The 72,089-nt window shown below is 31.8% G+C and overlaps 3 protein-coding genes across 3 annotated transcripts; 1 reads left to right on the top strand and 2 right to left on the bottom strand.

Annotated features, from left to right (window-relative positions):
* Nucleotides 1-37,614: 37,614 nt before the first annotated feature.
* On the top strand, nucleotides 37,615-40,841 carry LOC139897099 (uncharacterized). Its single transcript, XM_071879752.1, has 5 exons — nucleotides 37,615-37,898; nucleotides 39,292-39,403; nucleotides 39,529-39,621; nucleotides 39,703-39,900; nucleotides 40,453-40,841. The coding sequence occupies exons 1-5, from the start codon at nucleotides 37,615-37,617 to the stop codon at nucleotides 40,660-40,662; spliced, it is 897 nt and encodes a 298-aa protein (XP_071735853.1). The 3' UTR covers nucleotides 40,663-40,841.
* An 866-nt stretch (nucleotides 40,842-41,707) lies between these two features.
* Nucleotides 41,708-44,628, bottom strand: LOC139897097 (vesicle-associated membrane protein 724-like). Its single transcript, XM_071879751.1, has 5 exons — nucleotides 44,380-44,628; nucleotides 43,236-43,377; nucleotides 43,032-43,152; nucleotides 42,114-42,176; nucleotides 41,708-42,038 (listed from the first exon to the last, which is right to left on the bottom strand). The coding sequence occupies exons 1-5, from the start codon at nucleotides 44,567-44,569 to the stop codon at nucleotides 41,889-41,891; spliced, it is 666 nt and encodes a 221-aa protein (XP_071735852.1). The 5' UTR covers nucleotides 44,570-44,628; the 3' UTR covers nucleotides 41,708-41,888.
* Nucleotides 44,629-54,692: 10,064 nt separating this feature from the next.
* LOC139900690 (uncharacterized) lies at nucleotides 54,693-55,991 on the bottom strand. Its single transcript, XM_071883450.1, has one exon. It carries the CDS (start codon nucleotides 55,989-55,991, stop codon nucleotides 54,693-54,695), a length of 1,299 nt encoding a protein of 432 aa, XP_071739551.1.
* Between the last annotated feature and the right edge of the window lie 16,098 nt (nucleotides 55,992-72,089).

Here is a 72,089-nt window from a genome sequence, read left to right as displayed (position 1 = left end):
AAAGGAAAGCGTTGAATAAGCAACTGTTAAGGCAATGTCCCCTGACATGCTTTTAATTATGGTCTATAACGTGTCGGACGCAATTCCTATCCTTGGTAGGAGCAATAGTAAAGCTCACCCTTATGATTTTTTGGTCTGGCACAAGGTCCTGTCTTTGACCATGCTATGCAACCACCGTTCTTACGGTTGACACCCGATTTGGTTCAGGTGACCTAATGAATTCTAGGTGAATTCCTAGGATTTTAGTTCAATGGTAATGAACGCATTGAAAATGGGTTTTCATAAAACAAATCGGTTTGTAATTTTGATCAAAATATTTTCTCGTTCAAGCTCGAGTTTAGATATCATTGAATTCCATGAGTTTGAATTCTCAATCTTTAAGGACAATCTCAAGGATTGAGTAATATCAGTCTTAAAAGCTGATTTTTAATCTTTAAGGAGATTATCCTTTCTAGGGATCTGATTCATTAGTCTTATCAAGCTAATTTGCACGGTGCCCCCCATTTTACAAGACAGATCCTCTCATGGTTAGGATAAGTCTGACCACTTGGCGACCCTGTTTTATGCTGAGGTCCGTGGATTTCCTGCTGATTTTAGTGATGACTTTTCTAGGTTTTTCGTCAACCTACAGCTGGTCTGGACGACAACTTCATGACCTAAATCAAGAAGCGCGTGTCTTTTTCGGAAGACTTTACTTCCTTTTAATGATGGAATTGATTCATCGTGTAGATCCATCTTTTCTTTTCTTTCAAAAGGTAAAACAGTTAATTATCGTCCAAAACAAAAGTATTTTCAATTATTTGTACAAAAATATGTGATATATATTTTGAATAACTCGGTAAAAATTTCCCACACTTGGCTTTTATTTTCCTTTTTGTTCTCCTCTATTCCATTCTTAAATGAATTCTAACATTTTGGTTTGTTTCTCAATTTATGTCCTTTCCGAGGTAACAATAATTTCGGTGTTAACACCTAGTTTTATCGTTCATAAATATGTATAAACATGATTTTGAGATCATTTAATTGAAAATTTTGAAAAATTTTACTAGAATTGGATAGTCAGTATATAAGACTAGGGCTGTTCTTTATTATCAGAGAGCACTAGATTCTAATACAACTACTACTTTACTAGTATTTCTAATGGTAACCAAGTGTTTTAAGTTAAAAATTTTAAAAATTCGAAAGAATTTAACCCCTTTCCCACACTTAAGATCTTGCAATGCCCTCATTTGCAAGAAATCAGTAACAATTTAAATTATTGAGGGTGATTAGCATAAAAATGATTAAATTTTACCAAAGTTTCTAAACATATTGGCGTTTGTTTGCTGAATGATAAATGGTGCACATCATTTGTTCATTCCGTCTCGTTGTTATTTCACATATATTTTTCATCTTGTTGTCAAAATTAGTTGCTTTTGCTGAACTTAATGCCAGTCTTTGAAAATGCGCTGTTTTACCCTGTTTTGTACAATTTACAATATACATACATACAAATATAAACATGCATGGCAATTTGAAATGGGACTTAATATCCCACTTTCAAATCCTAAATGTGAAATATTAGTACACAGTAATAATAAAAATGATAAAGATTACATAAGTATATTCAATTACATAAGTTTAAACATGAATAAGTAAAAAAGATAAAAACATAAAAATCATATAAATAACCAAATGGAACTAAATCAGTCTGGATATGGGTTCCAGTTCATCTCGTCAGGTGGGTTCCATTGTTGGTTATAGGTGTTCTGATAGGCTTGGTTATAGTCATACCGGTTAAAGGGTGGTCGATATCGGGGCTGTGTGGCGGAAAATGAGCAGGTCGAGTAGGTACATAGTTATTTGGTACCTGATATGATAGCTGGCTCATGATTTGGTGCTGATGAACTAACCAGCTATCGTGTTGGCATCGCCTATAATCCTCGTATACTCGCTCGGAGTTCCACTGCTCATACATACTATGTCTGGCCGCGTTCGTCATTGCTTCCTCATCTATACGAACGTGGACGTCAAGAATAGCATCTCGAAAGACATACCTAATGTCTTCCGCCTCCTCCATTTCCTCGTCTGAGCCTCTCTCTACCTGAGGATGAGATCCCTCATAGGGTACTGCCTGGTTACGTCTACTTTTCAATACCTTAGCACCCACATAAACTTTCAATCCTAAGGGCTCAACCTGTTCTCTACAAAGCTGTAATGGACCTCCTTGGTTCCTATTAACACCTAAATACTCTCCAATGAGAGTAACAAAAATACCTCCTCCTATTATACTCCCGTCCTGCATTCCCTCTACCATTTTAGATAAATAAAAAGCAACACAGTAAGGGATATTGACAAAGCTTCTAGGATCCCGAATACACTTTAGGTAGAATAAATTATGTAAGGTAATTTTTTCTTTATTATGACCTCTCTGTGTAATCGAGTTAGCCAAAAATCTATGAATAATACGAAGCTCGGCTCTGTCAATATGTGTATAGGAGTGTCCTCCTGCTTGTGTAAAAACATCAAAATGTGACATACGCCTCCAAATGGCGTCAGCGTCAAAGTTGCTATCTACCCTTTCACCATAATGAATCAAGTTTGTACAATCGGGTAGTAGCAACTCACCAGGAGTATATATGTGTAAAGCCCTGGCCATGTCCAGCATGGATATTCTGTACATCCTACCGCCAAGGATAAACCTAAGAAATCTTCTATCATCTATTCTAACTATATTTGTATCAAGTGATACAGTACTCATCAACTCAACACACCATCCCTTATATACAGGTCTACGAATGGTGAAAAGACGTTCCCAATCTGTAAAAGAAGAACTGTCATACCTTTGAACTAAAAGCTGTCTAACACGGTCAGCTAGATGGACCGTTTCCAAAGGGGCCCAATCGATTACCCTTGGCACCTCTACATTTTTTATTACCAATTTGCATTTGTTCCTTTGATATGTCTCGTAATCTCTCCATCTCCTATCAAATCTCAGATTAGGATGCAGAGTGTGCTCAGGAATCGTTGGGAATTCTACTGGCGGCCTCATTGGGAATACATTGAATTCATCAACAAACTGTACCGGATCATAATAAGGTATGTGCTGATCAGGCTGTTGTTGTGGTTCTTGTTGTGTTGCATTTCTGGTTCTGGTTCTGGTGCTGGTCGTCTAGATGATGATGCTCCCGAACCTCCCGTATCGGCTTTCTGCAAAACACATTAAACACAAAATTTGTGCATCCAAATATGCATTAGTGTTAGCAAAATAACAACTTAAAACAATCACTATAACATGTTAAATCAAAATTAAACTTATACACATTTTCACAATTTTTCACAATTCTACACTTTTCAAATAAGCACATATGAAAATGTATACAAAGTTCTTAAGCTTTTAAGTCAAATAACATGTCAAAATAGTCATTACTAATAATTAAACAAGTCTCAAATGGCAAATATATTAAATTAATCAATTTCATGAATTTTGGACTTAAAAAGTCCACTTTAATCTCCAAAAATCATGTTTAGGATCAATGTTTGGATCATTTAACTATCTAAACATGTTACACTACTCAATTTAGCAATAATTCATGACAAAAATCGGCCATAACCTGTTTATATCAAAAAGCCCCAAATTGCTCAAGAACACAAACCCTAGATTTCTAAAAATTTTGAAATTTTTGGTTTCAAATCATGTTAAATAGCATCAATCTAGGTTATACATGCATAAAATACTAACAATTTAACACTAATTACACTAGAAATTAACAAAATTGCATTAGGTAAAAAATTGGTAATTATCACAAAAACTAGGAATTTATAGAGTTTAGGGGTGTAATTTTTACCATTTTGCTGAAGAATGAGAATCTAGGCATGATTATAGCAAGAAAAATGACGAATTACGTTGGAAAATTGATGAAATTTGGTGAAGATTTGAGAGAGTTTCGTGTTTGTGTGTGTGTTGTGGTGAGGAAGACAGACTCGCTGTCTGTATGTATCAGGCCAGATTTTTGCCTCCATGCGATCTAAGGTGATTCCCATGCGATCGCATGGGTACCCGGCTACAGTGTTTTGACCTTTTTTTTTTATAAAACCTTATACTTTATAAAACTTATAATTAATTAAATTTTAAAAATTTGTTTTCCTTTAGGAGCGAGGGTGTTTCTGATCGATGTCCTAGTCCGTCCCTCGACAAAATTTTAAAATTTGTCAATTCAAAGTGCGGTTTTAAAAGTAAAGATTTTTGGGTTTTTTAAATATTTTTGGCATACTTTAATTCAATAAGATTAAAAATAATGATAATAAAAGTTCTCGTCCCTCCCTCGGGTAAAGCAATTTCGGTTCAATCACCTAGTCTTCAACTCACGACGAATTTTAAAAATCATATTTTTAACTTAGCGAAATAAAGTAAATTTTTGTTTTTAAATTCACACAACTTAAATTTAAAATGCATAAAATTCAAAATTAATATTAAAAATTCACACCAAACTTAAATTTAATTTTTTTGTTTTTATACATACAAACTTATATTAAAAATATTAATTTTTTCAAATATTTACAATTTTAAATATATTGATTTAAAAAGTTTACAATAATTTTTTTTAATACTAATTTTAAAAACAAAGTAAAAATAAAATTAAAAATCTTTTTGGCTTTTATCCCACTTTAATCAATTAAATATTATCAAAAATATGCGCCCCTCTTTTCGGTAAAGTAATTTTGGTTCCATGACCTAATTTAACTCATAACGAATTTTTGAAATATTTTGGGTTGATTGATTAAAGATATTTATACCTTAAGAATAAACGTTAAATTTCGCAGTGATGTAATAAATTTTGGAATGATATCAATAATTTCGGTCGCCAAACCTAATTTCATCGAATACCAATTTAATACTTTATAGCGAACAAATTAGCGTTTATTATCAAAAGGTTAAAAATGAAAATAAAAAATAAAAACTGTACAGACTTACCTGTGAGATAGTATTCTTAGTGATATGATCTATCCCATTTATAAGATAGTCGGTTTAATTGATTTTCCATGGCTACATAGGCGTAACCTCGAGCATTCAGTGTTTTTTCTTCTAAACATATGAACGGTCCGTCTCTGCATAAAGTAACAAATTCGGTGTTTGAATAGATTTGATTATTTGAACATTTACCTCCATGTGACCATTTTTCGCATTTGTGACATCTTTCTAGGTGTCGTGCTCTTCTTTTCGCTGCGGATTTTGATTTTCCTTTACCAAATTGTAACTTATTATCTTCGCATCTGGATTCTTTTCTTACTCCGTCCAATCTTTCTCTGATTACTGATACTATTTCACTCGGAAGTGTGTCATTATTACGTTTAGTGATCAAAGCGTGTAGCATTAGACCATGGTTTAGTTCACAGGCAGTCTTCATTTCGTAAAAACCTAAAAAAATAAAAATTCAGAATGGGGGGAGAAGACTAGTTCTTTAGGGTCTGCTAGGGAAAGACCATTCGAGTTCCATTTTCGAGAAATACACGAAAACAGACAATCTAACTCTAACAGAAATACATAATATCCTTTAAAGACTTGATTCTCCCCACACTTAGTTAGCTGTGGTATCGAAATTGTGATTAACTTCATTGTCAACTTCCATTGGACTATCTATGTAATGTTTAACTCTGTGACCATTAACTTTAAATTCAATCCCATTTGAATTTATTAATTCTATCGTTCCGTATGGGAAAACTCTGTTGACTATGAATGGTCCAGACCATCTTGATTTCAATTTTCCAGGAAATAGCTTGAATCGTGAATTGAAAAGAAGAACTCTGTCTCCTTCTTTAAATTCTTTTGAACTTTTGATTCTTTTATCATGCCATTTCTTAGTTCTTTCTTTATAGATTAACGAATTTTCGTATGCTTCATGTCTTAATTCTTCTAATTCATTTAGTTGACTTAACCGTAGACGTCCAGCTTCATGTAAATCAAGATTACATGTCTTCAAAGCCCAAAATGCTTTGTGTTCAATTTCTATTGGAAGATGACATGCTTTTCCATAAACGAGTCTAAAAGGTGTGGTTCCAATTGGAGTTTTGTAGGCTGTTCTAAAAGCCCAGAGTGCATCCTCCAACTTAATGGACCATTCTTTCGGATTTGATCCTACGGTTTTTTCTAGAATACGTTTTAAAGCTCGGTTGGTATTTTCAACTTGTCCACTTGTTTGTGGATGATATGCGGTGGAGATTTTATGAGTGACTCCATATCTTTTAAGAACTTTCTCAAGTTGATTATTACAAAAATGAGTTCCCCGATCACTTATTAAAGCTTTCGGTGTTCCAAACATTGCAAAAAGACGTTTTAAAAAATTGACTACAACTCGTGCATCGTTAGTTGGGAGAGCTTGTGCTTCCGCCCATTTAGATACATAATCAATGGCTACGAGAATATATAGATTATTATGAGATTTTGGAAATGGACCCATAAAGTCAATACCCCAAATGTCAAATACTTCACATACTTGAATGATATTTTGTGGCATTTCATCACGTTGACTTATTTTTCCGGCCCTTTGACAAGCATCACAGGATTTGCAAAGAAGGTGTGCGTCTTTGTAAATTGTAGGCCAATAGAATCCAGCATCATAAACTTTTCTTGCTGTTAGTTGAGGCCCATAATGCCCTCCTGTTGGTCCTGTGTGACAATGGTTTAAGATTTGATTGGCTTCATCTCCGAATACACATCGGCGTATTATTCCATCTAGACAACTTTTAAACAGATGTGGATCTTCCCAGAAATAGTGTTTTATATCACTGAAGAATTTCTTTTGTTTTTGATACGACAATCCTTTTTCCAGGAATCCACATACTAAGTAGTTTGCATAGTCTGCAAACCATGGTATTTCATTATAATCTATCTTCAATAGATATTCATCTGGAAAGTTGTCTTGTATGGCCGATTCATTTAGAATTTCTAATTCGGGATTTTCAAGACGAGAAAGATGATCAGCGACGAGATTTTCTGCTCCTCTTTTATCTCGGATTTCAATATCGAACTCTTGTAAGAGTAAGATCCAACGGATTAATCTTGGTTTGGCATCTTGTTTCGAAAATAGGTATCTAAGAGCATAATGGTCGGTATAGACCACTGTTTTTGCTAGAACGAGATATGAACGAAATTTGTCAAAAGCAAAGACAATTGCAAGGAGTTCTTTTTCAGTAGTTGTGTAATTCGTTTGTGCTCCTTGTAACGTCTTACTAGCATAATATATAGGTTGAAATCATTTTTCAATCCTTTGTCCTAAAACGGCTCCCATTGCAAAATCACTTGCATCGCACATAAGTTCAAACGGTAGATTCCAATTTGGTGTTATCATGATCGGCGCATTAGTAAGTTTCTCTTTAATAATATTAAAAGATTTGATGCATTCATCTGAAAAGATGAATGGAGCATCCTTTTCTAGAAGTTTATTCATAGGAGTGGCAATTTTAGAAAAATCTTTTATGAAACGTCGGTAAAAACCGGCATGCCCTAGAAAACTCCTAACTCCTCTAACATCGGTGGGATGTGGAAGTTTAGCAATTACATCTACTTTAGCTCTATCCACTTCAATTCCTTCTTTTGAAATTTTATGTCCAAGAACGATGCCTTCTTTAACCATGAAATGGCATTTTTCCCAATTAAGTACTAGATTTGATTGTTCACATCTAATAAGCATTCGTTCCAGATTAACTAGACATGATTCAAATGTATCATCGAAGACTGAAAAGTCATCCATGAAAACTTCCATGCATTCTTCTATCATGTCGTGAAAAATCGCCATCATGCACCTTTGAAAGGTTGCAGGGGCATTGCAAAGTCCAAATGGCATGCATTTGTAAGCAAAAGTACCATAAGGGCACGTGAACGTGGTTTTCTCTTGATCTTCGGGTGCTATTGGAATTTGAAAATATCCGGAAAATCCATCAAGAAAACAATAGTAACTGTTTCCGGCTAATCTTTCCAACATTTGATCAATAAAAGGTAAGGGAAAGTGATCTTTTCTGGTGGCGTCATTTAATTTTCTATAATCAATACACACACGCCATCCTGTTACAGTCCTAGTAGGAATAAGCTCATTTTTCTCATTTGTAATGACAGTCATGCCACCCTTCTTAGGTACGCATTGAACTGGGCTTACCCATGGACTATCAGAAATTGGATAAATTAAACCTGCATCTAGCAGTTTAATAATTTCCTTCTTAACAACATCTTGCATATTAGGATTTAGTCTTCGTTGGCGTTGCACATACGTTTTATGACCTTCTTCCATAAGGATTTTATGCGTGCAATACGAAGGACTTATTCCTTTTATATCATGAATCTTCCATGCAATGGCTGGTTTATGAGCTTTCAACATAGAAATGAGTTGTGATTTCTCAATTTCAGTAAGAGAAGACGATATTATTACAGATAATTCAGATTCACCATGTAAATAAGCATATTCCAAATGGTTTGGAAGTGGCTTTAACTCTAATGTCGGAGGTTCTTCTATCGATGATTTGTATCGATATCTGTCTTCTTCTTTTATCATTTGAATTTCTTCTGTTGTTGGTTCATATCCATTAGCTATTTGTGTAGCTAATATTTCAGCTTCATCAATTGGTTCAGTTCCTTCTCCTAAAGAACATTCTCCTGTTCCTTGTAATTCTGGAAATTCTTCTAATAATTCTGCATGTGAATCTATAGTTTGAATATAATAACATGTATCATCTACAGATTGCGGTTGTTGCATAGCTCTATCAACTGAAAAGGTAACACTCTCGTCCTCTATACTTAGGGTCAGTTTCTTACCAAACACGTCTATCATTGCTTTAGCCGTGTTTAAGAATGGTCTTCCTAATATGAGAGGAACTTGAGAATCTTCTTCCATGTCCAGAACAACAAAATCTACTGGAAATACTAAAGTACCAACTTTGACTAGCATGTTCTCCATTATCCCTCTAGGATATTTTATTGATCGATCGGCTAGTTGTATACTTATTCTTGTTGGTTTCAATTCTCCAAGGTCTAGTTTAGCGTATAGTGAATACGGCATTAAATTTATACTAGGACCTAAGTCTGCTAATGCTTCTATTGAACTAAGACTACCCAGAAAACATGGAATTGTGAAACTTCCTGGATCAGATAATTTTTTTGGTATCTTATTCAATAGCACTGCTGAACAATTAGCATTCATAGTAACAGCCGAGAGTTCTTCCATTTTCTTTCTATTCGTGATTAGATCTTTCAAGAATTTAGCATATCTAGGCATTCCTGAAATCACATCAATGAAAGGAAGATTTACATTTATCTGTTTAAACATATCCAAGAATTTAGATTGCTCGGCTTCAAGTTTTTCTTTTTTCATTTTACTCGGGTAAGGAAGTGGTGGTTGGTATGGTTTAACATAAGGTTTAGCCTTAACTGTGTTATCTTCATTAACCTTTTCAACTACCGGTTCTTTTTCCTTATCTTGTTCAGGTTATGGTTCTTGTGGAGTAGGAATAGCTTCATCAGAAGTTACAGGTATTTCAGGTGGTTTAAGTGTTGTACCACTTCTTGTGGTAATGGCTTTAGCTGTTTCATTCTGGGGGTTTGCATTTGTATCACTAGGTAAACTTCCCAGTTTTCTTTCACCTATTAACCTTGCTAGGTTACTTACTTCTTGTTCCAAGTTTTGAATAGAAGCTTGTTGATTTCTAAATGCTTGAGCATTTTGTTCATAAGTTTGTTTTTGAGATGTGAAAAACTGCGTTTGAGTTTCAACTAGCTTTGTCATCATATCTTCTAAATTCGGCTTTTTATCATCGGTTTGTGGTGGTTTGTTTTGAAAATTAGGTCTTTGCTGATTGTAAGTATTATTGGATACTTGTTGATTACTAGAACCTTGTTGGTTGTTGTATGGAATATTTCGGTTATAATTCTGATTTTGATTGTAAATCGGTCTTGGCCGTTGATAATTATTCTGATAATTATTTCCAGGCCTTTGGTTTATGTATGAAATATTCTCTCTTTGTTCCATTGTTAATTCAATACTGAGACAATCTTTTGTCAAATGTGGTCCTCCATACTGCTCACAACTAATTCGCATTGAGTGGATATCTTTAGTCATCTTTTCCATTCATCTCTCGACAGCATCTATCTTTGCGGAAATGGAATCTAAGTCATGGCTAGAATCGGCTCTAGCTGCTTTAGATGATCTAACGATATCTTTTTCTTGGTGCCACTCAGGTGAGTGGGAAGCAGTGTTATCAATAATTTTGTAAGCATCAGTTTCTGTTTTCTTCATAATAGAACCACCAGCTGCTATATCAATGTCTTTCCTTGTAGTGATGTCGCATCCTTGGTAGAATATTTGTACTATTTGACAGGTGTCTAAACCATGTTGCGGACATCCTCTTAATAATTTTCCAAATCTTGTCCACGCCTCATATAGAGTTTCATTCGGTTTTTGTGTGAACGTAACAATTTCTCCTTGAAGTCTTACGGCTTTAGATGCCGGAAAGAATTGTTTAAGAAATTTTTCAACTAAAACGTCCCATGTATCAATCGCCCCTTCAGGTAACGATTCCAACCAATCTTTGGCTTCTCCCTTTAAAATCCAGGGAAATAACATGAGATATATCTGTTCATCCTCAACTTCTCTTATTTTAAATAGTGTGCAGATCCTATTAAAGGTACGAAGATGTTCGTTTGGATCTTCCTTCGACGCACCACTAAATTGGCATTGATTAGTCACCATGTGTAGAATTTGTCCTTTGATTTCATAATCTGGCGCATTGGCCAGTGCGTTTAGCTCTCATTCGGTCTTCCATACTTAAAGGTTCCAGATTCTCCATAATTGAATTTGTTGAATCTGAATCACTAGAGGATTCTGATTTAATGGTTCGTTCCTCAACAATCTCTATTTGAATGATTGGTGGCTCCGGAGGAAAAATTAATGGTTCAGGATCTATGAATCGTCCCTGAATATTCTCCGGATTCTCAATTGTGAGGTCGGGTTCAAAAAATGGATTATCGGAAATTTGAATTGGAGTACTTGGTCGACTGGATGACGATTCTAAAGAAAAATCAACGGCGGTAATATTTGCTAAATGTCTTGATCTAGTTACAGGTGGTGAACGTACAAAAGGTGGTGAACGTCTTGCTCGGTGCATTCACTGAATATCCTATTAGTTTTTAAAAGGAAAGAAAAATTATATAAGTTATCCAATTAATAGACTTTTCTGATTTTGCCCACGTTTCGAATAGCCAAAAGATGCAGCAGAGGGGCAGGATTCGTTTGGTCTCAATATAATTGAGTACTGTTTGGCTCCAATAACCCGGTCCACATACAAATCCAACTATTACTACGAACCAGAAAATTTTGATGTCTATCAATTTAACCACTTAAAATAAATTTTCGTAATTTTAAGAAATTTAGATAAGAAGTAGAATAAAAATCTATGTCCTAAAACTAGAATGGCGAGAAATAAGAAAGAAAAAGAGCGCGTCGAGAAATAAGGAAGAAAAAGAAAAGAGTTAAAAAATAAAAGGCGTCGAAAAATAAGAAAGAAAAAGAGTGACTTATAAAACTTTAAAACACTCGACTAACCCAACCTTATTACTACCACTAACTTAAAATTATAATCGCAAATTGAGATTACTAATTGGAATGATAATTGATACATAGGTAAAAGGCGTCTAAAAATATTAAAGCTTACAAGTAAATCTATATCCCAAATGGAAATATCTTAAAAAGGTACTAAAACTTAAAAAGGCGTTTCAAATTCTAAAGCACTTTAATCTTAGTCTAAAGAAAAAGCACTTAAGGGATTTTACGGCAAAACCTAAAAATCTAAATAAAAATAACTATGGCAAAAACTATATTTTAAAACTAAAAATGAGGGAAAAATACAAAAATTACGCTAAAATGAATAAAAAGGAACAAATTATAAAAATATACTAAAAGTTGCAAAAATTACAATTTTTATAAAAATATTATTTTTATATTATTTATTTTATAAAACTATTAAGTTTATAAATTAATTAAACTAATTAAACTAAATAATACAAATAATAAAATAACTAAACTAAATAATATAATATATATAACCTAATTAGGGTTTTAAATTAATAATAATAAATAATACCCGTAATAAATGCTGAATTAGGGTTGCAGTTGGCGTGTCAGACGATCTCATGCGATCGCATGAGTTTATGCCTTCGGGCTCATGCGATCGCATGAGCCAGGATTTTGGGCCAGGTTACGGGCTGCTACAGTAGCAGACTCGAGTTTTAATATATTTTTTTTTCTGTTTTTGCTGTAAAATATATTTATAAAATATATTTATAAATTAAATAAAACTTATATTTTTACAAACTAAAAAATAGAAATAAAGAAACTTTATAAAACTTAAATATTTACCAAACTCTTAAAAATATTTATATTTTTGTTTTTCTTTTTATATTTTTGAATATTTAAAACGTATTTTTACAAAAACGTATTTTTTTTTTATAAAAGTAAACTAAAAAGAAAAATCTTTTTTTTATATATATATTAGCGTTGCGCTTCCGGCTTTTAAGCTAGATTGTCCCCGGCAGCGGCGCCAAAAATACTTGATGTTTTCGCTAGGCGTATATGAAATAGCTTATATTTTACTAGAAAATACTATTAAATATGATACAATTTTACACAAGATATTTATTTATTTATAGAATGGATATACTTAAACCTTGCTACAACACTTATAGGCAGTGTACCTAATCGTACAGTAGTGTAGTTTTTAGTAAGTCCGGTTCGTTCCACAGGGAAAATCTTTAAACAAAGCTTAACGCTATATTAGTTTAAATTTATAAAAATACAAATATATATATAAGTAATATTATTATTATAAAGGAGGGTTTTTACCGTCTAATGATCGATTTGTCGATTTTAAAACTTTAGTTGCAGTTAAAACAAAATGTAAAATATTAAATAAATAAAGGACTTAATTTAAAGCGTAAAGTAAATAACGATAATGAAATTGCGATAAATAAAAGTGCGATAAAATAAACTTGCGATAATTAAAAAGTACGATAATTAAAAGTGCAATTAAATACAATAACAATAAATAAAAGTGCGATAATTAGAAGTGCAATTAAATATAAAATAAAGGTAATTAAATATGAAATAAAAGAATTATGCTTTATTTAAACTTCCGTAATCATGATGTTTGACGTGTTGATTTTAGTTTTATGCCCATGGGTTAATTGTCCTTTGTCCTGGATTATTTAATATGTCCGTCTGGTTTTTGTCCATAACAGTCCATCAGTCATAAATATAAAGTGTGAGTGTCCTCGTCAAATTATCCTTATACCCGAAGTTAAATATTCCAACTAATTGGGGACTTAAACTATAACAAGATTTTAATACTTTGTTTAATAATTATACCAGGATGTCGACTGCGTGTAACCCAAGGTTTTAATACTTTGTTATCAATTATGCCAAGTGTCCTTGTACATAATTTCACCCCTGTTTTAATAATTCTAGTGGTTATTAATCCATTCCCGTGTCCGGTTAAATGAACGATTATTCGTACATATAAATACCCTGCCCATCGTATCCGATCGAGTGTATATGGTTATTTATAGGGACGTCCAATTGTAAATCTTTATATTAACATTAACAAATTATCATTTAGTTAAACAAATATAAAGCCCATTAATAGCCCATAGTCTAATTTCCACAAGTGTCGTTCTTTTGTCCAAACCCCAATTATGGTACAAAGCCCAATTACCCAATTTTAGTAATTAGCCCAACATCAAGATTACTTCGTTTTAAATAAGCATAATAGTAACTTAGCTACGAGACATTAAATTAAAAAGGTTGAACATAACTTACAATGATTAAAAATAGCGTAGCGTTACACTGACAGAATTTCGACTTACACCCTTACAACATTCGCTAACATACCCTTATTATTAGGATTTAAAATTAAAATTAAAATTAAAATTAAAATATAAATATAAATATTACGTATAGATATATTGAGAGATAGAAAAAGATGTGTTTTGTGTTACACCAAAGCTCGATTTTTATAGGCCTGTGATCTGAAAAAGATGCTCATGCGATCGCATGAGCTTTACCCTTCAAGGCCATGCGATCGTATAGCCAGCTGGGGAGAGCCAAATTTGGTTGTTTTCTTCTGCCGACGTTTATTTAAATATAATATAATATATATATTAATTTTAAGAATTAATTATATATTATATTATATTCATATGCATAGTTGACTTGTAATTTTTAGTCCGTTGCGTCGAGCGTTGAGAGTTGACTCTGGTCCCGGTTCCGGATTTTCGAACGTCCTTGCGAATAATTTAATATCTTGTACTTTGCGTTTTGAATCTTGTACTCTTGTAATTTTGAGACGTTTCTTATCAATAATTGGAACCTCATTGATTGTATTTTGTACTTTTGAGCTTTTTGGTCGTTTGCGTCTTCAATTCGTCGAATCTTCCTTTTGTCTTCACCTTTTATTATTTAAACGAATATCACTTGTAAATAGAACAATTGCAACTAAAAGCTTGTCTTTCTTGAGGGATAATGCTATGAAATATATGTTCGTTTTTAGCATTATCAACTAGCATGTTCTCCATTATCCCTCTAGGATATTTTACTGATCGATCGGCTAGTTGTATGCTTATTCGTGTTGGTTTCAATTCTCCAAGGTCTAGTTTAGCGTATAGTGAATACGGCATTAAATTTATACTAGCACCTAAGTCTGCCAATGCTTCTATTGAACTAAGACTTCCCAGAAAACATGGAATTGTGAAACTTCCTGGATCTGATAATTTTTCTGGTATCTTATTCAACAGCACTGCAGAACAATTAGCATTCATTGTAACAGCCGAGAGTTCTTCCATTTTATTTCTATTCGTGATTAAATCTTTCAAAAATTTAGCATATCTAGGCATTCCTGAAATCACATCAACGAAAGGAAGATTTACATTTATTTGTTTAAACATATCCAAGAATTTGGATTGCTCGGCTTCAAGTCTCTCTTTTCTCATTTTACTCAGGTAAGGAAGTGGTGGTCGGTATGGTTTAACATAAGGTTTATCCTTAACTGTGTTATCTTCATTAACCTTTTCAACTACCGGTTCTTTTTCCTTTTCTTGTTCAGATTGTGGTTCTTGTGGAGTAGGAATAGCTTCATCAGAAATTACAGGTATTTCAGGTGGTTTAAGTGTAATACCACTTCTTGTGGTAATGGCTTTAGCTGTTTCATTCCGGGGGTTAGCATTTGTATCACTAGGTAGACTTCCCAGTTTTCTTTCACCTATCAACCTTGCTAGGTTGCTCTCTTCTTGTTCCAAATTTTGAATAGAAGCTTGTTGATTTCTAAATGCTTGAGCATTTTGTTCATTGGTTTGTTTCTGAGATGTGAAAAACTGTGTTTGAGATTCAACTAGCTTCGACATCATATCTTCTAAATTTAGCTTTTTATCATCGGTTTGTGGTGGTTTATTTTGAAAATTAGGTCTTTGCTGATTGTAAGTATTATTGGATACTTGTTGATTGCTAGGACCTTATTGATTGTTGTATGTAACATTTCAATTATAATTCTGGTTTTGATTGTAGTTTGGTCTTGGCGGTTGATAATTATTCTGATAATTATTTCCAGGCCTTTGGTTTATGTATGAAACATTATCTCTTTGTTCCATTGTTAGTTCAATACTGAGACAATCTTTTGTCAAATGTGGTCCTCCACACTGCTCACAACTAATTCGTATTGAGTGAATATCTTTAGTCATCTTTTTCATTCGTCTCTCAACAGCATCTATCTTTGCAGAAATGGAATCTAAGTCATGGCTAGAATCAGCTCTAGCTACTTTAGATGATCTAACGATAACTTTTTCTTGGTGTCACTCATGTGAGTGGGGAGCAGTGTTATCAATAATTGTGTAAGCATCAGTTGCGGTTTTCTTCATAATGGAACCACCAGCTGTTATATCGATGTCTTTCCTTGTAGTGATGTCACATCCTTGGTAGAATATTTGTACTATTTAACAGGTGTCTAAACCATGTTGCGGACATCCTCTTAATAACTTTCCAAATCTTGTCCACGCCTCATATAGAGTTTCATTTGGCTTCTGTGTGAACGTAACAATTTCTCCTTGAAGTCTTACGGCTTTAGATGTCGGAAAGAATTGTTTAAGAAATTTTTCAACTAAAACGTCCCATGTATCAATCGCCCCTTCAGGTAACGATTCCAACCAATCTTTGGCTTCTCCCTTTAAAGTCCAGGGAAATAACATGAGATATATCTGTTCATCCTCCACTTCTCTTATTTTAAATAAAGTGCAGATCCTATTAAAGGTACGAAGATGTTCATTTGGATCTTCCTTCGGTGCACCACTAAATTGGCATTGATTAGTTACCATGTGTAGGATTTGTCCTTTGATTTCATAATCTGGCGCATTAATGTCAGGTTGAGTAATTGCGTGACCTTGGCCAGTGCGTTTAGCTCTCATTCGGTCTTCCATACTTAGAGGTTCCAGATTTTCCATGATTGAATTTGTTGAATCTGAATCACTAGAGGATTCTGATTTAATGGTTCGTTCCTCGACAATCTCCGTTTGAATGATTGGTGGTTCCGGAGGAAAAATTAATGGTTCAGGATCTCTGAATTGTCCCTGAATATTTTACGGATTCTCAATTGTGAGGTCGGGTTCAAAAAATGGATTATCGGAAATTTGAATTGGAGTACTTGGTCGACTGGATGACGATTCTAAAGAAAAATCAATGGCGACAATATTTGCTAGATGTCTTGATCGAGTTACAGGTGGTGAACGTACAAAAGGTGGTGAACGTTTTGCTCGGTGCATTCACTGAATATCCTATTAGTTATAAAAATAAGAAAAATTATATAAGTTATCAAATTAATAGACTTTTCTGATTTTGCCACGTTTCGAATAGCCAAAAGATGCAGCAGAGGGGCAGGATTCGTTTGGTCTCAATATAATTGAGTACTGTTTGGCTCCAATAACCATGTCCACGTACAAATCCAACTATTACTACGAACCAGAAAATGGATGTCTATCAATTTAACCACTTAAAATAATTTTTCGTTTTGAAATTTTAGAAAAGAAATAGAAAAAAAAAATCTATGTCCTATAAACTAGAGCGTCGAGAAATAAGAAAGAAAAAGATTGCGTCGAAAAATGTCAAAAAATAAAAAGGTCGAAAAATAAAAATAAGAAAGTAGCGCGTCAAAACTTAAAAAGTCTAAAAACTAAGAATTAAAAGTTACGTCTAAAAATATTAAAGCTTAAAAGAAAAACTATATCCCAAATGGCAATAACTTAAAAAGGTACTAAAATTTAAAAACGGCGTCGCAAAATTCTAAAGCACTTAAATCATAGTCTAAAGAAAAAGTACTTAAGGGATTTTACGGCAAAGCCTAAAAATCTAGAAATAAAAATAACTATGGCAAAAACTATAACTTAAAACTAAATACGAACGAAAAATAAAAATATTACGCTAAAAACAAATAAAAATATACAAAATATAAAAATAAAACTTAAAATTGTAAAAAGTACAATTTTTATAAAAATATTATTTTTATATTATTTATTTTATAAAACTATTAATTTTATAATTTAATAAAACTTATTATAACTTAATAATACAAATAAAATAAAAACTAAAACTAATTATATTATAATTAACCCTAATTAGGGTTTAGAATTAATAATAATTATAATAATAATTACGTAATTATTGCTGTAAGGGAGTCAACTTTGGCGTGTCAGACAGGGCCATGCGATCGCATGGTCCTCACGTTAAAAATCCATGCGATCGCATGGAAAATGAATTCGGGCCAGGCTTTGGGCTGCTACAGTACCAGGCCGAAGGATTTTTTTTTTTTTTTTTAATTTTCTGTTTTAAAATTTATAAGATATTTATATTAAGTAAATAAAACTTATATTTTTACAAAATAAAAATAAAGAAACTTTATAATTATGTATATATATTTAACAAACTCTTAAAAATATTTATATTTTTGTTTTTCTTTTTATATTTTCGTATATTTAAAATGTATTTTTACAAAAGCGTATTTTTATAAAAGGAAACTAAAAATTAATAAAAATCTTTTTTTTTTATATATAGCGTTGTGCTTCCGGCGTTTTAGAGTTCCCCGGCAGCGGCGCCAAAAATACTTGATGTGTGCGAGGCGTACTAGGAAATAGTGATATTTTTATAAGGAAAATACTATTAAATACGATACAATTTTACACAAGTTATTTATTTATTTATAGAGTGGATATACCTAAACCTTGCTACAACACTTATAGACAGTGTACCTAATCGTACAGTAGTGTAGTTTTTAGTAAGTCCGGTTCGTTCCACAGGGAGACTTTAAACAAGCTTAACGCTATATTTTTAACTTATGATTGTAAAAATACAAAAATATATATAAGTAGTAGTATTATTATTATAAAATGGGGTTTTTACCGTTTAATAACCGGTTTGTCGATTTTAAAACTTTAGTCACAGTTAAAACCTAATGTAAAATATTAAAAATAAATATAATTTAATTTAAAGTGTAAAGTAAATAACGATAATGAAATTGCGATAAATAAAAGTGCGATAAAATAAAATTGCGATAATTAAAAAGTACAATAATTAAAAGTGAAATTAAATACAATGATAATAAATAAAAGTGTGATAATTAGAAATACAGTTAAATATGAAATAAAGGAATTATGCTTATTTAAACTTCCGTAATCATGATGTTTGACGTGTTGATTTTAGTTTATTCCCATGGGTTAATTGTCCTTTGTCCTGGATTATTCAATATGTCAGTCTGGTTTTTGTCCATAACAGTCCATCAGTCATAAATATAAAGTGCGAGTGTCCTCGTCAAATTATCCTTATATCCGAAGTCAAATATTCCAACTAATTGGGGACTTAAACTGTAACAAGGTTTTAATACTTTGCTTAATAATTACACCAGGATATCAACTGCGTGTAATCCAAGGTTTTAATACTTTGTTAACAATTACGCCAAGTGTCGTTGTACATAATTTTACCCCTGTTTTAATAATTCCATAGACTATTAATCCATTCCCATGTCCGGTAAAATGAACGATTATGCGTACTTATAAATATCCCGCCCATCGTGTCCGATCGAGTGTATATGGTTATTTATAGGTACGTCCAATTGTAAATCTTTATATTAAAATTAACAAACTATCATTTAGTTAAACAAATATAAAGCCCATTAATAGTCAATAGTCTAATTTCCACAAGTGTCGTTCTTTTGTCCAAACCCCAATTATGGTACAAAGCCCTAATTTCCCAATCTTAATAATTTAGCCCAACATCATGATTACTTCGTCTTAAATAAGCATAATAATAACTTAGCTACGAGACATTAAATTAAAAATAACATTAACCATAACTTACAGTGATTAAAATAGCGTAGCGTTACACGGACAGAATTTCAACTTACACCCTTACAACACTCGCTAACATACCCTTATTATTAGAATTTAAAATTAAAATTAAAATTAAAATATAATATATATATATATATATATATATATATATATATATATATATATATATATATATATATATATATATATATATATATATATATATATATCTTTACGTATGAGAGAAAGAAGAAAAAGATGGATATGTTGATCACCAAACTGCGAATTTTATAGGGATGTGGCCAGATACTGTTCACCATGCGATCGCATGGTTTCTGGCCTTCCTGGCCATGCGATCGCATGGTTACTTTTTCCAGCCCACATGTTGTTGTTTGTATTCTGCCGACGGTTTATATAATAATATATAATATATAAATAATTTATATAATTATTTAAATATTATATTTTATTCTTGTGCATAGTAGACTTGTAATTTTTAGTCCGTTGCGTCGAGCGTTGAGAGTTGACTTTGGTCCTGGTTCCGGATTTTTGAACGTCCTTGCGTATAATTTAATATCTTGTATTTTGCGTTTCGCATCTTGTACTCTTGTAATTTTGAGACGTTTTTTATCAATAATTGGAACCACTTTGATTGTACTTTGTACTTTGTACTTTTGAGCTTTTTGGTAGTTTGCGTCTTCAAATCGTCGAGTCTGTCTTTTGTCTTCACCTTTTATTATTTAAACGAATATTACTTGTAAATAGAACAATTGCAACTAAAAGCTTGTCTTTCTTGAGGGATAATGCTATGAAATATATGTTCGTTTTTAGCATTATCACACATTAACTTGCGTATTTTTAAAAATATCACACATTAACTTGCGTATTTTTATAAAAGGAAACTAAAAATTAATAAAAATCTTTTTTTTTATATATATAGCATTGTGCTTCCGGCGTTTTATCGATCCCCGGCAGTGGCGCCAAAAATACTTGATGTGTGCGAGGCGTACTAGGAAATAGTGATATTTTTATAAGGAAAATACTATTAAATACGATACAATTTGACACAAGTTATTTATTTATTTATATAGTGGATATACCTAAACCTTGCTACAACACTTATAGGCAGTGTACCTAATCGTACAGTCGTGTAGTTTTTAGTAAGTCCGGTTCGTTCCACAGGGAGACTTTAAACAAGCTTAACGCTATATTTTTAACTTATGATTGTAAAAATACAAAAATATATATAAGTAGTATTATTATTATAAAAGGGGGTTTTTACCGTTTAATGACCGGTTTGTCGATTTTAAAACTTTAGTCGCAGTTAAAACCTAATGTAAAATATTAAAAATAAATATAACTTAATTTAAAGCGTAAAGTAAATAACGATAATGAAATTGCGATAAATAAAAGTGCGATAAAATAAAATTGCGATAATTAAAAAGTACAATAATTAAAAGTGAAATTAAATACAATGACAATAAATAAAAGTGCGATAATTAGAAGTGCAATTAAATATGAAATAAAGGAATTATGCTTATTTAAACTTCCGTAATCATGTTGTTTGACGTGTTGATTTTAGTTTATTCCCATGGGTTAATTGTCCTTTGTCCTGGATTATTCAATATGTCAGTCTGGTTTTTGTCCATAACAGTCCATCAGTCATAAATATAAAGTGCGAGTGTCCTCGTCAAATTATCCTTATATCCGAAGTCAAATATTCCAACTAATTGGGAACTTAAACTGTAACAAGGTTTTAATACTTTGTTTAATAATTACACCAGGATATCAACTGCGTGTAATCCAAGGTTTTAATACTTTGTTAACAATTACGCCAAGTATCCTTGTACATAATTTTACCCCTGTTTTAATAATTCCATAGACTATTAATCCATTCCCGTGTCCGGTTAAATGAACGATTATTCGTACTTATAAATATCCCGCCCATCGTGTCCGATCGAGTGTATATGGTTATTTATAGGTAAATCCAATTGTAAATCTTTATATTAAAATTAACAAACTATCATTTAGTTAAACAAATATAAAGCCCATTAATAGCCCATAGTCTAATTTCCACAAGTGTCGTTCTTTTGTCCAAACCCCAATTATGGTACAAAGCCCAATTACCCAATCTTAATAATTTAGCCCAACATCATGATTACTTCGTCTTAAATAAGCATAATAATAACTTAGCTACGATACATTAAATTAAAAATAACATTAACCATAACTTACAGTGATTAAAAAGCGTAGCGTTACATGGACAGAATTTTGACTTACACCCTTACAACACTCGCTAACATACCCTTATTATTAGAATTTAAAATTAAAATTAAAATTAAAATTAAAATATTATATATATATATATATATATATATATATATATATATATATATATATATATATGTATATATATATATATATATATATGTATATATATATATATATATATATATGGATATATATATATATCTCTACATATGAGAGAAAGAAGAAAAAGATGGATATGTTGATCACCAAACTGCGAATTTTATAGGGATGTGGCCAGATACTGTTCACCATGCGATCGCATGGTTTTTGGCCTTCCTGGCCATGCGATCGCATGGCTACTTTTTCCAGCCCACATGTTGTTGTTTGTATTCTGCCGACGGTTTATATAATAATATATAATATATAAATAATTTATATAATTATTTAAATATTATATTTTATTCTTGTGCATAGTAGACTTGTAATTTTTAGTCCGTTGCGTCGAGCGTTGAGAGTTGACTTTGGTCCTGGTTTCGAATTTTTGAACGTCCTTGCGTACAATTTAATATCTTGTATTTTGCGTTTCGCATCTTGTACTCTTGTAATTTTGAGACGTTTCTTATCAATAATTGGAACCACTTTGATTGTACTTTGTACTTTTGAACTTTTTGGTAGTTTGCGTCTTCAAATCATCGAGTCTGTCTTTTGTCTTCACCTTTTATTATTTAAACGAATATTACTTGTAAATAGAATAATTGCAACTAAAAGCTTGTCTTTCTAGAGGGATAATGCAATGAAATATATGTTCGTTTTTAGCATTATCATTAGGAATCCCCTAACCAAACTATATGCAAAGTTTCAAATCTCAATTTCTAATATCGAATCTTAATTTCTGAGTCAAAGTTTTGGATAACAAAAGTCAACAATTGTTCTTCAGAGAAATTCGAACTTGTTTTGCAGTTTTCTGTTAAATTGACGATTGTTAAAGTTTTTAATAGCGATTTGAAACAAAATTTGTGTTATAACTTTTGTCTATTACGTACTCAAAGTTAAAAATCAAATTTTTATTTTTATCTTGTATCATAACACAGCAGCGAGCTGTACATGTATTTTTTTATATAATTTTTTTTAACAAAAGTGATTTGCACAGATTAATTACAATTCGGTTACAATCTTAAAAGTAAATTTTAAACTCACTGATATGGGTATGGAACCATGGTCGATTGATTTAGTCATGATGAGGAAGGAGATGAATAACAGAATCGATTTATATTTATTTTAGGATAGTCTAATATCATAAAAGCTGGAACATCCCAGATGGTTTAGAGGATTGACGGGTATTCGAGAAGTCGGGAGTTCGAGTCCGGGTGTTGGCATTTTTTAAAAAAACGTGCTCTTTAAAGGTAGTCCCATTTTATTTTATTTATTATTATTATTATTATTATTATTATTATTATTATTATTATTATTATTATTATTATTATTATTATTGTTATTGTGGTTATTATAAATTAATATTGTTATTGTTATTAGTGTTTTAGTATTATTATTGCTATTAGTAGTATTACAATTATTATTATAAGTATCAAAGTTATTATCATTATTATTATTATCATAATTATAAATATTGTGTCTATTATTATTATTAGTATTATTATAAGTAGTAATTATGATATTATTATTAAATTTATAACTTAATATTATTATCATGAATATGTTTAATTATGATTACTATGAAGATAATACAAACTATTAGTATTTTTAGTATTAGTAACTATTATAACTATTATCATTAAGATTATTAGGAGTATTATTAATATAATGATTAAAATCATTATCATGACTATCATTAAAAATAAAAATTGATATTTTTACAAGTATTGTTATTAATATCACTCTTATTACTATTAATATAATTATTATTAACATTATTATCTTTATTAGTAATAATAAGTATTATTAACATTATCATTTTACCATGACAAATAATATTTTATTATAATTACTAGTTTCAACAAACAATATATATACATATATATAAAGATATATTTAATATACAAAACTTAACCATATTAATATTATAATATATACACATAGAATGAAAATATATAAATGAAACTTATGGAAGATTAAAAAAAATACCAATTACATCACCAATAATATATATATATATATATATATATATATATATATATATATATATATATATATATATATATATATATATATATATATATATATATATATATATATATATATATATATATATATATATATTCAATTGCAATCATATATTAATGAATATACAAATGATATAGGTTCGTGAATCCGAGGCCAACCCTGCTTTGTTCAATGTCGTCATATGTATTTTTACTACAAAATACAGTATATCGAGTTTCATTTGCTCCCTTTTTAATTGTTTTTGCAATATATATTTTGGGCTGAGAAAACATGCAATATTTTATAAATGCTTTACGAAATAGAGACAAGTGATTAAAAATGATATTCTGCGGATTGATGTGCTAGGTAATTTAGTTATATGTTATAAGAACATATAAGCGTGAATCCTAAAGATAGATCTATCGGGCTTAACACCCCCATCCTATAGGCTGCACTCGACATAAGAGCTAGTGGGCAGATGTTTAGTACTTTGAGGATTTATTTATACACTTGCGAGTGTACATATCCATCTTTGCGAAGATGACTTATTATATTATTGTTAAGGTTGGTTACTGAGGCCTCAACATAAGCAGAACGGTTTTATACACTTGCGAGTGTACATATATTTATAAACAGAAATCTTGTGGTCAATTAATATATTGAAATGATTGTTATGATAAACCTATGAACTCACCAACCTTTTGGTTGACACTTTTAAGCACGTTTATTCTCGGGTATGAATTAAGTCTTCCGCTGTGCATTTGCTCATTTTAAAGATATTACATGGAGTCGTTCAAGACATATAGAGGTCTGTACCTCGCAATGGAACCAGTTGTTAAAGACTTCATCCAGGTGGATTAGGACGGGTTATCACAGTTGGTATCAGAGCTGGTTTAATACCGTTGGTGCGGGTTAGTCGTAAAGGAGGTTCTCACAGTGTGACCTGTGGCGAAGCATTGGCTCTTACTCCTTGCGATCCCGTACGAGGGTAGGCAGTAGCCGAGAGGCAGGCCCTAAAATCAGTATCTGAGGTACACTCAGTGGTCGCCGGATAGTTAAGGCACTGGGTGGGATGGTGGTTGTCTCCAACTGTATTTCAGTTGGTATCAGAGCGGTGGTCTTAGTGAACCAGGTCTTGCATTAGTGTGTCTAACTGATAGTTGTTAAGATGCATTAGTGAGTCTGGACTTCGACTGTGTCTGCATGTCAAAAGTTTTGCTTATCATTTCTAGTCAAAAATCAGTTGCTTACCATCCTTAGGAAATTACCTGCTTATCATTCTTAGTCTAGACACATCTTACTGCTTTGATTGCATGAATAGTGTATAGACAAAATTCATATCTTAGCGTATCTGATAATTCATATATTATCGCATCTATTACTGTAGACTTTGCCTGACAGCTTCCGTAGATTCCTCCGTAACTTATGAGATTTTAGTATTATATATGCATATGTAAATTATGTATTGCAGGATACTAATCTACATCCTATAATCTAATTCATATCGAAAATCCTCCATCTGATCGTACGAGATGGATCCCTCAACCAGTTCGAATTCCTCGGATTCCGACAGCTATTCCGATATGAATATCCACCTGAGCCCTGAAAATAGTATAACCGGAATGGATCAACCAACCAGCCATCATCAATTCACCTGATGGGTTCGTAGTCTCCTTAATCATTGGAGACAAGAAGAAAGCGATCATTTCCATCCACCAAATTACCCTCTTGACGATGAACCTGAAGCACTTACCGGCGAACCTGTTCGAGACACTATTTTCTCTCTCATTTCCAGAGTATCTCGTCACAATTATATTCTATCCACAATTCTAAACCTTATTCATCCACTCGTTCCGACCGACAATCATCCCGGAATAATGGAAGAAGTCAACGAGCTTCGCGCCCGAGTTGTAGCCTTGGAAAATATGGTGCAAAACTTATCAGTTTCAGCAACATCACCAGTACCAATAGTACCATCAGTAACAGCACCAGTACCATCAACAATCCATGCCTCAACATCTCATTCTTTATCTCGAGTATAATCATCGTTCTACGTATCGTTCTACATCAATTGTCTTTGTTCTTCATGGCGATTATGTAATCTCTAATGTTTTAGAGATTATGTATTCTAGTTCTAATGGTAAATCAAATGAGATTAATATTATATTAACTCATTAAATCCATGATTACATCTGAAGAAAATATATATGTAAGTATATTTTCATAAAGATTGTAATTAAAAGCTCTTTTGTACAAACTGTTAATGGTGAAAATATTTTAACGGGTAGGTAATACCCGAGGAATATTTAGATTTCACATTAATAAATTACACTGTACATTATTCGAAGCTGATTCAACAGTCATTCACTATTCTACTTACAACCACCGATATACGTATCCGTTCACTGCAAAATAACCATAAACCATTTTCATCCAATTTCATATTTGGATTTTGATTTACCAGAATCCAACAAGTGGCATAATGAAGAAAACATTGGACAAAATAAAATTTGTTAGAAACAAACAAATTAACTATGAGAAATTTTGTTAAGAATCCACGCTAACTGTTCCTAGCTAACTATTCCTAGCTAACTGTTAATTCCGTATCACATTTTATTTATTGCAAATTTATTTATCGCAATTTAAATTCTCGCAATTTTGTTTATCGTCATTTAATTTCTGTATTTATTTTACGCACTTTAAATATCAGGACACGTATACAAGGTTTTGACATATCATATCGACGCATCTATATATATTATTTGGAATAACCATAGACAATCTATATGCAGTAATGCTTGAGTTAGCTATACAGGGTTAAGGTTGATTCTACAATAATATATATACTTTGAGTTGTGATCGAGTCTGAGACATGTACACGGGTCACGATACATCTTAATTAATTCAAATATTATATATTAAATTATTGAACTGCTAACTGTGGACTATCAACTGTGGACTACCAATATTGGACAATTAAAATGAATTAAAATATTGATTATAACATATGAAACTAAACAATTCTTCAAGTTTACCACTTGGTTTCATCTTAAATCTCATTTGTATCTTGTCAATTACAATCTGCGTTCAAACCTTTCGTGATTCTTGAAAACACCTCAATTGAGAGGATGAACCAACCGCACTTTATCTACGAAAGAAAATATTGATGCATATAGTTATGCACCTGAAAACACTCGGAACCTGAGTAAACGTTTAACACGTATCTGTACTAGCTCCTTTGGCATTGTTATTACCGAAAATAACAATGCAATTCTTTTTCAAATTAGCCAATTTTGTCACAGCTCCAACAAATCAACGTCGACCTTTCATTCGAATAAGTCTTATTATAACCTTGATATATAAGTTTGTCTTCTGTCATCGTTACCGGGAAATCGTTTATATTCCACCACATTAGCAGTAAACTTACCAACAATTTCATTAATCTTTGATTTTTTTGAAAAATCATTATATTTATTGAAACCCTATCATGTACTCATCTACATCTTATAACGAAAATTGCCATACCAAAAACTGAGAATCAGCAAATCAGTATTCAGAATCTCGCAGCGTTTCTACGTCAACAACTATATGTATACATATAACATCTATCTCCTAGAATTACGATCTTCAATTTTGAAATTCTGAAAAGCACTCTAGTCTACGAATCAGTTCTTTGAATTTTGAGAAAGCTGATGAAACAGCGAAAACTGTTGATGACTTTAACAGTCAAAAGTATGATGATAAAGAATGGAGTGTTGGAAACGCTCAATAGAAAATTTAGTACCGAAAAGCGAATTATGCGAAACTATGAAGGAGGCTGTGAACAAATTACAAAGACTAAATCTGCCTTCAAAGAATCCAAATGATTCAGTAATTGCTAAAGTCATTAACGAATACCTGCTTCTGATTCTAAACCTTTACGAACAAATCTTATTCATCATTCATCGATATTAGAAATTCTAAGATATCATCGTATCTTTCATTATAAATATCCTCGATATTTCTGAATATATTTTCATAACTATTCTTATCTAAAATCATTTATCTCTTCACGATATCAGTGTTACATCAGAAAGGAAACTAATTTAGTTTCTAAATTCTGAAAAATTCGAATTTAAAATTTGAATGTTTTTGAAGTAGTGTTGGGAACTGAAGCATGAGTTAGTATCATATAATGACACTTGATCAACGTGATTATATTACAGTAAGTCATGCTGAGTTTCTAAATGGAATATGATGATTCACAGACCATACCGTCATCATGTGACATGTTACACGACTCTTACATTCTATCTAATCTATAACCAAATCAAGAACATATTGTTATTAATAGTTCTATATTTTCCAGTGACTTCTAATAATTTGACAAATGTTTTGGAAATATAAATTGAAGTGTAAAAGACGAGAGTTGTGGAAATAATGGAACGAAAGAGGTTCATTTATAGTGAAATATCAGACAGAGCAATCGAGACAGATTATCGCATTTACTAAAAGAGGATTCTAATTTCCTTAATTACCGAAGAATCAAACCTTATATAGATTTCGATGATTTTCTCTAAATCCCTTGAATTCCGGAAATTAACCGTGACTACGTCAAAAGTTAAATCTCTATCTCCATCTTTTGTGATAGCTTCACTCGTACGCTTCACATAATCGAATCGTTTTATCTATATTAATCAAAAATGATAAAACTTTATTTATCAACTCGTATTTGTCATGAAAACATACATATTGTAAGCCATGACGACCTCGATCAAATTTCGGGGACGAAATTTCCTTAACGGGTAGGTACTGTGACGACCCGGAAATTTCCAACCAAATTTAAACTTAATCTTTGTATTATTTCGACACGATAAGAAAATTCTGTTATGTTGAGTCTCAAAAAGATTTGAAACTATATTCATGTAATCATTTAACCTTTGACCAGTCTCGACGATTCACGAACACTAGTTTGTAAATAAATAGGTACATATAAATATAAATATGTATATATATATATATATATATATATATATATATAATATTTTGAATTAATAAAGTATACTTTAAATATTAGGAATTTAAAATGTAAAATAATAACAATTAAGTTATTACTAAAATAAATATATAAAAATAAATGATATTATTATAAAACTATATATGATGTCTAATAATAATTACCAAAATATTGTAACATATATAAAATATATAAATACTAAATATTCAATAAATGTTAATAATTAAATATAATTACAAGTTAAAAATATATTTGTTATAGTACTATAATCGTTACTTTTATCATTTCTAATATCAATATCAGTATCACTAATATTATTATGAAAACCCGTAATTGATTATATCTTCATTATTATTAGATATTATTAGTATTAAAATATATATAAAAAATTATTAATTAATACTCATTAGTATATAATATATATTATATAGTTAGAATTACATAATCAATAAAATGTAATACTAATATAATAAATATAGTTGTTACAATAATATTGTTATTACTTTTAATATTAATAACAATACTAGTGTTATTAATATTATTATAAAATATATAGATATGAAATTATTATATATAAAAATTATTATTACTAATATGATTCTTAATATTAATATAATTATTATCATTATTATAATTAATAATGTTACTAATATCAATTTAACTAAAATTTTATTTTTGTGATTCAGTATTATTATTACTCTTATTATTATTGTTATTACTATTATTATTATTATTATTAATATCATTATTATTATTATTGTTATTTTTATTGAGATTATTAATATAAATATAATTATATTTATTAATAAATTGGATAAAAAGCATACGTACAATTTGGAATTTTGAATTCAGTTCATATATCTATCAATCCATAAAGCGTTTTTGTTTCTATCCCAATTCGTTACATATCACTTTCAAAATTGTACCAATCCACTATCAACTTTATTTTTTTTAATATTCTTCCTGAGCAAAGGATTTTGCTGTCAACTAATTAGAGCTACAAAATAATTAGGAACGAATCTGGTTACTGTAGTAATCATTCACAAGTACATTATATATTTCTCCTACTCAAATTCATGAAGAAAAACTAAAAAATTTATAAATAAAAAAAATGCAGTCGATAGGCTCTGTTGTGCAACTTTTTGCTCAAAATTTGAATTCGAAAATATTTTATGAATCTAAAATTGCAGTTATGTTAGGAATCCCCTAACCAAACTATATGCAAAGTTTCAAATCTTATCGAATCTTAATTTCTGAGTCAAAGTTTTGGATAACAAAAGTTAACAATTGTTCTTCAGAGAAATTCGAACTTGTTTTGCAGTTTTCTGTTAAATTGACGATTGTTAAAGTTTTTAATAGCAATTTAAAACAAAATTTGTGTTATAACTTTTGTCTATTACGTACTCAAAGTTAAAAATCAATTTTTTTTTGTATCGTAACACAGCAGCGAGCTGTACATGTATTTTTTTATATAATTTTTTTTTTAACAAAAGTGATTTGCACAGGTTAATTACAATTCGGTTACAATCTTAAAAGTAAATTTTAAACTCACTGATATGGGTATGGAACCATGGTCGATTGATTTAGTCATGATGAGGAAGGAGATGAATAACAGAATCGGTTTATATTTATTTTAGGATAGTCTAATATCATAAAAGCTGGAACTGCCCAGATGGTTTAGAGGATTGATGGGTATTCGAGAAGTCGGGGGGTTTGAGTCCGGGTGTTGGCATTTTTTTTAAAAAACGTGCTCTTTAAAGGTAGTCCCATTTTATTTTATTTATTATTATTATTATTATTATTATTATTATTATTATTATTATTATTATTATTGTTGTTGTTGTGGTTATTATAAATTAATATTGTTATTGTTATTAGTGTTATTAGTATTATTATTGCTATTAGTAGTATTACAATTATTATTATAAGTATCAAAGTTTTTATCATTATTATTATTATCATAATTATAAATATTGTGTCTATTATTATTATTAGTATTATTATAAGTAGTAATTATGATATTATTATTAAATTTATAACTTAATATTATTATCATGAATATGTTTAATTATGATTATTATGACGATAATACAAACTATTAGTATTTTTAGTATTAGTAACTTTTTGTAAATAATAGAATTGTTAGTATCAATATAACTATTATCATTAAGATTATTAGGAGTATTATTAATATAATGATTAAAATCATCATCATGACTATCATTAAAAATAAAAATTGATATTTTTACAAGTATTGTTATTAATATCACTCTTATTATTATTAATATAATTATTATTAACATTATTATCTTTATTAGTAATAATAAGTATTATTAACGTTATCATTTTACCATGACAAATATTATTTTACTATTATTATAATTACTAGTTTCAACAAACAATATATATACATATATATAAAGATATATTTAATATACAAAACTTAACCATATTAATATTATTATATATACACATAGAATGAAAATATAGAAATGAAACTTATGAAAGATTTAAAAAAAAAATACCAATTACATCACCAATAATATATATATATATATATATATATATATATATATATATATATATATATATATATATATATATATATATATATTCAATTGCAATCATATATTAATGAATATACAAATGATATAGGTTCATGAATCCGAGGCCAACCCTGCTTTGTTCAATGTCTTCATATGTATTTTTACTACAAAATACAGTATAGTGAGTTTCATTTGCTCCCTTTTTAATTGCTTTTGCAATATATATTTTGGGCTGAGAATACATGCAATATTTTATAAATGCTTTACGAAATAGAGACAAGTTAATTTAGTTATATGTTATAAGAGCATATAAGCGCGAATCCTAAAGATAGATCTATCGGGCTTAACACCCCCATCCTGTAGGCTGCACTAGACATAAGTGCTAGTGGGCGGATGTTTAGTACTTCGAGGATTTATTTATACACTTGCGAGTGTACATATCCATCTTTGCGAAGATGACTTATTATATTATTGTTAAGGTTGGTTACTGAAGCCTCAACATAAGCAGAACGGTTTTATACACTTGCGAGTGTACATATATTTATAAACGGAAATCTTGTGGTCTATTAATATATTGAAATGATTGTTATGATAAACCTATGAACTCACCAACCTTTTGGTTGACACTTTTAAGCATGTTTATTCTCAGGTACGAATTAAGTCTTCCGCTGTGCATTTGCTCATTTTAAAGATATTACATGGAGTCGTTCAAGACATATAGAGGTCTGTACCTCGCAATGGAACCAGTTGTTGAAGACTTCATCCAGGTGGATTAGGACGGGTCATCACAGTTTTCGCACCAGGACCAAAACCCTATTTTCTTCGTGAACAAACCCACAAACGATCGCCATCCCCCACCTTGATCACCACCTTGATAACCCATAACCACCATCCTCGGCAATCAACGCAGTCGTTGCTATCAGTGTTTTTACAATTGCCATCATCACCTACAATCATCTTCAATTCTCTCTCTTCTTTGTTCTATGTATATATATATATATATATATATATATATATATATCGTGTTTAATCACGGCTAGAACAACAAGAACCATCACCTCGTCACCATTGAAACCACCAACACAAATATTGCTGCTACGCTGGTTATTGCTTTCTGTTTTTCTGATTGACCGGAAATCACCAAACCACTTTCATCTTGTTCCTTGTCCGAGAACAAACACCACCGAACCACCATCTCTTCCACCGCCAACTTCAACACCATAAACCATCACAAACCGCTGCTACATTACTGCAAATCGATCGCTGTTATTTAATACTGCAGCTGCTATATTTTTCTGTTTAAGGCGGCTGTTTGTTTTATTCTTCTTTTACTTCCTGTTACGAGGATTAGAGTAATTAAAGACAACGATTATGGACAATGATGATAACGAATAATTGATGGATAGTATGAGCTGTAAAGAGAGAAAAATTATACGTTTTTTGTCCCTGTGTTTATCAGACGAGCCCCACACATCGTGCAAATTATATTAAAACTCGGTTACTAGGCTTTCGTTTTATTGAGCCAATAAAAACCTTGTGTTGTTGGGTTGATTAAGTGAGATGTGGGCTGATATGTTTATATTGATTGAGCCATGTTCACAATCACTTAGCTCGATTACTAGGCTGCTGCCATTTCCTTTTGTTATTTTTTTTTACGATGCCTTCTAGATGAGGACTGAAATGCAATGTAATGATGGTATTATAAGGACGATGATGATTTGGTGATATGTTAATCGATGACGAGTAGATGATGATACTATTATGAAGATGTTGATGATGATAGTTGATTATGATCATTATGATTATGATATAGGAATAAAAGAAGATGATTAAGATTATGATCATGTCATGATCATGATTAAAGATGAGGAGTTATTTTGGGGTAAACGAATGGTGATAGATGATGATCATGTAAAACGATAATGATTAAGATAATGGGTATGATAATAAGTAGATAAACAGAATCGGAGGAATGGTTATGAGATTTGTTGGGTTAGCGAGAGGTCTCGGGTTCGAGGCCAGGCAGTGATGCATTTTTTTAGAAGCTTGTTTCTTCAAAGGTTGTATTCTAAAATTATTATTTTATTATTATTATTATTATTATTATTATTATGATTATAATTATTATTATAAAAATAAATACATTTTATTATATATATATATATATATATATATATATATATATATATATATATATATATATATATATATATATATATATATATATATATATATATATATATATATATATAATATTATTATTACCATTATTAACATTATTAAGTATTATTAGTATTAAGAATTTTTATAAAAATTTAGTGTTTTTATTGTAAAAATAATACAACCTTTTTATTTTATTATTATTACTATCATTATTAAATTTTTTATATATTTTATTATTATTATTATCATTTTTATTATCAATATTGACATTATTATTAATATTATCATTACTATTGTTATTATAAGTATTATCATCATTAAAACTATCATCATTATTATTATCAATATTACTACTAATATTATTATCATTATAAGTATTATTATTTTTAGAATCATAATTATTATTATTATCATTATTAAGTTTAATTACTAATATTATTATAAAATAATACAAACTTTCATTTATTATTAATAATATTATTTTATCAAATGATTTTTAGTTACATAACACTATAGTTAAAACGTATAACATATCTATATTAACGTTTTATAATAAATACTAATTATTTAGTTAAAGTACATAAAATAGAAATATTTAATTTTCTTATTGACAAAATATATAATTTAACAATTATATTACTAATAATATGTAAATTTAGTTGTTCGATTACAAGTATATGTGTTAATATATAAAAATGATATAGGTTCGTGAATCCGAGGCCAACCCTGCATTGTTCAATGTCGTCATATGTATTTATACTACAAAATACAGTATCGTGAGTTTCATTACTCCCTTTTTATATATATTTTTGGGACTGAAAATACATTCGCTGATTTTATTAATGTTTTACGAAATAGACACAAGTGATCAAAAACTACATTCTATGGCTAAATTATGAATATTGAATATCACCCCTTTTAGCTTGGTAACCTAATAATGAGGAAACGGGTATGGCCCCTAATTGACGCGAATCCTAATATAGATCTATGGACCTCGACAAGTTCCATCCGGGGTACGGATACTTTAGTACTTCGAGATTATTATTATTATACAGACGAGAGGTTCTGTTTGGAGATATTCTATGCATTAAAGTTAAGTCGGTTATCAAGCGTTCACCATATGAATGATTTTTAATTCGCAGGTTATGCGTACTATTTTTGTACTCGGGTTACGTGTACAATAAAATATCCGAAATCTTGTGCTCTATTAAAATGATGGAAATGAATGTTTATGATAAACTAATGAACTCACCAACCTTTTGGTTGACACTTGAAAGCATGTTTATTCTCAGGTTTGAAAGAAATCTTCCGCTGTGCATTTGCTCATTCTAAAGATATTACTTAGAGTCATTCATGGCATATTTCAAAAAGACGTTGCATTCGAGTCATTAAGTTCATCAAGATTGATAAGAAGTCATTGATAGTTTGATATATTATGAAATGGTATGCATGCCGTCAACTTTCAATGTGATGAAAGTTTGTCTTTTAAAAACGAATGCATTGTTTGTAAAATGTATCATATAGAGGTCAAATACCTCGCGATGAAATCATATGTTATTGTATTCGTCCTTATGGATTAGGACGGGTCGCTTCATTCTAATTCCTCTTTTGTAAGAGACAACTCTGGCGACCAAGAATTTAATATGATCGGAATAGATCTAATAATCCATGGGCCATTTTCTAACACTCCATTCATACCCTCTTCAGTATTGAACCTAAAGAAGTAGAACCCTTTCGCATTCATCATGATTTTTTCTATGCCAAATTTCTTCCATACGTTCAAAGCATAGTTCTTAACAACCGGATACGCTACTCGTTTACCCAAAAAATAACCATATAAAGTATTAGAGTACCTTTCCTTTGCCTCCTTAACCGAAGCTAATGGTATTTCAACATCAACATCATCGTCCAAGTCCTCCTGTCGTTCCATATATCGAAAGTTGACTTTCAACGGACCCTGAGATTTACAAAACATATTTAAATAAGTAGGCTTTTTCACAGGTTCTACGAAACCTTCTGTCACAGGACTACAAAACCTAAAAGGGACAAATTTACTGCCTATTTTTCTTTAGGTCCCTTAGTGCTGGCTTTAGTGTTTTCTCTTTATGTCATAAGTTTTGTCATCATCAAATAGGGGGAGATTGTTGAGTCCCTAAAATAATTAAGGATTTAATTATGACAAAACAGAATTTTTTTTTACTAAAATGTTATGTGCAGCCAGCACAAGTTTGTTTATGTATAGACAGCAGATCTCGCTGTGTCAAGTGTTTAGTATGCTGCCTAGTCTACCAGCACAAGGTAGACAGTATTCTTTAATTAGCACATGATGTGTACCCAGCAATTCAAGAATATCAAGTGATTCGGCAATGAAGAACCAGCATAGCTGGAATGCAGCTTACTACACAAGACAGCTATGCTCCATTACAAGCATAGTGGTTTCCTGAGTGGTCTACATCAATTGTACTATTCAACAGAAGTCAAAGACAAAGTTGAATAGAAAAGGAAACGTATCGGCGACTGACAAGTGACCTTACAAGACCACGTGAGAATGCAGAAGTTTAACGCATGTGCAGACATGTGTTATCCTTTGTCAACTCCTAGAGAACACAACATTCTATTTGTTTAATCAAATAGTGGTGCCAAACCGAATTGTGGTGTTCCTGCAAATAGCTACCAAAGAGGAAAGAGGAGAGCACGCTCTCTGATGCAGTTGTCTCCACAAGTACAGACATTCTATGTACCAGTGGATAATAGAACAATTACACGGTTAATAGGACTACTATAAATTGATGTATCCACTATTGTAACAACTAGTGGTGTGGGTTTTGTTTATTTAGAGTCCAAAACGTGTAATAGCTTAGAACACCCTCTGTAGCTATACTTAGGTAAATCTGTATCAACCAACTATCATTCCGCCGAGGATAGTTATAATTCTTTGTGATTTAATCAATAAAGAATAAACCATTGAAAAATTACCTTTGACTCTATTTAATTTAATTGCTTGAATACTAAACTGTCTAAACTGCTTAAGTTAAAAAGAAGAATTATATCCCCCCCCTCCCCTTCTACAATACTCCTGTTGTTTATCAAGGGACCAACAGTAACAAACTGTCGTAACAAACTCTCTTGAAGATTCGGGCTGACGTGGCACAGACGCTCTACTCGTGTGCTAATGCCCAGATACTTTTGGTGTCCGTGTGCAGGCTATAGGGTATCCTACACACTTGGCCAAGTGGAAGGCCTTACGTGTAAACACAACCTTTAAATCGTCAAGTGTTTCTTCACTGCATTCTCCATCCGGATGATTTTTTACACGAATTCGCATGTTAGAGTTATATCCGGCACTTTCTATCCGGCTAGCTCCCAAATGTCTTTCATTGTTGTTGTTTATCCGATTTTTGCCTAGTCTGTGTATGTCATACTTTCTCCTGCCATATGTTTATCTGGCTAGCGTCAGGTGGCTTGTATGTCACCATTGTGTATGACAGACGGTTAATTTGGTTTTAACTATTGTCTTGTTCTAAGTTGGTACCTGTACATATTTTTGTATTCATCCGATGTTTTATTTAATAAATGTAAGTAAGTTTTATACGAATAAGGCTTATTTGAAACAGATTATATATGTATATCATCAGCTTTACAACTTCACAAATGAATTAGACCACTCTTATCCATGACACCTGTCATGGAACCACATTGCTGCCACATCAGCGACACCTCATTGATTTCTTCCTAAGACTTAACCATCAGACTCCCTGGTATCCATGACATACCCTTTTACCATCAAATGGACCCATCTAAATTAATTAATTAATACAATGTACCACTCTTTATCCGTATTTTACAAATATATAAAATAAATCAGCGTGATGCAACATTGCTATGCAACGACATTTTCTTTCGCGGTCATCCAAGGAAACTCCTTTGACACCTTGCTAAAATTGGTGCCGTTGAAGGAAGCTCCAAAGAAACCCCCAACGACGGCCCGCTGCAAATGGTCTTACTACTAGTTTTTCTAGTCTTATACCAATTATTTACGAGCATAAAAAGGACTTTTATATAAAAAAAATTGCGGGCATAAAAAAATTGAATGATTGATGGTATAACCGGATCATTTATCAATGGAAGCATTTTATCTTTTATGGTCAATCATCTCCACCACACTTACCTCCATCACTCTCTCCCTCCTCCTTCACTTCCGCCGTCTCCTCCGTCACTCGCCGCCACCAACTTCAGTCGCACTTTATGATGGTACAGTCTGGCATGAACAACGTCGTCCCGTTCACCATTCTTTCAAGTATCATGTCCGTTACGCTTTCATTGATCTTGATCACACATCTCACCCACCACCTGACCATCTTACCCCTCAACAAGCTCGTGATATCACTCAAACCAACGGTCCCGTGTAAGTATATAATAATAACTGTATACGTACATATAATGATAATGATTATGATTATGATTATATAATTTATAATTAATTTGTATTCATTTATCATTTTCTTTTTCGTGCATATAGGGTTACAATTAGGTACAAATGAGAACCAATAAATTAAGTTGTAAACACACTAAATTACATATGAATATATTTAATATTTATATTTCTGTTTATAAACAATTTACTTGAAATTCAAGGGACTAATAGAGTGATGTTGCGCGACAATTAATGATTTGAAAAAAAATTAAATTTCTTTTTAAAAAAAAATTCAATATGCAGAATCACATGTGATTGAGTTTTACAATCACATGTGATTTACTACATGTCAAATATAATCGCACGTGATTAAAAAAAAATTGAATTTTTTTTTTTTGCAATTATATGTTAATTATATGCGATTATCGCGCCACATGTGGCTCTGATTGATCTTGGATCTCAACTTAAAGGTTGAATTCATTTAAATATTTTATATTATATTATTATTATTATTTTTTAATAAAATAAAACAAAAAATTGTTAGAAAACACAAAATGCACATTTGAACATACGTTCACATGTTAACGTAAACAAACGGGCACACGTGAACAAAAATATAAAAAAATAAATTTTGAAGGTAATATTAAGATTTTTTTTTTTTTTTCCAGACGAGTTTGCATTTAACCTGTTTTTACCAATGAGGTTATAGCTTAATGGTACCGGTTTGAGCATGAGATTCGAAGAACGTGACTCGGGTTCGAATCTTACCATGGGGTTTTCTCAGCTCTAAATATGCGGCCCAGATTCGAGTAGGTGTTGTGGGTTTCCTCAGGGGCGAAACTATCTGAGGGCAGGGTGGGGCGCCCGCCCCCAATGGATTTGCAATTTTCAGTGTAAAAGGATTTTTCGACTTTACCCTCAGCGGATTTTTTTTGCCCTAAAACCTACATATTTTGCTCCAAAACCTTCAAATTTTGCCCAAAATTCTTGAACTTTTACCCCAAAACCTTCAAATTTTACCCCAGAACCTTCAAATTTTGCCCAAAAATCTTCAAATTTGTCAAAAAAACCTCCATAATTTGCCTAAAAACCTCAATTTTTGCCCCAAAACCTCCATATTTTGTACAAATAATTGCTATGGTTATAAAAAAATTTTTGCACCCGGTGAAAAAATTCCTAGTTCCGCCATTGGGTTTCTTCCTGACATGTGTTCTGTATATGATCGGGTGGGTGGTTCCACATGTGCTTGACCCCTCATGTGATTGAATTTAAGCCCTAAAAATTTGTTGCTTATCACGGTTCTTGCCATTTTGTTGGTTCTCGTCTGAACCTTTGACACCATATATATGTGTATTAACTAACCTTAGAACGCATCCTGATGCAGTTTCCTCTTGACGATTCCTCCTAGTGTAGGATACGAGCAAAACCCGTTGAGTTTGTACTATTGCTATGATGAAGTAGACTCAACAATATGCTTAAACAAGTGCATTGCCGAGGTCTGTAAATAACAATACATCTTTCTAACTGATTTTATCTGCTCGAATATAAACGGCTTCTGTCAAAGATTATTTCTTTCTTTCACTTATCTGTTTATAATGTTATTTGTGGTTTTGTGCTTAAGGTAACCAATACACCATGGGGAGAAAGAGTACAGTTTGTTTTCAACCCAAATTCTGATTTAATTGCTAAACCACTTCATGTTAGCCCTTTCATGGTATGTATCTATATCATATTTGTAGGTGTAAATGTAATTTTTTCCGGCTGTCAGTTTGATTAATTGTAAGTTTAATTATAGGATATGCTCGGGAGCTGGAACATAAAAACAAGCGTACCAGGGGATAAACTTATGGTGAATATTACGGTTAACCATCCTACTTTTGGTAACTATTTCACTGCTTCGTTAACGGCGAATAAGATATCCTCGTCATCCGTTGAGCATGCTGTTTTCTTCTGGCTAATGCCTCATAAAGTTGCGTTGTGGATATATTGGCACGTATGTTTCTTCTTTTCCGATTTGCAAGTTTCATTCTACTAAGAAAATATGAACTTGTATCATAAGATCTGTCAAAGGGACAAAAAGGTGTGTGCGCGTTTGCTGTTATTAAGAAAAAAAAGACTATTTATTAGGTGGTATTTGATCTCGAAAAGCTTTAAAATTTGAAAATAATCTAAGAGGGGAAACAAGTCAAACGGGTTGAACGGGCTATAAATTATCAAGTTCCTTTTTCAATATATACAATATTCTAAATCAACAACAACGATACTCAATTCAATCACTGTGAGATGTGAGGTGTGAGGAGGTGAGATACAGACAATCTGATTATTATTATTATTATAGTACTAGTAAAGTTGTAATGTTTTCTGTTTTGTGGCATATTATGTTTTTTAGAACAAATTTAAGATGGACTAAATGTGTGTGTTAACTCGGTTCGCATTAGTAATGAACCAATTCAACATGTTACAATCAGCCCGCTCATTTTGACACCTCTATTGTTCATCATTGAAGCCATATGGGTACCTCAACTGGTCATACTGTCTGACACAGGCTCTGAAACTCTGGTGGAAAAATGTGGCGTTTATTCAGCATCCTAGGTATGAAACTCCGTCGTACAAGAAAGATGCAGTGGAACGCGACAGATTTCTTGGGTGCTGCCCAGCGTTTGCAACACAAATAAATAATCACGACCAAGTTGGACAAAATCGCCAAAAGGATCGTTGGTTTAAATGGAGAGATGCTAAATGGCCCTGGTGCTGATCAGACTGTGTAAGCCACCTTCTTTGTTGTTAAGTTACACTAAACCAATTTATTAAGATGTCACATTGAATGTACAATTGACTCCTTCAGGAGTTACTGTTCAAACAAACATATTGTTATTTTATATTTTTTATTTGTTATCTAACATAATGCAACTAGTTTATTCATAATTGCTTAAAACCTGTACTGCTTTCCATTTTGAAATTCAAGTCATTTTCTGTTAATTGCACATAATTGTGTTTATATTGTGTACTAGCATCATAATGATGAATGATATTGATTAAAACCATGGTACCTTATCCATATATATAATCAAGTGCAACTTGAAATTAAATATGGTTTCTTCCATTTCAATACTTTACAGGATGCCTGATAACAAGCTGAATATATAATACACTCGCATGTTATTTCATCCATTCATTCCCTGTTCAGTATGACATTGCAGAATGGAATAATAATTTGTCATTTTACATTAAACGGAAGTAACTCTTATGACCACATCCATTGGATCCAAATCCATAACCAAAGTACAAAGAAACTGTTTTTTATACCATTTTTTATACATATAGATCGAACAACGTAACGTTAGAAATAGGATACCCGGGAATTGAGATCCATAGCTTGGAAAATGAGTCCATTGGGTTTGGTATTTAATCAATCGGGTCCATAAAAAAGTTAAAAGAATGGGTTCAATTTAAACCAAGATGAAGCCTAACAAATATATATAACGTCCAACGGTCCTTAATGGGTATTAAGGGGTCTTTAACAAGATTTTAAAAATATTACTATCTAGAGGCTTTACGAGTTTAAGAAAGTTTGAGAAACGGGTCTCAACCCGAACCGACTCATTTAGACACGACTCATTTGACCAATCTAAAAATTCTGACCCCCTCAACCCATGACCCATTTCGACCCAAATCCATTCAGGTCTCAACTCAACCGACCCGTTTATAGATATACCAAACTCGGCCTGTTGTTATGGTTGATGAGGATGATCGCGAATTCCCTTAAAATAAGCAATCGTAATATCTTGAAAATGAGAGAGTAATCCATAAAACTATTGTTTGTTATTTCACACTTGGTAGCACAACAAATTACAATGAGAGAAAAAATGTAACTAAAAGAGAGAAAAATGGAACTTAGTTTCACTCTGTCTCTCAAACCATACAAGACAATTTTACAACATTTTAGCCTGCCTCTTTCTTCATGAAACTAATAAACATTAATCAGTTGGTGCAGTCAAAACCATGGCAGATTGAAAGCCAAATAACAAGGACTAATAGCAGAAGAATACCAAGAACAACTAGTTTTATTTTCATGTTCTGATACCACATCTTTCTTCGAATTTTTGAACCCGCTTTCTTGAATTCTTGTGCCTGATGATATACAAATAACAGTTTATGTAAATTACAACCTTGAAACTTGATAGCAGAAATAAGAAATGAACATACCGAATCACGCAGATTTTCAGCTTTTCCATTTAAAGTTTTAAGGTTTTCTCCCCTATCAATAGCCTGAAAAATGAGGTCAAACATTCTTGATTAAATCATCAGAGCTACTAAACTACACACCTTATATAATTATAATAAATTCAGAATAACTAAATTCATTAACATTACATTCCAGTTATTAAGATATTTTAAAATAAAACTTGAAATCATTTTGTACCTCTCTTGTTGGTACAAGTTTGTAAAAGTGGCAAGTTGGGAACGAGTTGGTCCGGACGAGTCGGGGAAGAGTCGGGCGTTTTTTAAAGTTGACTTTTAGTACGGAGTAATAAATAAATCACACACGCACGCGCGCACGCGCGAGCGCACACACACACACACACACACATATTACGCATAAATATGTCAAACATAAAATATAATTATTTCTAACATAGATATAGGGCACAAAATCTAATTTTAAAAGATTTAAAATATTTGACCAACTTTGACCGACTCAGACCCGTCTAGACCCGAATTTGACTCGACTTTTTAGCGTTGACCGAATTTCTAGGCGTTTTTGGGTGAAACGGTACGGGTTGGTCCCCAAACCAACACGTCAGCCGATACAGCCGTCTTTTACAACAGTGTGTTTGTATAGGTATATGATGTACATTCATAAAAGAGCCACAATACTAAGTTTTGAGTGTTCAGAAAATAAATCATTATTTGGTTTTAAAATTACCTACATTGGACGCAATCAGATGTGAGAAAACTGATTATTCAGATAAATATGAAGTTATATAACCATCTATAGGTTCAATAACTGATTATTCTATTATAATTCTGATTCTTCAAGTAGCAATTATAATCACTTTAAAACACATTCAAAGTTCTTCAAACAATCCCTAAATGCAATTTCAATTATTGGAACTTGCTTACCTTATCTATATTATCCAACATTATACTTTTAACTTCTGAAACTTGTGCTTTCACCTTTATCAGCTTCTCAATCTCATTTGCATGCTCAATAATATACTTCATGTGCTCTTTCATTATTGGGCTGCAAGCTCAAATGGTTTCAGTATCAATTAAAATTACACATACATAACATGATTATATAAAAAATCATTCGTCTATACTTACCCAAAGTCCTTGTTGAGACTTTTAGCAACTGCTGTATCTGCTTTACCACCACCATATCTTTTCTTAAAATCTGCTCGCACACGTTCTAGAAATGCAATAGATATTTGCTTGCCAACCGATTCCTTTGCAACCACACAATAAGCTGAAATTTCAAATTGAGTAAGCAGTAGTCATTCAACTTCTTGACCAAACATCCTAGGCTCCTAGCAATTTCAACACTTCATATGATTTTTGTATTTTATTTTTAATAAACCTACTCAATACTTGGTGCTTGTTTAATTTCTTTCTTTGGGAGATGAATGTCAATGTGGATATGGATGTCAATATGTAGTAACTTATCAATGAAGGTGTTGTTTTTTTTCACGTCTTATGTTTGTGCGTCTGCAGACGTTTATACTGCAGACTGTTTTTCTGAAGACATAAAATAAAATAATGTCTTATTCTATATGCAAACTCAAAGACTTAGAAATATGCTTCTTAGTGTTACAGGCAGGATTAAGTTATTTTGCAGACATAAAAACAAACAATCTCTCAATTTATTTTGCATACTAAGTTATGTAGACTTTAATGCATCATATAATTCTGAATTAGTAACAAAATGAGAGAAGAATCACTCAAAATGGGAATCTTATCAATGTTGGTTTGTTTTTGTTTGTTAGGTTCGTTTGTTTAATTTTGGTTCGTTATGTTGTATGTTGGTGTAGTAGGTTGTGCTTTTGCTCTGTGTCTGTTTGGTGATTGATGAAAGATTCCCATTTTTATATTTTTCTTCGTTTTTTCGGGAAAAAAAAATGTCTACTCAGGTATTGAACAATAATAATTTAGAATACTAGTAGAATAAAATCATTAGCCACAAACACCATATTAGAACAATCTAGCAAAAAGCTGCCCTGTTTTCACCCTCAACATACCCTACCTTTCTAAGGGCACTTTACTCTTCAAATCTACTACCAAATTTCAGTCATATCAATATCAATTCAAATCAAAACCCTAGACCCCAGAAAAAAAGTTTCAATATTTCCTCATACCCATCAAACAAATCAATCAATAATTTCATAAAATCTTAAATTCAATGCAAATTAAGATCAGATCCAGCTGAAAACACAACAAGAACACAAAAAAGGGTACTAACTGAATAACTTACCATATCCATCTTGAACCAAGAAATTAAAAGTATGGTGATCACAATTGTAAGTAAATTTATTGTTGGTTGAAGGTAGTTTTTGAAGACACTGAGCTGCAATAGCTGGAAAATTGCCAGTAAACTCAGTATATTCAGCTAAAACCATGGTGCCTCTAGCTACAAAACTGTAAATAAAGGATTCTTGACCCATCAAGATTGAAACTTTTTAGGTTTTAATTTATGAGTTTCTTTTTTGGGGATTGAATTGATTGATTGATGGTGGGAAAGAGAAATAGAGAACGAATTGGAAAACCCAGTGAGGTGAGTGAGCTTTCTCAATTGTTCCCTACAACAGAGTCCAACTTTCACATTTTAAGTAAAGTATAAAGTAATGTCTATTGATATCATTTTTGGAGGCCAAATTGCCGGAAAAAAAACCTTTGTGCATTTTATGGAGTGGTAGTGAAATGAATAATAAAAGTACGGGTTTGTTTAAACGAAATGTTATAGGTATTATATACTAAAAGACGGAAGAAAATCGTACTCTTTATAGACACCCGGAATTTGGTCGTTTCCTTCACATAAACCTCAAAAAAGACATCCGCCTCATCAATAAAATACAAAAAAACCCACCTACTCTTCGTCCTAGGAATGGCAATGGATCGGATATGGATCGGGTGATGCCGTATCCATATCCATATCCATTTAATTTTTGTTTATCCATATCCATATCCATATCAATTTAGTTTCAGGTCATCCATCTATATCCATATCCAGTGAATTAAGCGGGTTAATGGATATTCAATGGATATTAAAACTTTGTTATAATATTTTCTTATATGTGACTAAGACAAAAAAAAATAGTATAGCAATAATGAATATAACATGAAATCTGTAAGTGTTATAATTCAGTAGGCTTATAACTACCTTTAATGGTTATAAGAACAAGGAGAGAAAAAGAGAGAAGAAGGAGAGAAGAAATATTGATATTAATATTTCAAGAGAAATGGTACAACTTAAATGGCTACCATACATGTCTATTTATAGCATAAAATATTACTATGCAAGAAATATAATAATAATAAAATTAACATCCAATCTAAATATTTTATAACACTCCCCCTTGGATGACAATTTTATTAGAGAATAACTAGTACTGCCTCGTTAAAAATCTTGCTAAAGAAAACCCATTGGGATAAAACTTTAGCTAAGGGAAAAAGAGTGCAGCATAGAGTTGACTCCCCCTCAAGTAGGCAACGTCTGAGTTGTTACATCTTCTAAACATGCCTCATGTCAATATTATGAACGTGTGTTCTGAAAATAGCAGTTGGCAGTGCTTTGGTATAAAGATCAGCAGAGTTGTTGATTGAACGTATCTCATTTTAATCTGGTTGTCTTTTACGAGATCTTGAGTATATGAGAAGAATCTGAGGTTTTCATCTGAAACTGTATCATCTAAATCTTTTATGTACAAGTTTAGCCCCTGTGATTTGTCTACAGTCTCCTTCATGGTTTGCTCAAACCCTTGTTTCAATTCCTATTCCCTTGTAGTTTTTTCTGAGCCTTACCAACATACCATTCTTTTCCATCAAACTTATGACCGTTAAGACCGTCTATGGCTTTGGCGCCTCGTCAGTATTTATATTTTGTTCAGTCACTTTTGATACTCTTCTTTCATTTGTATTATGCAAGCTGCATTATTTTCATATATAGTTGTTGGTGAAGATAGTTGTTAGTCTTTTATAGCGTTCTAGTCCACAAGAATCAATAATGATTTGTGTCATTGATCTCAACCAAACACATTTTCGAGTAGTTTCATATAATGCAATCACTTCGTCATGATTTGATGATGTTGCAACAAGTGTTTGTTTTAAGAACACCATGATTTTGTGGTACCTCCATTTAGGAATATATATCGAGTTTGAGATTTATCTTTATGAGGATTTGATGAATGACCTGCATATACATAATCAACCAAATCTTGTTTTGAAACGTTAGAATAAAATAATTTTAAATCAGCAGTTTCTCAAGGGTATCAAAATATGTGTTTGTCCCATTCCAATGTCTTTTTGTAAGGACTGAGTTGAACCTTGTCAACAAAATAACTGCAAAAGAAATGTCAGGTCTTGTATAATTTGTAAGATACATAACAGTCCCAATTGTACTAATATATGGAACTTCTGATCCGTTAATATCTTCATGATCTTCACGGGGATGAAATGGATCAGTGTCAATATTGAGTGATCTAACAACCAATTGGTTTTATCTTTAAAAAAAATGTTTTAAAATCTTTTCAGTATAAGTTGTTTGATGTACAAGTAGACCATTAGGCATATGCTCAATTTTCAATCCAAGGTAATACTTGGTTTTTTCAAGATTTTTTATTTCAAAATAATTCTTTAGAAGTTGAATGATTTCATAGATCTCTTTATTTGTTCATATGATGTTAAGAACATTGACATAAACAACTACGATCTCATATCCGAACATTGTTTTTATAAAACATACGTGCAAAATAAGTTTATATTTATACCCTTTTTTTTTATCAAGTAGTCATTTAATCGGTTATACCACATACGTCCCGTTTGTATAAACTCACTTAGAAATCTTTGTGATTTAATGGAATATATTCCCTTGGGTTTTACATTAACATTCATGAGATGCATTTAAATAACTACCAGGTTGATTAAGTATCTAATAAGTAATTGTATCCATTACAGGGGGATAATTTTTCCTCCTAATTCATTTCTGGTCTTTGTGGGAAATATTGAGTTACAAGTCTAGTTTTGCCTTGTAACTTCATTTGCACATTTCTTTTCTGATAAAAATTCATTTGTATCCCATACGTTTCACATCTTTAAAAGTGATAACGATTGATCCGAAAACTTTTCTTTTATCGAGCGATTCTAATTCAGCTCTTATTGCTCCTTTCCATTGAGCTCAATCATGTCCATTTTGTATATTCAATGACAGATTTTAGTTCCAGATCATCATCTTTATTCATGATGTCATTGTAACATTATATGAAAATATCTCATAGAGATTTTAGTTTCATTTCGGTTCCATAATATTGCATAATTTATCGCAATTTTAGTATTTACATTTATCAATATCCTCTGCAGAAGGAATATTGATTTGTGGTTCTTCTTGAACACTTTCTCTTACCTCATTATCAGCTGATTTTCTTTTTCGAGGATTTTTATCTTCGGAACCAATTGATCTTCCACGTTTGATGCGTGGCAAAGACTCAACAGTGACATTATTGCCAGCTTTTGGAATTTCAGTTCGAGCTGGAGCATTTATCGCTGGTATATATGATTTAGTCACTTTTTTATATCTGTAAATGCATAAAGTAATTAATTTGCAAGTTCTTGCATATGCATTATTTTTGAACTTTCGTTTCACATTCTTTTGTGCAAGTTCAATATACCTTAATTGATGTTCGCATCATGAAGCATCATTTTATTTTTTATTTTTATTTCTCTCCCTAATCTAGGGAACAATGTTTTATTAAAAATGACAATCAGCAAAACGTGCTGTAAAAACATCACCCATCATGGGTTCAATATATCTTATGATTGAAGATGTTTTATATCCAAAATATATTATCATCTTTCTTTGAAGAACCATTTTATTGTGTTGTGGTGATACAATTGGAACATACACTGCACAACCAATGTTTTAAGGTAGAAAATATTTGGCTCTTGGCCAAAATCAAGTATTAAGTGAAAATATTTACGACTTCCACATGGTATAATGCGAATTAATGTCGCAGCATGTAAATTTACATGTCCACATATAAATATTGAGAGATTTGTACTCATTATCAATTGTCTAGTTATTAGCTGTAAGCGTTTATCTATTGATTCAGCTAAACCAATTTTGTGTATGCACATGAGCAACTGGATGTTCAACAACAATCCCTGTAGATATATAATGATCATTAAATGCTTGAGATGTTAACTCACCAGCATTATCAAGTCTCATCCTTTTAATGGTGTAATCAGAATAATGTGTTCTCAATTTAATAATTTGTGCAAGAAACTTTGCAAATGCCATATTACGGCTTGATAACATACAAATATGAGACCATCCGCTAGATGCGTCTATTAGAACCATGAAATATCAAAATGGTTCACATGATGGATGAATTGGTTCATATATCTTACCTTGAATTCTTTCAAGAAACATTTGTGATTCTTTTTCACAATATACTTTTCATTAATCACCATATGTGCTTTCCATTAATCACCATATGTGTTTTTTTTTTTTTTTATAAATCACCATATGTGTTTTTTTTTTATCATATATCCTTTTCACCATATACGCTTTTAATCATATGCGCTATGTTTTTCACCATATGCGCTTTTAATCATATGCGATTTTCATCATATGCGTTGTGCTTTTCATCATATTCGCTTTTTATCATATGCGCTTATCATATGCGATGCGCTTTTTATCATATGCGCTTTTTTATGTGAATAGTAAATTAATTAATTTCGTTTTACTATTCATATGAATTAATTTAGATTTACTATTTTGTTAATTGAGTAATATATATATACATCATATACTTGTGACTCCGAAGGCTCAAATGAATTTGACCATATAGTTATACGTTGTACCTTGCACATTAATTTTCAGTAGAAGCTTTAGATGCATATTATTTTCAGTAGAAGCTTTAGATGCACTTTTTTTTTTAATCACCAAATACCACAAACACTTTGTTTGCGTTTGTTCATAGTCATCAATGAAAACCATTTTCTTTAATTTTATTTTATACAATAAAATTAACGCATCATTATTCTTTTCAAAAACAATAATCTATTGTTATTGTTCACTTGTGCCATGTTTAACAACAAAAGTCAACAACCTCTGTCTTGTTTGTTGTGGCAACCAAAAACAACCTTTGCTTTTGTTACCGAGAATCCAAGACCAAAAAAAAATTAATTTTTTAATTAATCTTTTATCAAAACAATAAATGATTTTATTGATCTACGTTGATATGGCCATAAAGAATTGACGGCTGACCTACTTTTGTAAGTGTATTTCGGCTATCATCCCGAAAAAGCACAACGACCTTTTTTTTTTATGAACTATTTGTTTCATATCTAGCTTAGACAATTATTGTGAACATTTGGTCCCTATAAGAGCATTTATTTTTTAGACTTTTAGTTGATTTGTACTTGTCACAATTAGGGATAGCACCCGCGGGTCGTGGATGCGGATCCATTGGATCCATCACCCGTACCCGCGGATTTTTTTTAAGAGACATCCAATTGAACCCTTGTTCGTTGAAACAATTTGACTATATTTTTACTCCCCATTATTAAACGGGCCATTTTGATGCACACTCTTAAAAAAAAAAATTTGTTTTTTAAGTTTTATTATTCAACCTCCTTTTTTCAACGGTCACGTTTTTAACAAAACATTTGACAAGTTTGAAAAAAAGTTTTTTATTGATTATCATCAAAAGTTTTCTATTGTCACTCTACTGGATGGAATTATGGCATACAACCAAAATTGCAACCCAACACTACATAAGAACAAAAAGGTTGTTTTTAATTAACATATGTATATGTGTTAAACTCGGAATAATAATAACTTATTTTAGAAAATTAACATAAGACATGTTGAAACATTTTTGTCACATTTAGCTCATCAAGTCTAATACTTATCATTGATAGATTTTATCACGTCCAGGAGATGTTTACTTTTTTCTTGTATTAAGTCCTACTTTCATTTACCTTTGTTTGGAAAAAAAGTTTTTTTTTTACTTTGCTTTCCCCCTTTCTGTAAAACTCATTTAAACACTTTCTTTGTTTTTTTTTAAAAAAAAACTTCCTTTTTTTTACGTTACCCGTAAATTATAAATATATAAAAAAAAAATTTTGTTTAAATTTTTTTTCTAGTTTTTAAAAGGCCACTTGACCAATTTTTTAATTCTTTCACAACACCTGATATCGTGATCGTGACCTTTCACCAAAGCAAGAGATATTCTTGATAAACTAAACACGGACTCGTGTTTGAAATTGTCGGCCACAAAAAAATTCATTTGATAAAAATATATATATTTTTTTAGTTATAGAAGGAGACCACTTCATTTTCAATATTTCATTTTTGACAAAAAAACTATTCCATTTTACCATCCCCTTTTTTTTTCTTACTTTAACTTTTAAGATATACTTTTAATAAAAATACAAACTACTTTTTCTTATTTTAACTTTTAAGATTTACTTTTAATAAAAATACAAACTACTTTTTGTATTTTAACTTTTAAGATTTACTTTTAATAAAAGTACAAACTACTTTTTCTTATTTTAACTTTTAAGATTTACTTTTAATAAAAATATAAACTATTTTTTTATTTTAACTTTTAAAATTATAAATTTAAGAATAAACATTAGTATGCATGAAATAAATAATGATTAATTGCATAAGTAATCATAAATGTTAGATAACATATAAAGACCCCGTCGTATTCGTATTGATCGGAATTAATCTCGACCCATGGTACCGTGTTGTCAAATGACGTGTTGCGTACATAAAGTACCGTATTGTCAAATGACATGTTGCGTACAATCATGAGGTCTTATTAACATAAATATAAATGTTAGTGAAGTTAATAAGAGTTAGATTACAGAAAATATAATTCAGGCGGTATAACCGGCCATATATAACTTAAATAACATAAATATAAATGTTAGTGAAGTTAATAAGAGTTAGATTACAGAAAATATAATTCAGGCGGTATAACCGGCCATATATAACTTAAATAACATAAATATAAATGTTAGTGAAGTTAATAAAAGTTAGTAAACATAAATGATAGTTAGGCGACAGTGTCGACCATATATAATTTAGGTGGCAGAGCCAACCATATAATAAGAACAATACAAATGCACTAAGAACTTAATAAAAATTAGTAGTTCAAAATGTTAGTAGTCCAAAATTTGATATGTCCGAGTCTGAAAAACCTTAATAATTTCATACCTTGATTAGTGACTCGTGATCGTTTGAGATATCCTTTGATTACACTAAGCTCTTCGTGCTGATAACGTGTTATAATTCAGTAGGCTTATAACTACCTTTAATGGTTATAAGAACAAGGAGAAAAAAAGAGAGAAGAAGGAGAGAAGAAATATTGATATTAATATTTCAAGAGAAATGGTACAACTTAAATGGCTACCATACATGTCTATTTATAGCATAAAATATTACTATGCAAGAAATATAATAATAATAAAATTAACATCCAATCTAGATATTTTATAACAGTAAGTTTATTTTGTTAGATATAAATGTTTTATTGTAATATATTATAGTTATTTGACAAAACCGGGATATCATGTGGATATCACCTGATCGGTTGGCCATGGCCATTCCTACTTCGTCCCTTCTTCTCCCCTCTCCTTTTCTCTTAGCGATTGTTCTCCACATCTAGGGTTTGCGATTCCGTTGCAATCATTGCGACTAAACACTGGGTTTTTCGATTTTGTTGGATAACCATCATCTCATCCGATGGTTTTTTTTTTTTTTTTTTTTTTTTTTTTGGCGGCAGTGGTTTCGATTTAACCCTACGGTTTTGGATTTTGTGGCTTTTTGTCTCTCCGATTACTATCTGACCTTAGGGTTTTTGATTTTCGGTTATCGATTATGCTTTAACCCTATTGTTTTGGATTTCATACGATCAGTAGACGCTTACGTATCAACCGTCGGTTTTCATACGATTGTTGTTGGATATCTTCGGATCTCGTATCGTCTTTATCGACAACAGGTATACTTCTCAAATGATTTTATAAATTGTTAATGGTTAATGGATTTAGCTATGTTTATTGTTGTTCTTCGTTATGATATTTCCAAATGTTGTTCCAGAATCTTTTTTACATGTTGTCTGTTGTTTTAATGGGGTTTTTTTGTTGTTGTATATATCATATATGTGATCTTTGGGTTTGGGCATGAAAAAGAATTGATAATGACTCCTAAAAGTAATTTTATAATTTCGTTGATGCCTCTGTTTTTATGGTCCAAGTGTAGTGATACATCGATTTTTATAACTGTTTATACAACTGATGAAAATGCACAGAAAAAATGATTTATAAGTGTTAACTCAGTAGACTGTAATATATATTGGGTATGAAAATGATTTTTATACTGTAATATATATATTGATTGTTGTATTAATAATGCAAATGGGAATGAGAATACTAATTTGGGAGTACAAGTATTTTTTTTGTTGATATTTTATTTGTTGTTGCATTTTTGCAGCTTGCTAAATATATATGATGGTGAAATATCTCTGCCTTGGGTCACCTCTTGGCAAGGCAACATATTAGTTGCAGCCATGGTGTCCGGTTACTGATGCAAAAATTGTACTTATGATGATGTCTCGGAAATGCCAGCTACTACACGAAATTTGGCTGTCGTCTTGGGACGTGGTAGCCTCTTCGTTGCCAAATGATTGTAGCAAAAAGACATACGCTTTACCATGATTGGCAACACCGTTGTTTAGTTGGAATTTCTATTAGTGACGTCGTCTTTTGGTACTCACAACTCACAATAAGGTTTAATAAAATAGGCTGTGATGATAAATATGTGGGAGTTGGGTCGAGCAATGAGGAAAAATGAGTTTGTATCTTGGCGGGGCAATCCAAAGATTGCAGCCATGGCGATTCATATTCATTTGCTTGATTTTAAACACAGATCTGAGCCTCATTTCTTCTCTTTTTTCTTTCTCCTTATTAAATTTTTGTTGGTACTGCTATTGTTGCTAACTAATCCATGAAGTGCAGGAGGTATTAAATATAAATAAACAGTCGGAGATCACAACAATATTAGAATGTCTCTGCTTACGAAGTTGTCGGTAAACATGTTTTCACCTGCCGTGCCTACGAGCTCTTTTTCAAATGCTTCATCGTCATAACAGAATAGCGTAAACAAAGAGGTTGATATTCTTTGCTTATTAATTTCTGGTATTTGAATTTTTTTTAACCTGTTGTACATCAACTGGTACAATACATATTTTCTTTTAACATGTTCCAGATTTTATGTTTCTATTGCATCGGCATGTATTCATCTATTTTACATTTTCAGATATTCTTTTGTTTCTGTATTGCTTTATGTTTGTGTGGAGTTGGTTTTTCTCTGTGTTTTGGCTTTACTGTTACTGTTCAGTTGTTGTTAGTGGTCATAAGTATGTATTATAATGCCTCCTAATTTCACCATCTTTCATGAGGGTATACTGATGACAATAGTGGTGTTAAGTTATTCGGAGAAAGTAATCGAAATCAACGTGTTGATCTTCTACTTTGGATCCATCTGCCTTTTGTGATGATAGTGATTTGTTCACTGTGCATTCTAATCATATAGGTATGTTTTAATACGGATTTTGTTCTTACATGAATTATACCTTTCTTCGAAGCAAACGATTACGATCTGTTAAAAAAGTCACCAACATTGCGGCTTTCCTGGTGAAGAACCCCACATTTAACTTGATCTTTGGGTGTGATACGGCTCATGATATTTGGAAGTGTCTTGCTCTGATTTAAGAAGGAAATGATTACAGAATCCGTCATCTTACTCGAGAATTTGAAGCTTTTTGTATGGTTAAAGGTGAAAATGTTGATCAAAATTATGGAAGATTTAACCGTAGCGTTATCCCCTTAAAGGCTCTCGGAAAAAAGAAAACCTTCATGCCCATTCTTTAGAGGACGTTATCGGGCATCTTAAAGTCCCCGAGATCAATATGTTGGAGAAAGTTCCAAAAGCTTCGATAAAGAATCAAACATCAAAGATGGAGGTGAAGTGTCATACTCCAACAGTAAGTCAAATTTACATACCATATACTACGACTGAGTAGCATTTGGGTTGGCTAATTTCGCATTATGTTTTGATATCGTTTAGGTAGATTACAATCTCTTTTGAATGTATGCTTGCTTAGTAATAGTCATCATATGCCACTTGATTATATGACCGGTTAGGTTATGTTCTAATTTCTTTTAGACTGTTTCTAAGCAGATTTGTACTTTTTGGCTCAAAAAGTGCATCTGCCTGTGACATGGCAGTGTCAAATTTTGACCCCCAATAACCCTAAATGTCAAACGCCAGTGTCAAATTCAGTAGGGTCCACCAGTTTTTTTTTTTTTTTTTCAAATGATTTAAAATGGTAAATAAATACAACAAAATAAAATAAATTACATTAAAATGGTAAATAAATACAACAAAATAAAATAAATAACATTAATAAAAAAATACATAATTAATTTTTGATAAGAATTTAAAAGTACATAGATTGACGATTACATAGATTTAAAAAAAAAAAAAAAAAAAAAAAACTAATTCGCATTGCGAAAAATCAGTGGAAGGTTCCAAATATGCTCGACTAAATCCTCGGTGAGTTGGTTGTGCATATCTCGATCCCTTATTTCTCTTGCGATGATATCTCGATCCCGTCCTTTGTTTCGTATACGTTCCATACCATTTTCCATTTCTTTGGTAGTGAATCTTTCTTCCCATTTAGAAAGTGCAAAGCCGTTATCTTCAAGTATCATGTTATGTAATATGAGACAACATTCCATCACTCTTCGCATCCTGTTAACGCTCATACTTCGTGAAGCTATGCGTATAATATGAAAACGACCTTGAAGAACCCCAAACGCCCTCTCTATATCCTTTCGGGCACTAGCTTGAAATCTTGTAAACTTAATCGTTGGTTCTTCAGTAGGACAAGAATATCCTTTAACTAAAGTTGCCCAATCGGGATATATACCATCCGCAAGGTAATATCCTTTGCTATATTCATGCCCATTTACCTCAAATGGTGCGGATGAAAATGTTCCGTTATTAAGTTTATCAAATATAGGTGATTGGTTCAAAACGTTGATATCATTGTTGGAACCCGCCATCTCAAAAAAAGCATGCCAAATCCTTAAGTCATAAGAAGCAACATCTTCAAGCATAAGGGTCGGTTTCTTGTGATCACCCCTAGTGTATTGTCCTTTTAAAGCAACCGGACAATTCCTCCACTCCCAGTGCATACAATCTATACTCCCGAGCATACCCCTAAACCCATGTCTCTCCTCGTGAGCACTATATAATCTAGCAACATCGTGTGCATTCGGAGATTGCATGTATTCCTTTTTGTACAATGTAATAATACACATACAAAAGTAATCTAGACATAGTATTGATGTTTGCTCACTCATTTGCAAATATTCATCCCACATATCGGGAGCGGTGCCATACGCCAATTGACCGATAGCCGACGTACATTTTTGTAAAGTAGTAAATGTAGGCCTATCGATAGCATCAACTCGTTGAGAAAAGTAAGTAAAATATTCTGGCATATTATCACTTTGGAAAGTAGTAATACCTTGCACTATCCGGAGAAATAAATGTATTCGCATGCGAAAACGGCGTTTAAATTTTCTTTGTGGATATTTTGGCGTCTCACAAAAATAATTATCCCACAAACGTTGTGCAGCAACCTCCCGTTCCCTAGGAATGTAACCTCTAACTCTCGGAATAGATGGTGCCGATTCGACTTCGGAATCATCATCTTCTATTTCTTGAATTAATTGAACAATCCGCAAATCTTCGGAGTCAGAATTAGACCCCCGTAACCTCGAACCCATTTATAAACTAATAAACTTCTGTAAAAAAAAATAAAAAGTAGAAAGAAATAGAGTAAGTAAGAATGAATTGTGTGAAAAATGATATGATTGTTGGGGTTTAAATAGGAGTAAAATAGAGTAAAATTGAGTTTTTTAAAAACAAAAAACAAAAAACGGGTATATATCCGTTGGGTAACGGATATATTACCCCACCCAATCATTTGCTGCCACCACACTATTTGAAGCCCGTTTTTTCAGTCAAAATGCCGACTGACGCCCCCAGCGTCAAAGACTGACGCCCCGTTAATGGCGTCAGGGGCGTCAGTTTATGCCAACTCGTCTGACGCTGGCCCATCTAACGCCGCGTTAGATTCAGTCTTACATTCTGTCCCCATCAGCTGCTTTCTGTCCCCATCAGCTGCTTACTGTCCACTAAATAATACTCTGTAATTATGGATAACTATACAACATAGTATACACTATGTTAATCACTTAAATCTGCACATAAAAGTATGTTGAATATGATATGTTTTTAATATGTTAATCATCAATCATTCTACCTGATAAACACGTGCCTAATAATTTTTGTGTAATTTCCTTGGTATTGAAGATACGTAGCTACATGTATATTCTTGCTATTAGTTTTTTTTAATAGCATAGTAAACAACTGATGTTAATTTCTTTATATTGCTTTCTGTGTTATGCCTTATGTGTGGTATTTGAGATATGATCTCTGTTGTGTTGTATAGCTATTTTGTTTATTATGTAGTTTGTTTTACAGAATATGCTTGGAGATTCATTGTTGATATTGAAGATTATTTTGTAATTTGCATTTCATCATGGTGGACAGTGTACACTATATATGAATGCACTCATTAGAACTATTATAAGTGAAATTGAATAAACATTTACTTCAGACACAGAATTGCAACCATTCAAAACTTATCACCAAAATACTCAGCATACTAATGATAGTTATTTCGATCTTCCTTATAGGGAGACACAATCCATGCCAACATGAACTACAAAGAAAAAGACCACTTTGAAAGAATTCTGCAAAACTCAGCATGGAAGACGATTCCAAAGACTTGAAGAAAATCGTAGCCATTTTGTTAATGTAAATATCTAAAACTATGTAAAAAAAAGTACGAAATCAAACTTCAAGTATTACGAATAAGAACCAACATCTACTCAAATGCAACTGCCGCAACGCGCGGTCCGTCATTTTTCTAGTTTATATTAAAGTTGAAAAGATACAAGGGAGTTTGATGCATATATGGATGGATCGCATGGGCCTGGCTCAATTAATGTGGCTGATGGTTTTGACTATGTGGACTTTGTTTCTAAGAAGCATTGTATATTATTGGGCCAAGGGAGTGTAATGGACATATTGTGCAATCTGGAGTTGGTCAAGCGTGTTGGTGTTGGAACAAAAGTAGTCAGGAGTTATTTAGAAGTCTAAGTTTAAAATAACTAATAAATAAGAACTAATAAATAAATAATAGATAACCACTAGCTTATTAGTTGGAACTTGGAAGTCAACTCCGTCCACGTGATAGTCGCATATATAATATTTATCTACTGAGTATTAGTTACGGAGTATTATCTAGTTTATTATCTAGTTATATATAGGAGCATATATTTTAGTTTTGATTCAGTTATTGATTATTATTTTGATTGAGAAAACAAGCCGTAGGCTTTTTTGTGTGTGTGTGTGTGTGTTGGTTTCTTTTTGCAAATATATTTTTGGTGCGTAATATCCAATCATATTTTGCTATTTGTATTGGTGAGTAATATCCAATACTATCTATCCATTCAAGTTTTAATTCGTTTAGCCACGATCCGTTCTTACACTATTTGGTATCAGATTTCAGGCATGGCTAAACAAGCCGAGTTCGAGAGATTGAATCGCAAGATTCAAGAGTTGGAAGACATGCAACATCTCTTGCGTCATATAGAGATGAAGCTTGCAAATCCTCAATTTTTAGGAGAGGTTCAACCGGGTGACTTTGTTGATTCGGTTGATCAAGTTTTCGACAGGGAGCATGTTCCTGAATCTTGTGTGATTGAAGAAACCGTCCCGATTTATGATACTGACGGTGAGGAAGAGGAAGAGGAAGAAGAGGCAACTAATGTTCCTTTTCATGTGATAGAAAAAATTAATGGCGATGCATATAATGAACTTCCGGGCCATTACAACGTTTTTGCTACTTTCAATGTCACGGATTTATCATCCTATATTGATGATGGTCATGATGACGAAGACTCGAGGTCGAGTCTTTTTGAAGAAGGGGAGAATGATGCAGATATGGATGGATCGCATGGGCCTGGCTCAATTAATGTGGCTGATGGTTTGGACTATGTGGACTTTGTTTCTAAGAAGCATTGTATATTATTGGGCCAAGGGAGTGTAATGGACATATTGTGCAATCTGGAGTTGGTCAAGCGTGTAGGTGTTGGAACAAAAGTAGTCAGGAGTTATTTAGAAGTCTAAGTTTAAAATAACTAATAAATAAGAACTAATAAATAAATAATAGATAACCACTAGCTTATTAGTTGGAAGTCAACTCCGTCCACATGATAGTCGCATATATAATATTTATCTACCGAGTATTAGTTACGGAGTATTATCTAGTTTATTATCTAGTTATATATAGGAGCATATGTTTTAGTTTTGATTCAGTTATTGATTATTATTTTGATTGAGAAAACAAGTCGTAGGCTTTTTTTTTGTGTGTGTTGGTTTCTTTTTGCAAATATATTTTTGGTGCGTAATATCCAATCATATTTTGCTATTTGTATTGGTGAGTAATATCCAATACTATCTATCCATTCAAGTTTTAATTCGTTTAGCCACGATCCGTTCTTACACCAAATAGTGTAAGAACGGATCGTGGCTAAACGAATTAAAACTTGAATGGATAGATAGTATTAGATATTACTCACCAATACAAATAGCAAAATATGACTGGATATTACGCACCAAAAATATATTTGCAAAAAGAAACCAACACACACACACACACACACACACACAAAAAAGCCTACGGCTTGTTTTCTCAATCAAAATAATAATCAATAACTGAATCAAAACTAAAACATATGCTCCTATATATAACTAGATAATAAACTAGATAATACTCCGTAACTAATACTCAGTAGATAAATATTATATATGCGACTATCACGTGGACGGAGTTGACTTCCAACTAATAAGCTAGCGGTTATCTATTATTTATTTATTAGTTCTTATTTATTAGTTATTTTAAACTTAGACTTCTAAATAACTCCTGACTACTTTTGTTCCAACACCTACACGCTTGACCAACTCCAGATTGCACAATATGTCCATTACACTCCCTTGGCCCAATAATATACAATGCTTCTTAGAAACAAAGTCCACATAGTCCAAACCATCAGCCACGTTAATTGAGCCAGGCCCATGCGATCCATCCATATCTGCATCAGAGTTAGCATGCATAGAGATCATGCAGGCTATGGGTGCTATACATGAAAACAAATGGATTTCCAAAGACATTACAACTCGAAAACTAGCAAATCCATAACTATCCATTAGCCATGATCATCGAAGGCTAGGGGATTCAAGAGCCATTGATTCCATTTGAGATTAGCTTTTTTGCAAAGCGCGAATATCCAGAGAAAACTTAACGTTTGGATTTCTCATGCGACAAGAGGCACATTCCATTCTTTGTTCTCGAAAACCTTTTCATTTCTTTTCTTCCAGATGGTGTAACCCGTTACCGATTTGATAGCTTGCCACACCTTTGAAATTATGGGCTTCGAGTTAACATCGTTGCCATTGAACATATCATCTACGGACATGTACGAGGTGTTGTTCATGTTACACCATTTGAGGATTCTTGACCAAAGATCCTTGACTTTTGGGCAACCAAGAATCATATGTTGAACCGATTCTGTCTCCGTTTTGCAGATAGGGCATAAAATTGAGTCGAGATCTATACCGCGTCTATCTAATTCCATACGGACCGGAAGTTTACCCCGCTTTAATCTCCAAATAAAAATACCCAACTTTTGAGGAAGGCAATTGTTGCGCATGGTTACCTGGAGAGTGGAGTTCTGTTCGAGCAACACCAAGTTTAATTGCGACGAGCAAGCCTTCACCGAGTAAATTCCACTGGTATTCAGATTCCACGACCAAGAGTCTTTTAGATTGCTTGTTCCATTGAGACAGTTTAGATCAGAGAGTAAACGATCAAGTTCGGCCATTGTTCGCCCCGTTGGTTCCCTTAACCATTGACCCTTTAACAATTTTAAGTCACCATTAGCCCACAAACGGGACACCACTGTTGCAACTTTATTGGTTTCCAATCTAAAAAGTCTCTGAAATTTCTCGTGTAGTACCTCATTACCAATCCATTGATCCTTCCAAAATAGAGTGTCTTGCCCATCCCCTACGGTTTTAACAAATGAAGATGGAAAATTGATGTTCCATTTCCGAAGAAGTTTGTCTAAGCTGATTATACCTATCCATATCGTCTTGTTTTCTGCAATGCCGCCGCCGCCCATATATGCTTCGTATAACCTTGACCCATAAGGAGTTATCGTCCGAGTAAAAACGTCACCACCACTTTTCCAATAATGCCATATTTTTTGCTTTAAGTGAACCCACATTAAACCCGCCCTTTTCGTATGGTAAGAGTATGGTGTCCCATTTGACCCATGGTAATTTATTAGTCACCCGTCCCTCCCCAAAAAAATTTACGACACATACCTTCCAACAAGTTGATGACACCCGCCGGAGCACGGAATAGGGAGAAAGCATACAACGAGAGAATACTAAGAACAGACTTAATGAGGGTGAGACGACCACCAAATGACATCGAATTTGATTTCCAATCCGATAATCTTGCCCGAAATTTTTCAACGTATGGTTCCCATTCGTTGAGTTTATTCATTCTTTTTCCAATTGGGAGGCCGAGACAAGTCATGGGAAGAGAACCAGCAATGCAACCAATTAAGGATGCGAATTCGTTAATGGAATCATTATTCACACCAATCCCGAAAAGAGAACTTTTTGCGAAATTGATCTTGAGACCCGAAATCTTTTCAAAACATTGGATGGTTTTCAACAGATTGAGGAGGTTTCGCTTGTTCCATTCGCCAAATAAAATGGTGTCATCAGCATATTGGAGGTGAGAGATCACCACCTCATCTTTCCCAACTTTGACCCCTTTATATAGGTTTTTCTCGATTGCGGTTTTCAACAGGAGGCTTAGACCCTCGGTTGCTAAGACAAAAAGGTAGGGGGATAGCGGGTCCCCTTGGCGAACTCCCCGATTTAAGGTGAACTCCTTGGTAGGAGAGCCATTAACAAGAATAGAAACCGAGGCCGAGCTTAAACAAGTGTCCATCCAAGCAATCCACCTATCTCCGAAACCCATTATCTTTAAAACATTAAGCAGGTATTTTCGGTTTAATTTATCGAAAGCTTTTTCAAAATCCGCCTTTAGAACCAACCTTTTGCATTTTCGAGCATTCAAATCATCAACCACTTCGTTCGCTACTAGAATGCTATCAAGGATGATTCTTCCCTTGGAGAAAGCACTTTGTTCACTCCCTACAATTGTCGGCATTACCTTTTTTAAACGATTTGCAAGAACTTTGGCGATCACTTTATAAAAGCTACTGATTAAGCTTATTGGACGATAGTCGCCCAAACCCATTGGACATTCTTTCTTCGGAATAAGGGTGAGGAAGGAAGCATTGCAACATTTTGATATCCGTTTCTTCTCCCAGAACCAGTCAATCGCGGATTTGAGATCATCTTTTATAAGCCCCCAGAATTTTTTTAGAACTTTAGGTTAAATCCATCGGGCCCCAGAGCTTTGGAGTCGCCACAGTCGTTTATTGCATCCCAAATCTCTTCTTCGAAAAAAGCCCACTCGAGCCTTGAAGATTCTGTTGGACTTATTGTCTTAAAGCCCAGATCACGAAGCCCATTTAGACATGGTCTGCTACTATTTTCGAAATCATAAAGGGTTCTGTAGAAATTAAATATTTCCTCCTTTACCTTAACAGGATCATCCTGCCATGTACCATTTATGAATAGACCTCTAATCTTGGATTTATTCATGTTTCTGCAAATTGAGGAGTGGAAAAAGCGGGTATTATCGTCACCTTCCGCAACCCACTTCAGCTTGTGTTTTTGTTTTAACATTCGGGCTTTTACCCTATCTTTATCCATCCAGTTTTTCCTCGCTGCCATCCAAGAAACGCACTCGTCATTGTTCAGGATCCTCTCTTCTGCTAGCTTCTCCCATTTCATAGCCTCCTTATGTGCTACCTCGATGTCAACATCAATGGATCCATATCTATGCTTGCTCCATTTTCTCAACGCCTCCTTTACATTTTTCAATTTATCCCGAAATAGGCAATCACGATTAGTGCTTTTGACAGGAACCAGCCACGCTTCAGATACAACTTTTTATACCTCTTTATCTTCGAACCAGATGTCAAAAGCTTTGAAAGGCTTCGGTCCGTAATCTTCATTTACGTCCCTGAGGATTATGGGACAATGATCCGAAGTGTTGCGGTCTAAAGCAACCGCTGAGATATCGCACCACATGTTGAGAAACTTCTCCGAAACTAGGAACCTATCGAGTTTACTTAGCTTTGCAGCATCATCACTTATTTTAGTAAACCTCTTTCCAATAAGTGGTATTTCAATGAGTTCCATTTTTTCAATGAATTCATTGAAAATTTTAGCCCTGCGACTGTTAAAAACACAGTTTTGTCTTTCCGCATCCTCACGTACTTCGTTGAAATCACCACATATCACCCATGCCGCATCTCGATATTCCATTAGATTTTCAAGACTATCCCAAAATAACTTTTTATCCGGATCTTTATGCGGTCCGTATACGTTAACGATTACCGTTTCCGTTTCTTTGCCTATCCAATGGCCTTTAATAGCAAGAAAGTAATCTTTGACGATAGCATCATTCATCACGAATACACTTGGATCCCAAATGATAAAAAGACCCCCGGATTTGCTGACTTTTGGTTTTTGGACGTATTGAAAGTTAGCATCGCCCCATACAAACTCGATGAAGCTATCTGTTACCACATCACATTTCGATTCCTGGATTACCACTACTCCAGGTTGCTCGAAGATACGCATTTTCATGAAGACATTGTACTTATTACTCGACATATCATCACCACCGAAACTTCTAATATTCCATGAGAGAATCTTCATGAGAAAAATCAAACTCATACGATTTGGATGTGTGGGGGAAGATTATTGGGATGATGTATCCCAACGTACCCCTAACTTTTCACCAAATTCTTTCAACCCAACGCTTTCTTCGGATATTTGTTTTGACGATTTTCTACGTCTCCTGTGCTTGGACCTTTCGGTGATTTGGACCCAACAGAAAGATCATAGATTTTGTCTTTTGCCCTATCTGCCTGTTTAATGTTTTGGGTCCCATCATTTACTCCTGGAGAACTGCCGCGCCGTTTTTCCTTATGTCCAACATTAGTGTCTTTTTTGTTCCTTGTGCAATCATCATTACTGCTTTTAAAGTTGTCTCGAGTTTCCATACCACTATACATATTTATTTATATAAATTAATTACTTTAACAGTTTAACGGTATATTTGGACTAGCTGGTAACGTGTAATTTGTAGCTAATAGTGATGAACATGTATCGTTGAAAGTTTTTTGAAGCTTTAAACTTTAAAAAAAAAAACTCATATCTAATAGTTTCGTTTGGTTAAAAGCTTAAAGCTTTAAGACAGAGGAAAAAAATTAAAAGCTAACAGAAGTAGTGTTTGAAAAAAAACTTCCAATTTTCTTTTATCATTTTACATTATTTATTTTAACAGTTTCAGCTACTCTTGCAAACACCTAAATACTAAAAAGCTACCAGCTACCAGCCAAGCTATCAACTAACAACTAATAGCTAAAAGCTACCAGCTATCAATTACAAGCTATCATATACCAGCTAATTATGTTAAACATGTTAGGGTGTAAACCAAAGTCCCACATCGGTCATGGGACAAAACAAATGTATATATATAAGTCTAAGAGGAAGTCCCTATATCACCAATTGGTTTTAGAAAAGGATGGACTCTTGGACTTATATTGCAGGACATTGTGTTTGGGCTATGCGATCCTTACAACTGGTATCAGAGCTAGGCTAAAGCCCCGATGTGGTGGACGGCACAGTAAGGCGCTGTAGTGACCCGAACTTTTCCATGTTTATATATATTAAATGAAATTGTTATTTACATGATTAAGTGTTTCCAACATGTTAAACAATCAAACTTGTTAAGACTTAATTAATTGAAATAGGTTTCATATAGACAATTGACCACCCAAGTTGACCGGTGATTCACGAACGTTAAAACTTATAAAAACTATATGATGTCATATATATGGATATATATATATATATATATATATATATATATATATATATATATATATATATATATATATATATATATATATATATATAAATTAAAATGGTATTATGATAAGTAAACATATCATTAAATATATTAACAATGAACTACATATGTAAAAACAAGACTACTAACTTAAGGATTTCGAAACGAGGCATATATGTAACGATTATCGTTGTAACGACATTTAAATGTATATATATCATATTAAGATATATTATTACATAATAATATCATGATAATGTAATAATTTAACATCTCTTTAGATATAATAAACAATGGGTTAACAACATTTAACAAGATCGTTAACCTAAAGGTTTCAAAACAACACTTACATGTAACGACTAACGATGACTTAACGACTCAGTTAAAATGTATATACATGTGGTGTTTTAATATGTATTCATACACTTTTGAAAGACTTCAAGACACTTATCAAAGTACTTCTACTTAACAAAAATGTTTACAATTACATTCTCATTCATTTTCATCAACAATTCTACTCGTATGCACCCGTATTCGTACTCGTACAATACCCAGCTTCTAAATGTATTTTGTGATGACCCGGGAATTTCCGACCAAATTTAAACATAATCTTATATGATTCGACTCGATAAGCAAAGTCTATTAAACCGAGTCTCATTATGTTTGAACTATTTCATGATAACATTTGACCTTTAACTATTTCCGACGATTCACGAACCTTTAATTGTAACTAAGAATGTAAATATAAATAATTATATATAAAACTAATTATATTAGTATTAATGAACTATTAAGTAATTTTGTTATTATAAAAGATAACATTTAATAACTAAAGATTTTCATTTTGAATATATATAGTATATTGTATATAAATGATTCAAACATATTTTACCAACGTTATCAAAATATTAAATGTACAATGTTATACTTTGTAGTTAATTGTTTAATATACATAATTAATCATCTACTCAACATTTAAAACATGATTTTATATATATGGTAGTATACATATATACATAAATATAACTATATATATATGATTTTATACATAATTATTATATTATGTATATGTAGAAATTTATAATATATCTATGATGAAATAATGTACTATTTTAATAGATATATATAATACTTACATATATAAAACATTTATATTTTTCATAATTACATACATAAGTATAATATAATTAGTATGTAAATAAATATTATAATATATTTATATTAAAATGCATAAATATATAATATTCAGTATATGTTACAATACATATTACATAATTATTAAATATTACATAATAATAGATGATATTAATAAATTAAATTTAAATACAAATATAGTTGTTGTAGTAATGTTATTTGTATCGTCAAATATCAATATTTGTATTCATAATATCACTTTATATCATATAAAGATGAAATTGGATGTATAAATTAGATTATTATTACTAATATTATTATTATCGATAAAATATTAATATTATCATAATTAGTATGGTATTATTATTATTATTATTATTATTATTATTATTATTATTATTATTATTATTATTATCATTTTTACAATTATTATTATCATTAATATTATATTTATCATTATTATTAATTTTATTAATATTATTAGATATTAATAGTATTGTTATTATATATTATTATTATTATTATTAATTAAAAAAAACAGTAGGGATCTATATTATACGCTTGACCTCTGTATCCTTTATCTCTATTATTATTATTTTTTTTGTTTCTTTCCTGCTCCAAACTCGTGAACCTGTGTTGACATTTTCTCCATTTTTTATCAACCGATCTCTATTATTACAAAATGATTATGTATAATTGCAAATCAAATAAAAAGGAAATCCAATGGGATTAAAGAGCACAGCGATATTTTTTTTTCTTCTTCTCTGCACGCTCCAATTTTTTTTTCTCTTAATTCAATTTCGAATAAAGTTTCAAAATCTAAAAATGCAGAAAGGTTAGAAATCTTTCTTTGAATCTATCTGCAAAATCTCAACTCTCAAATCTTTATATCGATCTTGAATTTTGAAGTCAAAGTTTAGTTTAAAAAAAGTCAACAATTGTTCTTGAGACAAATTCGCGTTCGTGTATATGTTTCTGATCAAATTGACGATTCCAGTAGTTTTTATACATGTTTAGAAAACTATTTCGTGTTATAAACATTATCTATAATGTTATCTATTACGAAATCAATTTTTTTTGTTTTGTTCCAAGAACCGACGCTGCAGTAGGCCTTTAGTGTTTTTTTATTTTTATTTTAGAACCCAAATTATTTTTTTTTCTGTAATGTTTTGAAGCTTTAAAAGGAACCCTGATTTTTTTTTTTTTTTTTTTTTTTTTTTGGTTATTGATGTTTTGTTGAATCCATGAGACTTGTGGAGAAGAAGAGGAATAGAAGAAAAACAGTTTATATATAAAATTTAAATTCGATATTAGTACAGAGAATCAGAATTGGTGGGATGGTCGAGAGTGTTTGCGTGTGAGCATGTGGTCACGAGATCGAGTCCAGAGGACGGTAGTTTCTTTTTTTTTTTTTGAAACTCTTTTCATGTGAGGTAGTTTTCTTTTCTAATTTTATTATTGTTATTATATATTAATTATTATTAGTATTATTATTATTATTGTGATTGTTTTGATTGTTATTGTTATTGTTATTATTAGTATCATACTTGTTATCATATTTGAAAGTATTATAGACATTACTATTATTATTATGATAGGTATTAATAATATTATTATTAGTAATAAACTTATCATTTTAGTATTTTATCATCATTAGGATTATGATTATCATTATTATTATTATGAAGGAAATAAAAATATATTATTATCATCAATATTAGAATTTGTACCGGTTTATAAATAATAGTATCATCAGTACATTTACAGTTAATAATATCATATTTATCAGTATCATCATTAATATTTACTAGTATTATTATGATTATCATTTATCATTTTATAAATATTAGAACCCTTATTATTAACATAAGTATGGTATTAGTATTAATATTATTTTAGAGTTATTATTATTTGTATCATTAACAGTTATCATTTTCATTTTTTTTGCTATTAGTATTATCATTATTAATAAAATTATTATTATTATTAGTAAATCATTATTATCTAAATTATTATTTTAACAAATAAATCTTTTGTACACTATATATATACTTATGGTATATACTAGGATTGTATTAATAATTCACATAACAAACTAATAAAATTTCATAAATACAATACTAACCACAAATATATGTATATAAATATATTAATGTCACTATTTATATAAACGTAAATCATTATAGATATATATACATAAAATCGATATATATATATATATATATATAAAATATAACTTAAAATATAATATAAGTATACGTTTTAAAATAAAGGTTAGAATAAATTCTACAAAACTATAATATATAAATAATACATATTAATAAATGAAATTTTGTAACTTACATTATACGTATTAATATATACACAATTGATATAGGTTCGTGAATCCGAGGCCAACCCTGCATTGTTCAATGACGTCATATGTATTTTTACTACAAAATACAGTATCGTGAGTTTCATTTGCCTTTTTACCCTTTATATTTTTGGGCTGAGAATACATGCGCAACTTTTATAACTGTTTTACGAAATTGACACAAGTACGTGAAACTACATTCTATGGTTGGATTATCGAAGTCGAATATGCCCCTTTTTATTAAGTCTGGTAATCTAAGAATTAGGGAACAGACACCCTAATTGACGCGAATCCTAAAGATAGATCTATCGGGCCCAACAAGCCCCATCCAAAGTACCGGATGTTTTAGTACTTCGAAATTTATATCATGTCCGAAGGAGGATCCCGGAATGATGGGGATATTCTTATATATGCATATTGTTAATGTCGGTTACCAGGTGTTCAATCCATATGAATGATATTTTTGTCTCTATGCATGGGACGTATGTTTATGAGAAATGGAAATCTGAAATCTTGTGGTCTATTAAAATGATGGAAACGATTGTTTAAGTTAAACTAATGAACTCACCAACCTTTTGGTTGACACTTTAAAGCATGTTTATTCTCAGGTACGAAAGAAATCTTCCGCTGTGTATTTGCTCATTTTATAGATATTACTTGGAGTCATTCATGGCATATTTCAAAAGACGTTGCATTCGAGTCGTCGAGTTCATCAAGATTATTATCAAGTCAATTATATTTGGATATATTATGAAATGGTATGCATGCCTGTCAACTTTCGATGTAATGAAAGTTTGTCTTTTCAAAAACGAATGCAATGTTTGTAAAATGTATCATATAGAGGTCAAGTATCTCGCGATGTAATCAACTGTTGTGAATCGTTTATAATCGATATGGACTTCGTCCGGATGGATTAGGACGGGTCTTCACAGTTGGTATCAGAGCGGTGGTCTTAGCGAACCAGGTCTTGCATTAGTGAGTCTAACTGATAGTCGTTAGAATGCATTAATGAGTCTGGACTTCGACCGTGTTTGCATGTCAAAAGTTTTGCTTATCATTTAGTGTCGAAAAATTATTTACTTATCATCCTTAAAGTCTAAGACACGTCTTACTGCCTTTATTGCATAGACAGTGTATAGTTAAATTCATATCTTAGCGTATCTGTTATTGTTACCTTTGCCTGACAGCTTCCGTAGATTCCTCCGTAGCTTATGGGATTTTAGTATTATATATGCATATGTAAATTATGTATTGCAGGGTACTAATCTACATCCTATAATCTATTTCTTATCGAAAATCCTTCATCTGATCGTACGAGATGAATCCCTCAACCAGTTCGAGTCCATCTGATTTCGATAGCTATTTCGATAGTTATTCCGACAGCTATTTCGATATGGATTTCCACTCGAGCTCCGAAAGCAGAGTAACCGGAATGAATCGATCAATTAGCCATCATCTATTCTGAATGAATTGGAGATGGGTTCGTAGTCGACTTAATCAATGGAAACGCGAAGAAGGCGATCATTTCCACTAACCAAATTCACCTCTTGACAATGGACCTAAAACGTTTACCGGCGAACCTGTTCGAGACACCATTTTCTCTCTCATTTCCAAAGTATCTCATCACGATCATATACTATCTCAGATTCTAAACCTCATTCATCCGCTCGTCCGAACCGACAATCATCCCGGTATAATAGAAGAAGTTAACGAACTTCGCGCATAAGTTGTAGTCTTGGAAAATATGGTGCAAAACGTACCAGCTTCATCCAAATCACCGGCACCAACGGTACCACCAACAACCCAAATTTCAATATCACATGCCTCAACATCTCAATCTATACCTCGAGTATAATCATCATTCTACATGACATTCTACATCAGTTATCTTCGTTCGACATGGTGATTATGTAATCTCTAATGTTTTAGAGATTATTTATTCTAGTTCCAACTGAAAACTAAATGAGTTTAATATCATGTTAACTCATTAAATTCATGATTACATCTGAAGAAAATATATATGTATATATGTTTTCATAAAGATTGTAATTAAAAATTCTTTTGTACAAACTGTTAATAATAAAAATATTTTAACGGGTAGGTAATACCCGAGGAATATTTAAATTTCACATTAATAAGTTACACTGTATATTCTTCGAATCTGATTCAACAGTTATTCACTATCCTATTTACAACCACCGGGATACTTATCCGTTCACCAAAGAATAACTATTTTCATTCAAATTCAATTTCATATTTGAATTTTGACCTATCAGAATCCAACAAGTGGCATAATGAAGAAATAATGGACACAATAAAAATTGATTAGAAACAGACTAATTAACAATATTAAATTTTATTAAGAAACCACGCTAACAAAATCCTAGCTAACTGTTAATTCCGTATTACATTTTATTTATCGCAATTTATTTATCGCAATTTATTTTATCGCAATTTATATTCTCGCAATTTTATTTATTGTCATTTAATTTCTGTTATTTACTTTACGCACTTTATTTATCGTCATTTAATTTCTGTTATTTATTTTACGCACTTTAAATATCGGGACACGTATACAAGGTTTTGACATATCATATCGACACATCTATATATATTATTTGGAATCACCATAGACACTCTATATGCAGTAATGATCGAGTTCTCTATACAGGGTTGAGGTTGATTCTATAATAATATATATACTTTGAGTTGTGATCGAGTCTGAGACATGTACACGGGTCACGATACGTATTAATTAATTCAAATATTATATATTAAACTATATATGAATGATTGCACTGTCAACTGTGGACTATCGACTGTGGACTAATAACATTGGACAATTAAAATGAATTAAAATATTGAATATAACATATGAAACTAAACAATTCTTCAAGTTTGCCACTTGATTTCGTCTTAAACCTCATTTGTATCTTCACGATTACATTCTGCGTTCAAACCTTTCATGATTCTTGAAAACACCTCAATCGATAGGATGAATCAACCGCACTTCATCTACGGAAGGAAAGATTTATGCATATAGTTATGCACCTGAGAAACTCTCGGCAATTGAGTAAAAGTTCAACACGTAGCCGCGTCAGATCCTTTGGCATTTATTAACAAAAACAACTTTGCGATCCCTTTTCAAAATTAGCCAATTTTGTCACAACTCCAACAAGTCAACTTCGACTTTTCGTACGAAACAACCTTATTATAACGTTTATATATACGCGTGCTCTTTTATTGTTACCAGGTAACCTTTCATATTCCATCATATTACCATCAGCGTTTAATCATCTAAAAACACAATTCTCCTGAAACCACCTCGGATTAATAACCGATGATTCAGATATCATAGCATTAAATGCAGAGGAAACAGAAAAATGGTAGATGGTCTAAACGGACAAAAGTTTGATGATAAAGAAAGGAGTGTTAGGAACGCTCGATAGAAAATTGGGTATTGAAAAACAGATTGAGTTACCCATGAAGGAGACCAAGGACAAATACAAGGACCAAATCCTATATTCAAAGGATTCAGGTAATTCTGGATCCGTTGAAATCTTTAGAGAATATCTTGCTCCGAAGTCATGTTAAAATCTTGCGGAAAATCTTTCTCCATCAACCGTCGAACTTAGAAATTCCAAAATATCATCATCAATATCTTTGATATTTCTGAGGATATTTTCATAAATATTCTCGTCCGAAATTATATACCTCTTCGTACTTCCTGTGTATCAATATATTGGAAACATTCAATAGAAAATATAGTACCGAAAAGCAGATTATGCGAAACTATGAAGAAAGCCGTGGATAAATCACAAAGAATAAGTTTGACTTCAAAGAATCCAAATAATTCAATGTCTGCTAAAGTCTATAGTGAATAACTTGCTCCTTACTCTAAACCCTTGCAGACAATAGTTTCTATCATCCTCTGATCTTAGATATTCTGAGATATTATCGTACCTTTCATTATAAATATCCTCCATATTTCTGGAGATATTTTTATAACTATTCTTATCTGAAATCATTAATCTTTTCGTGCTATCAGTATTACATCATATAGAAACTGTTAGTTTCTATATTCTGTAAATTTTCAAGCTTAAAATATGAATGTTATTGTAGTAATGATGGGAACTGATGCATGAGTTAGTATAATATAATGACACTTGATCAACGTGATTATATTACAGTAAG

The sequence above is a fragment of the Rutidosis leptorrhynchoides genome, chromosome 3 (genome assembly GCF_046630445.1).
Source record: "Rutidosis leptorrhynchoides isolate AG116_Rl617_1_P2 chromosome 3, CSIRO_AGI_Rlap_v1, whole genome shotgun sequence".
Lineage (NCBI taxonomy): Eukaryota > Viridiplantae > Streptophyta > Magnoliopsida > Asterales > Asteraceae > Rutidosis > Rutidosis leptorrhynchoides.
The sequence above is the reverse complement of the archived record's forward strand: the minus strand, read 5'-3'. Positions and strand labels throughout refer to the sequence as shown.

Excerpts from the sequence above, each read along its gene's own strand:
- LOC139900690 (XM_071883450.1), bottom strand. The coding sequence starts at position 55,991 with ATGGGTTCGAGGTTACGGGGGTCTAATTCTGACTCCGAAGATTTGCGG.
- LOC139897099 (XM_071879752.1), top strand. The coding sequence starts at position 37,615 with ATGGAAGCATTTTATCTTTTATGGTCAATCATCTCCACCACACTTACC. Across the intron at positions 37,899-39,291 it reads ACTCAAACCAACGGTCCCGT|TTTCCTCTTGACGATTCCTC; the intron begins GTAAGTATATAA and ends ATCCTGATGCAG. Across the intron at positions 39,901-40,452 it reads CGTTGTGGATATATTGGCAC|GCTCTGAAACTCTGGTGGAA; the intron begins GTATGTTTCTTC and ends TGTCTGACACAG.
- LOC139897097 (XM_071879751.1), bottom strand. The coding sequence starts at position 44,569 with ATGGGTCAAGAATCCTTTATTTACAGTTTTGTAGCTAGAGGCACCATG. Across the intron at positions 43,378-44,379 it reads CTTGGTTCAAGATGGATATG|CTTATTGTGTGGTTGCAAAG; the intron begins GTAAGTTATTCA and ends TTGAAATTTCAG. Across the intron at positions 42,177-43,031 it reads TGTTGGATAATATAGATAAG|GCTATTGATAGGGGAGAAAA; the intron begins GTAAGCAAGTTC and ends CTCATTTTTCAG.